At 45.2% G+C, this 71,039-nt stretch overlaps 2 protein-coding genes and 1 long non-coding RNA gene across 4 annotated transcripts; 1 reads left to right on the forward strand and 2 right to left on the reverse strand.

Moving 5' to 3' along the window:
* Positions 1-1,756: 1,756 nt before the first annotated feature.
* RLIM (ring finger protein, LIM domain interacting) lies at positions 1,757-24,524 on the reverse strand. Of its 2 annotated transcripts, none has more exons than XM_063141741.1 (4): positions 24,415-24,515; positions 8,942-9,133; positions 5,426-5,509; positions 1,757-3,984 (listed from the first exon to the last, which is right to left on the reverse strand). In XM_063141741.1, the coding sequence occupies exons 2-4, from the start codon at positions 9,108-9,110 to the stop codon at positions 2,441-2,443; spliced, it is 1,797 nt and encodes a 598-aa protein (XP_062997811.1). In that variant the 5' UTR covers positions 9,111-9,133; positions 24,415-24,515; the 3' UTR covers positions 1,757-2,440. The 2 variants fall into 2 exon arrangements, with proteins under 2 accessions (XP_062997811.1, XP_062997812.1); XM_063141742.1 differs by having other exon boundaries at positions 3,850-3,984; positions 5,397-5,509; positions 24,415-24,524.
* Positions 24,525-25,026: 502 nt separating this feature from the next.
* On the forward strand, positions 25,027-33,752 carry LOC134409238 (uncharacterized). The gene is made up of 3 exons (XR_010026168.1): positions 25,027-25,210; positions 31,316-31,451; positions 33,590-33,752. It is a non-coding gene; the product is annotated as an uncharacterized LOC134409238 (long non-coding RNA).
* Positions 33,753-59,064: 25,312 nt separating this feature from the next.
* On the reverse strand, positions 59,065-66,957 carry NEXMIF (neurite extension and migration factor). The gene is made up of 3 exons (XM_063141779.1): positions 66,837-66,957; positions 59,985-64,323; positions 59,065-59,304 (listed from the first exon to the last, which is right to left on the reverse strand). The coding sequence occupies exons 1-3, from the start codon at positions 66,910-66,912 to the stop codon at positions 59,121-59,123; spliced, it is 4,599 nt and encodes a 1,532-aa protein (XP_062997849.1). The 5' UTR covers positions 66,913-66,957; the 3' UTR covers positions 59,065-59,120.
* Between the last annotated feature and the right edge of the window lie 4,082 nt (positions 66,958-71,039).

The raw sequence follows: 71,039 nt of genomic DNA on the forward strand, positions 1-71,039 counted from the left end.
GAACGGGCTACATGCTTGCGGTCTCGGGCTCAGCCCGAGACTGTGGGAAAAATCAAGTTTAAAGGGGTAGGCTATATCCCGGGGCCAGGGAGGGTTGACCCCTCCCTGAGCCCAGGATCTCCTGTGCATCATCTGGACGCACAGGGGCGATCCCAGGTATCAGCCTGGGATATAGCCTGGTCTAGCAAAGGCCAAAGACACAGAAGTTAAATACTCTTTCACAGTATCTCTAACCATCTGAGCTACCACTGCCATCTCACACAAATCAAGTGAAAATTTGATCATGCTTAAAAGAAAACTGCTGCCAAGTAATGAGGACTCATTCTATCTTCTATTGGGCCTGTTCAGACGACACTTCAGGCTCTGTGGGTAGAGAAACTGTGGCACACAACACTTTAAGCCATGGTTAGAGCCGCCAACACTGCTGCGGACAGTCCTACTGGGGTTAGTGAGTGAGCAGGGTTTAGCAAAACGCATTGCACAAGACGCCTTAAACCCTGCTGCTTAACTAAAAGCCTTGACCAGCAGGGTTTAGGGTGTCTTCTGAACAGGCCCACAGCCAAGTGCTGCTAAAACAAAAAGAGCACAACTGTAATGAACATTTTAAAGTAGTTTCACTGAATTTCTGGAAGGAAATACAGACAAGTCTGCCTCCGATAATGGCTTTTAATGTTTGAAAAATGAATGCATGCCTCAACAAGAACAGAAAAATACCTTTATCTGCATTTTTATTTGAAAATTGATCTTTGTTGCTAAGCAAGAATAGGTCACTAGAGGAGCAAACACCAAATTGTGTATTATTTTATAATCTAATATTACTCAAGGGAGCAAAATAAGAGGAAAAGGAAATGTTATGAACTCATTCTCTAGGTGGAGAAACGATATTAAAGAGGTAGGACTTGCCTTGTGTTTGCTACTATAAAACCCACTGAAAAGTTTCATCCTTTGGATATCAATAGATTATGCAACAGTTTCAATCAATAAGCAAAAGCAGCACCTGGGCTATTTAGCTCAATAAAACTTGTTCCTTAGTATGCGTGCAGGACGGAAGAATCATAGAATAGCAGAGTTGGAAGGGGCTTACTAGGCCATCGAGTCCAATCCCCTGCTCAATGCAGGAATCCACCTTAAAGCATACCTGGCAGACAGCTGTCCAGCTGCCTCTTGAAGGCCTCTAGTGTGGGAGAGCCCACAACCTCCCTAGGTCATTGGTTCCATTGTCCTACTGCTCTAACAGTCAGGTTTTTCCTGATGTCCAGCAGGAATCTGGCTTCCTGTCACTTGAGCCCATTATTCTGTGTCCTGCACTCTGGGATGATTGAGAAGAGATCCTGGCTCTCCTCTGTGTGACAACCTTTCAAGTCCTTGAAGAGTGCTCTCATGTCTCCCCTCAGTCTTCTCTTCTCCAGGCTAAACATGCCAAGTTCTTTCAGTCTCCTCATAGGGCTTTGTTTCCAGACCCCCGATCATCCTCATTGCCCTCCTCTGAACCCCCTCCAGCTTGCCTGCATCCTTCTTGAAGTGTGGTGCCCAGAACTGAATGCAATACTCTAGACGAGGCCTAACCAGGGTCGAATAGTGAGGAACCAGAACCTCGTGCAATTTGGAAGCTATACTTCTATTAATGCAGCCCAAAATAGCATTTGCCTTTTTTGCAGCCGCATCACACTGTTGGCTCATATTCATAGTAGGGTTTTAATTCTGAATGTGTTAATACAACAGTGCAATGGAAAAGTTACTGATCTGTACAAAAAGCTTTACCATTTTTAAAACAAAAGTTTATTTAAACAAGCATAAGCAATTAATTAATATATTTTCACAGCAAGATAAATATCCCCATTAAACTATCAGTTCATTCTATGGTTCACCATAGTGTTGGCTTAGAGGCAGCTGTACAGTGGGAGAGGGACTAACATTAGTGTTATTTACATTACCATATTCAATACCCTATACAAGAAAGGAGCTAAAATCATACTTAGGGGGTGCAATTTCACTGTTCTGCCAAGGTAGCTGAGATTGTTTTTGTTTTAATCCACAATGAAGCATGGGCTGCATGAAGCTGAATGACTCCAGTTATGTTCTTCACAGGGAAGAGCAGAGAGTTGAGGTCTTCAACATTCACTACACATTGGGGTGAGGTGGAAAATGTGAACTTTGTGTTGGAAAACTGAGGCTATATAACAGGCAAGTGTGTTTGGGCAAATGCAGGTTTGCTTGTTTTTTTCCTTTGAATTGACAACATAACCCCGGTATTATTTTTGGGACCCTAATCAAGAAGGTTCCGCTACGGTGTGGTTTTTTTAAAATTCCATTTTCATGAGGGAAGATCACACCATCTCTTTACTTTACATCTATAACCACCACATAAAAAGTGGCCATAAAAATGGCTTCTTTGCCCATTGTTAGCTCACCACGTACTCAGCTGGAAGTTCACCCTCGTTTAGACAACGCTCTCTCGGTTACTGGAAGCCAAGACTGCCCTGCGACAAATTGGGCATGTCGAATTTTCCGAGAGCCAGCGGTCTATGCAGTGTACATGGTACTCATGCGAACAAGGCAGTTTCCTAAGCTTGTTGCCCTCTGTGTATTCTGTGATACAAACGCTGCAGGTTTTCAGCGCGTCGCTTTCACCAAAATTCCTCATGGCTAGGTTGTCAATTTGCTCTTTGGTGAGCCCTCTTGGCTGGTCGTCGTCCTCTTCATTGAGCAGGAAAAACTGTGCCAGGCTAAGGAATGGCAGAGACCCACTTTCTTCAAAAGTCACCGCCCCCCTTGCATTCCGCCCTTCCCGCCTACCGGCGGCTGCGGACCCCCCTTCGTTGCTACCTTCAAAGGTCTCCCCGGGTACAGCGTCAGGAACTTCACTGTTTGAACTGCTATTTCCACTGCCACCTCCACTCGGCGGCTCTGCCATTTCGACATTTGGGGTGGGTGCTGGGCCGCCAGGATCTGCATCGCTATCGCTGTACATGAAGTAACTCAGCTCACCAAAGCCGGTCATTATCTGCCTTAACATGGTCTGAATGGCAACGGAGGTCGTCTCGCTCAGGCCTGTATTCAGGATTCTACGAATAGGAATCCTAATGGTACTGACGTAAGTTCTCACTCCGGCCCTTTCCGAGCGTGAAAATGTGCGCCTAAACCCTCCGCGTTCACTTTCGTAAGTGACAGTATTGTTTGGGGTCTGGGACCTGGATCGAGTTCGGTTGGCTATACTGTCTCTCTGCCTATATTCTCCCGGACGGACCCGTCTCACTTGCAAGTCGAGGACGATAGTTGGAGGCCTCTGTCCAGGGGCCGCAGACTCTGCACTGCCATTTGTTTCTGAGGAACCTGTTGCCTGAGGGGCAGGTCTTGCTTCAGGGGCTGAAAATAGCACGGTATTTTCACTAGGCATCTCAGAAGATGCTGCATGCTGCCTTATCACCATGTGTTGTCTCGTTCTAGAACTTCCTTCAGCTTCGCTCACTGGGGGAAGGTCAGGTGTCTGAGACGACGTATTTTGATGCGCCCTCCGAGGAGATTCACTCACTGGATTAAGCGGCGATCTACTTCTATCAGTCCTAGCTCGCGTCCTTCGTTGTTCTGGACTTCTGCTTCTTGACCGTCTCTGGCCTCTGGGAGGAGAAACTTCCTCGTTTAGCCCTTCAGGAGGATTCATTTCTGATTCAGGTTGCGTTACAACAGGAGGAGAATCAGACTGTGGAGTCTCAGAATCACTTTGGATATTTTCTAGATCCTCTCTGCTGGATGGTTCTACAGGTGGCTCACCCTCAGTTTCTGGGTTAGGGTTCCCATTACTACGGTTGACATTTATTTCCAAGCTGAATCTGAAATCCCCACTGTTTGGGTTAGTCCGGCTTACTGCCCTCCAAGACTGGTTTCCTCTTTGCCCGCTTCGTGTTGTATTCCCAGTCTGTCGAACTGAATTAAGCCAATCTATTATGGAATCGCCATTAGACACATCCTCTGTTGACTCTGCACCTGCCAGACAAGAGTAACTGCCAAAGTTAGGAAACTGGACCAATTCTGGGCGATATACTTTCCTAAAAGTTATGGCTTTAAAAACAAGGTCCTTAGCTACAACATTTCTGCATACAAATACAGTATTTATTTTTTCCAGCCGTTAAGATCATTACAAGGTCGCCCTAAAGACCATGTAAGTTCACTGTGTCCCACTAAGTTAATCAGGGCAGCAAAGCTGCTGTCAAAACTGTAGACAGGTTAACTCACCTCCAGCCTGTGGTCCATACAACTCAATGTACCTGTCAAGCAATACAAGTCTTGGCAGACAGCGGTGGAGATGGCAGTTTTATAAATGTTAGACAATATGGCAGTGAACTGTGGGACTTTAAGAGATTTGGGGGCTTTAACAGGCAATGGCTTACTTTGGATGCAGATGCCTACCGCTGTACCAGAAGCATAGTGCTTACTCTGCAGCATCAAGATGAACAGCAACGTTTCTACTGTCATCTCTCTGATTATGGAGAGGGGATCTCATATTGGAACAATTTTATTGACGCACCTTTAAACAGTGGCTGATGCAGCAGATCCGAGTTACACACCCACCCCTAAGCTGGAACACTAACTGTCCACTTGCGGGCAAGGCAACCTGGCTCAAAGAAGGAACTGGGCATGTGTTTCTTGCCTCCCTGGCATCATGCTTAAGTCAGGCCTGCTATAATAATAATAATAATGATGATAATAACCCACCTCTCCCTTTGGATCGAGGCGGGGAACAACATTAGTACAGGAATCAACACATTTTTAAAAATCTTGATTTTACATTAATCTGGGTAGGCCTGCCGGAAAAGGCTAGTCTTCAATGCTGCCTTAAAATCACAGAGAGAGTTAATATTACAAATCTCCTTCGGCAGGCCATTCCATAATCCAGGGGCGACAGAAGAAAAGGTCCTCTGGGAAACTGATGTCAGCCTTGTTTTTGTTGGCTGGAGTAAATTCTCCCCAGAGGACCTGAGTGTGTAGGGTGGATTGTATGGGAGAAGGCGATCCCGCAGGTAACCTGGACCCAAACCATGTAGGGCTTTAAAGGTAATGACCAACACTTCGTACTTTGCCCGGAAACTAATTGGCAGCCAGTGGAGTGATTTCAATGTTGGGGTAATATGCTCACCCCTAGATGTACTGGTGACCAACCTGGCTGCCATAATGAGACTTGGTTCCTAGTCAGCCTGTTCACGATGACAGCAGACAAAGCCAGGTACAAAGTGGCAAGAGAAGGCACAAGCTGCCTCGCTAGGCTAGGTGGTAAGGATTAAAGAATCACTTATACACACAAGCTGTAAAAACAATGAGGTGGTTTCTTAAATGGACGTTTTGCAAGCTCTGGCTACACAGCTCATTTCTACCCCCACGGTTTCTAGCAGGACTCTTACCGAAAGAGCTTTAGATGAACATTGCATACCTCTATTCTCTTCCATGTTCTGTTGGGGCGGCCCTTCCTTAATCTGCTGCAGCCTTCTGAGCAACTCTTCTTCAGTAATTTCACCTGAGGATGCAAGAAGTGTTCCAGATAAAGCATCTACAGACCCAAGAACCCATACTGCAAAAGTGCAACATTAGCAGAACCAAAACAAAAATGCATTCGCCAAGGTATTAAATACTAAAGTTAATGCCACTAGTAAAGTTTTTTTTTCTGTTTGATTTTGAGGGACGTTTTTATTTGAAAAGTGAGATAATTTCGTCTCAACTATGATATTTTGAAAAGGCTGCCACACAGAGAAGAGAAAGGTAGAAACAGAAAATGAACAGGGGTGGGGCAAAGTGGGAGATGAGGGGAGAGGCATGACAGAGACAAGGTGATGAACAGTGAGTTTCCAGGCGTATTACCACTTAAAGAGATAAAGTCATGCTGGTCAAGGGCGTCACCAATCCCACTGGTTTACTGGGGGAGAGATCTGTGACGGTGCCGTCACTACCACCAGACCAACTTTCTCAAGTAAGGATTTTTCAGTTCAAAAATCCAAAATCCACAGTTGGACATTAATAAAGGTATTGTCTAACTGTCGATTCTAGATCCCACCCCCAAAGACCAACATAGCTATTGTTATTTTTTCATTTTGAAAGCAAACTTTGCTGACAAGAGTTAGGGCAATGCCTTTTATCATCTAATCACCCTGCATCATCCATGGACTTTTACAGGAGGTGCATAGGTTGTCTTCAACTTGTAACCCTGCCTTTTCTGTTCTTTCCACACAAAAATCCATTATGGAGGAATAGCTGAACAGTGTCTTGGATGTTAGCACTAGAATCCCTCCAAAAGGTAATATACGAATTTGGTACATGCTTGCAAAGTTAGCAGACCAGGCTTGCCGAGACTGAAGTTCTACTCAACTTGGAACATGAAGAAAATGCCTCCTCCAAAAAAATCTCAGTAGTCCAACAAATACATCACTCCTCTATTAGTAAAGTGGGTGCCCCATGAAAAGCAGTATATAGATGCTTCAAACATACATGCATCGTGGGACATTTGTTTTGTTTGAGAAAAAAAAAACTCTGCACAGATGAAAGGAGCAATGGGAAGGAAATGATCTACTTCAGTAAATAGATATTTTTTTCCAGTGGAGCCCTAACTCTGGAATGCTCTCTCCAAAGAGACTCTAATGGAGCAACAATACAATCTTTCCAGCACCTTCCTATTTGCCCAAGTATTTTAGTGGAAATTTTGTTGTTTTAGTATATATATTGCATATAGCTCAGTGATGTAGACAGGTGATGATCCATAGCAAAAAGAGAAGAAATGGCAAAGGCAAATTAGAACATGACCACAGCACCTGTTTTCAAGAAAATGAACAGCCGGCATTTTAAAAAAGGGAATAGAATAAACTTGAGGTGGGGCAGAATTGTAAAATAAGAGCATGAAAGGGTGTTTATATAACCCCTGCTAAGGAAGCAATATAGCAAGAAGGGGGAAAGTTGTTCAATTTAAGTTCAGTTATGAAATACTAACAATGGCCCAAGACTATTATTTGGTGTGAGAAGACGTTGTGGGGAGAAACTCAAGTGTTTCTGGAACATAAAATGTACCATTAGAAAAGGATATGAGAGAAATCTATAAACAGCCCGAAGCATAAGTAAAGCTTTCATAACCAATAGGTGCTGGGAACAGAGAACAAAGGCAGTTGCATAAGGTGGCATCTTCTCTTCAAGTTAAGATACCAGACGTTAGCCAAAGCAGACACACAACTGCGTGGAAAATATAAAACCAAGGGCAAAGAAATATTTCTAAGATTGACAGAAGGAAAAAAAATGGAACTGTGTTGTCAGGAAGTAAACCTAAATAGCCATTTATAGAAACCGAGCAAAGTGGGCTTATAAGAACAATAAAAATGAAGAAAAATGCCCACAGTGAAGGAAATGATATCCACGGAACATTCCTGTATACACCTTGACTGCTCAACCAGCATTGTAAAATAAACTACAAAACAATATAAAAGATAAAAGCCAAACAAACCTAAGGAAACAAAGAAAAAAATTAAAATGTAGAAAATAGCTGGTAATGGTTGGGTCATATAGCCAGATTTTTTAAGCATAGTAAGTCCAATGCCTCAAAAAACCTTGACAGAGCAGATAGAGCCACATTTGGGGGTGGGGTGTGTGCTTCCCTTATGCTCCAAGCAAGCAAGACAGTTTAGGCAGTGACCTTTGCCACCTAAGACTGGTTTGTGTTCCTGTTCAGAGATGTTTGCAGTTCCAGTAGATGGCTACTAGGAAAAACTCTGGCTGTTGGAGGACTATGGAACACACTGCCCCCAAGTCCTGTCCTTGCCTGCACTATACTGATATAGAAAGCAGAGCTGACATAGCGGTGTTCTCATCTTCATGGGATATTTTGACAGTATTTGTCCATGGCCAAAACAAGCAGACAGCTGACTAGCTTCTGAAGTACATAATGAGCCTGTTCACACATCACAACAGCCCACTGTGGATTAATTTACCAGCAGGGATTGTCACGTTCTGCTGGGCACCCAGTTTGCCGTGCCATGTTAGCCGAGCCAGCAGGGATTATTTGAGGGATAGACAACTCCCAAATAACCCTCAAACAAGCCATGGGTTATTTGAGGGTTGTCTAATCCTCAAACAACTCCTGCCGTCTGGGTTCACATGACACGACAAGCCATGGCAAGCCAATCTGAGACAGCCCCCGTGGATCAGTTAAGCCATGGTGGGCTGTCATATCATGAGAACCAGGTCATTATGCCCTTCATAATGCCAAGCGCAAACAATTTTGATATAAGCAATTCTGTACATACTGTATGAGTTAATACTGCTCTGCCAAGTATCGCAAGTATGACATCATGTCACCTTAGAAAGGTCATTGTACATTTAATAGCACCCAAGATTCCAACTCCCTAAATGATCTCTCATCTAACCCAGTGAGAAACATCTTTCATAGCATATCCTAGGTAATATACTCCAGCATAACACATTCTTTTTTTATCTGTGTGTGTCAAGGTAAGAACTCTACCTCGATACTGAGAGTCTGTGCCAGCCTCATCAATGCTTAAAATTAAAGAAATGTTCAATTTAACTTAATTAAGGGAGGGGTGTAAAATACAAGGAGCAAAATACATGAGCTGGTTTTGGTTTTTGCAGGTCCTCATTTAAAAGATTTAAGTTTTGTAGGATCAACAGTGCACTCATAAATCAGACCCTTGATGTAAATATTAATTGGAATTATGAATTATTTTTAATACATTTATTTCAATACAGAAGTGACCTTGTGCAACTGAGGCTAAATAACTGCACTTTTAGCAGCACAATAGCAAGACTAAGTGCTCAATTTCAAAATCAGTTTTCATTTTAAAACTTCGTTAGTATAATCTTGGTTCCCCCCCCCCCCCCAAACCATCTAACTTGGTGGCAGAATGTCTTCCCCTTTAATGGATTTGACTGGCATCAAATGCATAAAGTAACATACCAGGGGTGCCTAGTAAGTTGTTATCTCTCATTAGCCTGTAGTCCTCTTCACTCAGATTATTTACAAAGTGATAGAACGCTTCTTCCCGATCCAATCGGTCCAGCTGACTCCGACGCTGTGCTTCAGATTGATCGACACTTCCTTTATTATTAGAATCTGAGCTTTCCATGTTGGTAAGAGTAGGAAAAATGTCTACAAAGAAAGAAGAACAGCCAAATTGTCTGGGGAGCCATATAAACCCTGGCCCGATATACCACAAGAGCTAAACCTTTAATCAAGGCTGCGTATGTGCCAAAATGTTGCGGGAGCATAGAAAAACCACAGAACGCAATACTGGTTGCAGTTATCAGTTTGCTAAGCACCACGGGCTTTTAAAAAGCCACTAATTATTTAGCCCCTGTGGTTTCAGAGATCTGTTTGAAGTTGTGCGGCAATTTGTTGGGGAGGTTTCAGAAGCCAGAGGCATGGCGGAATGTTTTCTAGTGGTCCAAGCAGGCTCCCCATCACCATGACTAGCAGAAAGAACCCATTTAAAATTTAATATCCATTGTGGATCTGCCTCCAAATAGCCCCACCGTCAGAGGCAAAGTCAGCAGAAACTGGAGAAGGGCCGTATCTCTTTGGCGGTGGCACCCTGGCCACGGAATGCACTCTGTGGCAGCAACTTAACTGTTTGGATGACATGTGAAGGACCTTTTTATTCTCCAAGGCTTTTAATGAGAAAATGGCACCGGCTCGTTTTATTGCCTGATTAACTGTTAATACAATTTTAGGCAGTATTTTGCTACGGGTTTTTTAAAAAAGGTTTTCGCTTGTGTATGTTTTATGTTGACATTGTTGTAAGCAGCCATCATGTAGAACAGTGAAAACTTTGGCATTATGCCAAGAAAGTAAATAGGCAAGTTTGTGTAGGGTGCTACCCTACGCATGCTAAGACAGAAAAAAGTCCCACAACTCCCAGCCTGCACCAGCCATGGGGGCATGATGGGAGTTGTAGGACTTTTTTCTGTCTAAAGTTGCATAGGATTGTGCCTTCAGTTGCATGATTTAGAGAGAGACTGAAGAATTTGGATTACCTTAATGCAATATTCAGATTTGGTTTTAGCCCCTAGCTGTAATAATCTATTATGAACAGAGGACTTTCAGTCGTCTGTATTAACACAATACAACATTGCTAACTAGGGTCACACAATATTCCATATAGCATTGCTTTTCAAGCCTAGGAGAACAGGTTAGCAAGTTTTAATTCTGCAGACCGCTTTTGTTAAAACACAAAAACACCCACACACCAGAAAGGTAAAAACGGTGTTGAGAACATGTATGCAGTTTCTGCAGATGACTATTTAGTGGGGAAGTTGTTTATACTTGGCAATTAGTTACATATCCCTTATGGGCTGTTCTCCATCCAATCGCTTCCTCAAACCACAGCTGCTACCATACTAACTGTAAAAAAGAAAAAACCCTACGAAAAGTATCTCGTTCAATATAAAGCAGACAATTAAGAGAGACCAGAACAATTGCTTGAATCAAAATTAGGTTTTGTTAGGAAGAGTTTTTCTGAAACCTACTATTTAGTTTTCCATACGAGTTATTGGCAGCTCAAGCTTTGAAGTTGTATAATCAACTTGCAGTCTTCCAGATGTTTTTGACTACAATTTCCATGATCCTTGACCACTGACCATGCTGGCTAGGGCTGATGGGAGTTGTACTCCAAAAACATCTGGGGGGCAGCAATTTGTCTATCCCTGCTATAGGTTATTTTGTCATTATAAAAGTAGCAGAGCCTACACTGCATTTACCTAGAACACCTTTGACCCTCCAAATAGCAAGTCAATGCTTTTTGGAGTCAATCTGTGTCCACCTGAGCTACTTATTTAAGTTGAGTCACTTTAAAATGGAAGCTACTATAGTGTTATCCTGTTCTTCCCATTTCATATAAAAGATGGGAGAGAACATCCAGCACAAAGTTACTCTAGAAAATACTTTGTACAATTAACGTTTCCACATACAGCCTATGGATCTGCTCCATACTCTGTGCTATCCACGTGGAAAGCCTTCCTTTGAAATCCTTGGCACGTATCGCCATGCCATCACAATCCTATTTTTGTAGTACACATCTAGCAGGACATATGACCCCAATTGCAACTGCAGGGAGCAGCATTGCATGGATCACACAACACATCTACTCAATTGCATTTTCATGCCATTGTGTCACGCTGGGGAGCTGATCAGACATATCGGACAAATACTTTTAAAGTACTAACACTAAAACACAGTAATTTACAAGAGAAATTTACAAGTGAATAACATGCAACATTGAAAAGAAGCATCTTCCAGTACATGAAAGCAAGTTTTCTCTCTTGCTACCATCATAGCCATGCTGTGGAGCTCAAATCAAAACCTAGAGACTGCTTGCTTTTAAGACAGGAACAAGGATGATTAATAATAATAATAATGATGATGGTGAGGTCTGATACTTAAGCTAGTTACAAAAAACAAAACAGATCGCTGCTATTATGAGACAATGACAAACTTTTAAAATGGAATGAACTAAATTATTACATTTTTATTACATTCTTCTCCCAAGGAGCTCATGTGGGTGTTCACAGTCCCCTCCCATTTTATCCTCACAACCACCCTGTGAGGTAGATTAGTCTGAGAGTGCATGACTGGCCCAACATCACCTGAAGAGCTTAATGGTCGAGTCAGAATTTGAATCTGGCTCCTTGGTTCTAATCCACCAATCGGCTCTAGGCTTCCCCAACCTGGTGCTCTCCAGAAGCCTTGGACTACAACTCCCATAGCCATGCTGTCTGGGTCTGATGGGAGCTGTGCTCCAACAACATCTGGAGTGGGCCAGCTTGGAGAAGGCTCCTCTCACTAGGCAGTGGCCTTGGTCACCAATGACTGCTTACGGTCCTGTTTGGAGCTGTCTGCAGTCATCACAGGTAGACAGTGAGAGAAGCTTTGCTGTGAGGTTATGATTGCCCTGGCTACAAGAGGGCTAGGAGAAAAACTGCCCTTATTCCTGTATTTGCGAACTAGAGACTCCACAATGAAATAAAAAAGGAAGCAACCATCTACACGGCAGCATTTAACCAGCCAACTCGCCAGCACACCAACGTTAGGCTTATGCGAATCATGGCACAGAATGTTAAAATACAAGAGCATCTTCAAATATTCGAGACGATCATTCCTTTTTAAATGAGAAACCATCATTAATTCCAGCAGCAATTTAACGATTAGTCTCAGGAACACTGACTAAGAGCCAAGCGTGTTGCCAGTCGTAAACAGGAAGAGAATATTTGCCTCCTATTTCAGTGAGGCAGAAACTCTCACCAGGCCCCATGAGTAATACCACAGAAAAATATGACAAGCACTGTGTCTGATAATACCAATCCTGAATTCCTGACTTTAATGGGACTCCTATCACATGTAGATAAAAATGTGTACCACATTTTGGATAACTAAAACTTCATCTCTCTAGATCAGTGGTTCCTAAAGTGGGTGGTTCCGCCCCCTTGGGGTGGGTGGGATTGCATAGGGGGACATTAAGAGGCAAGGGGGCATCAGGGGGGAGCTAAGAGGAAAAGGGGCGTTAGGGGGGCGCTCGAGGTGGTCTTTTCCGAGAAGTGCCTCTCCAGAAGGTCTTAAAACCCAGAGACATTTTATGGGAGAAGATAGTTTGGTCCCAAGCCATATAGAGGAAGAATCCGCACATCTATTAATACCATTTAAGAAGAGTCCTTTTAACGGTGAACTGAAATGTTTCAAAAGCACCAAAACGCTAATTACTTAAGCTAGAAGAGACATACCCTGCTTGGTGTGCCCCGCCATGCTGGCTGCAAAACAGAGGCGTTCGCCCTCTTTTCCCTCCCTCCCTTAGCAAGACTGCGGCAGGTGCTTCCCATTTAAAGGGACTGCGCGCAGGGGGCACTGGGCATGAGTTTGCGGAACCAGGGGGGGGGGGTTACCTGAAAAAGTTTGGGAACCACTACTCTAGATCCAAAGAGAGGCCTGCAGTTCCTCAAACAGCTGTCATGCAGTTTCTTCCTGCTGGAAAGTAGTATTTCCTAGCATTAACCAATTCCTTTACAGCACTGATGGAAGGGAACGCTCTCCCTGTAACCTGAAGTCCTGGACTTTTGCACCAAGCTAGAAACAAACAGAAAAATGACTACCCCACAAATGCCTACGTTAGTCATTGATGGCAGAGCAGTGACCTAAAATATTTTTTCCTGCTTGTTACCTGGAAGAAATTCTTACATGTGACCTGGCGAGTGGATTTTTACAACCCTGTCATTTTGGATGAATAGGGAGGCCTTTCAAGATGACTACTGAGTGAATTTCTCCATAGGTCTCTCATTCCCTCACCCACACCCGCAAGCCAAGAGTGCCCTCACTCAAATACAGTAATTTACAAGAGAAATTTACAAGTGAATAACATGCAACATTGAAAAGAAGCATCTTCCAATATATGAAAGCAAGTTTACTGTCTTGCTACCATCATGGCCATGCTGTGGAGCTCAAATCAAAACCTAGAGACTGCTTGCTTTTAAGACTATAGGTCAACCAGATATTTGAATGTGATCAAGATTTGCCATCTAAAAACCTCTTAGGGACTGTTAGAGATGTAAAATTTCTGGAAATTTTGAAGCCATGGAAAAAAACCGGTTTTTTTCCTGGGGGTTTCAGAAAGAAACGGAAATTTTCGGAAAAATTGAAATACTGCAATATTAGCACTTTTTACAGATTGAAAGTCACTTTGTTACTTTAGGAACATAAAATGTAATTAGGTCCAAGTTAGTTTAGCATAACATTATTACATTTGGTATATTTAAACTACAGTGTATTCAAACAAATATTACAAATAGAATTTACTTTTTTTGTACTTCTTTTGGTAACAAATGGAGCTACAAGCTCCTGAACTGTAAGGAACCTCTTTGGTTTTGCCAGTTTATGAGGAGCAGGCAAAAAATAATTTAAAACAACAACAAAAGAAACCATCAACATTAGTACCAAAGGAAATTATTTATTCTCCGCTAGTCCTCCACAGTGTCAAGCAGACACGAAGCACCCATTCCCATAAAAAGAACTGAGAAAAAAGGGGGGTCCAAGTGTCAGTGAATACACATGAAATTTAATCAGACTCATTTTCTGAGCTACAGCCATCACTATCAGTTTCAGTCTCTGCTTCAATGGCAGTGCTGCCCCCTAGAGGCAGAAATGCATCTTGCTCTTGCATTTGAGAGTTGTAGTCTCAGTTTGGAACCTAGCACAGAAATTGTAATAATTTGATACTGTATAGTTTTTAGAAATCATTTGGAGAAGCAAATATCAGAACACCTTTGTCTTAAACATTTTATTCATCATGCTAAAATAAAACATCCCATAATCCATTTTTTGGGGAGAAACTAAAAAAGGCTTCGGACAAAAAAACGTGTTTTTTTGAATTTTTTTGGGGGGGGGTTCCGGGCCTTCACATCTCTAGGGACTGAGCCTATGGCCCATATATCCTATGACCTTAGGATATTTGAGGCCAGAGACAGCACTATGACCTCGGAGCTGGGAATTGGAGCTCTGACACCATTCTCCTTTGCAACTGGTGCAAAAAGAACCGCACCAGCTGCTCCTCTGAGGTTGGGAACACCACCTCAGAGAGTAGGGAAAGGCGGCATTTCAGTAAGTGGGGAGAGGCCAGGACCGGAGAGGTCAAAATACGAGCTATCCTCAGGCCTCTCCAGATTCCTTCCCTCCCCGCTGCAGGATGCTTTCGCCAGACAGGCAAAAAAAGCCCCTCTAACAAAAATGCAAGGCAGAAGGATTAGGGAGGCATAGATAGCCTCCTTCACTCCTCCCACCCTGCATAGGATGGGCCCAAGCTTTCAAGTTCAGAGGCTTACAATCATCACAATAGGATTGTACCCTTAGCTTCCTTTCTTCTTTCAGCCCAAAGCTCTCAAGGAGCATCTAAAAGTCGGGAACCTGAAGGAACTCTTGTCTACAAGGGTTATGAGTGCGGAGCTGTTGATTATAGTCAACTTTAGTTCATCCTGCAAAGAAAAACTGTTAACCAATAAGACTCTCAACATGTTCCTAAGTGAAAATGTTCTCAGAAGATAAATGGCTAGCTGGAGGGACGTATGCAGTATATAGATACTAAAGTTCCACATCACAGTATATACCGGACTAGACTTCCAAGGGGACAAAATGACAAAAGGTTTTTTAAAATGGACCAATAGCTAAAAGCAATTGAAACGCTAATGGCTCAACCCAGCCATCATTGAGCACTCTTAAGTACCACTCTTCTCTCCAGATTTGGAGAAGAGGCTTAACTCTCCCTTGTTGGAACAGGTGCAACTTTTAAAAGTGCTCAGCTTTGACTAGATTGTTTCTTAAGTCTCAAGGATTAATTTTGGCCTCTTGGAACGCAAATACCTTTCTGTATAGCATCTTCAATCTGACATTTATAAAACTGTAGTCATATCTAAGCCGATGAGACACTGATGCACAATTCTCTCTTCTTCAAAAATAAGATGCTTAACACTTAAATCAAAAAGTAGAATACACCAAAGTGTAACTACAAAAATAGAAACATTTTAGAATAGCAGATTCTCAAGGACATCTCAGTGATCATCAGCTACTGACTATTATTTATTTTATTTATTAAACTTTCATACCGCTCCCATAGCCAGGGCTCTCTGGGCGATTTACAGAAATTCTAAAATTGAGGTTAAAAACAAGTATACAAAATTTAAAACTCTAAAACACAGAACACACACACATAAAGCATTAAAAACCAATTAAAAACTAAACATGTGGGTAATTATGAAGACTACTTAGGAAGTTCATGTCTTGCCATATTTGTGCCTATTCAGGCAAGTGATACTGAGAAACAAAGTTAGCGATAGTTACCTACAATTAAACCGCACTCTCAAATTTGCTGGTTATTTCCCACAAAATACTGTCCTATACACCCCTCAGCTCTACAACAAAGGGCATAACTAGCAACTTCAAGTACTTTTGTAGGTGTCTCCAATAAGTTACATTCAATAAATATTGCTTAGCACACCTCACTATGGCAATGTGCAACCAGTCAGTGCCTGATCAAATCAAACGCTTTTGCTATGAATATACAGGTTTTAATCATTCTTTCTAGCAATAAACTTGTGGGCCCATAGTGATCAGTTTAGAAGCAGAACAAGCCTTACCAAAAATAAGGTACTGGTTTCCAAGTACTTGGGGAGCTTTAGTTTGTAAATCAGAAAATAAAGTAAAAACCCCAAACAGCCCGACAAGAACTTATGTGCAAGTCCTGGGAGGCACTATGGGAAATTGAGGCTTTAAACAGACAGCAGGATGAAAAGGAAAATGGCTAGGGAGACTAGCCTACCATAAAACCCTCACAGCTTATTTTATTATTATTATTATTATTATTTATTTATTTATTTATTTATTTATTTATTTATATAGCACCATCAATGCACATGGTGCTGTACAGATTACACAGTAAATAGCAAGACCCTGCCGCATAGGCTTACAATCTAATAAGTTGTAGTAAACAATAAAGAGGGAAGGAGAATGCAAACAGGCACAGGGAAGTGTAAACAGGCACCGGGTAGGGTGAAGCTAACAGTATAGAGTCAGAACAAACTCAATATTTGAAAGCTATAGGGAAAAGAAAAGTTTTTAGCTGAGTTTTAAAAGCAGTGATTGAGTTTGTAGTTCTCAAGTGTTCTGGAAGAGCGTTCCAGGCGTAAGGGGCAGCAGAAGAAAAAGGACGAAGCCGAGTAAGGGAAGTGGAGGTCCTAGGGCAGGCGAGAAGCATGGCATCAGAGGAGCGGAGAGCACGAGCGGGGCGATAGTGTGAGATGAGAGAGGAGAGATAGGCAGGAGCTAGACCGTGAAGAGCTTTGAAGGTCAGCAGGAGAAGTTTATATTGGATTCTGGAGTGAATTGGAAGCCAATGAAGAGATTTCAGAAGTGGAGTGACCTGGTCAGAGCGGCGGGCCAAGAAGATGATCTTAGCGGCAGAGTGGTGGACAGAGACCAGCGGACTGATGTGAGACGAAGGAAGACATGAGAAGGGGAGAGTTAGGGTCAGGAGGATGTATGATTAAAAGGAACACCTGTTTTCCATTCTAAAAGAGATGATTTCAGAAAGGGGAACAGAAGAAAAAGCCCATCTTTCCCCAATTTCCAAACAGCCCAAACCAGTTCTATACCAATAAACTGCTCAGGTTCATGACTGGCAGCTAGCACCAAATCTGGGCCCTTTACTGCTATGTAGCAGAGGGAAAGTTCAAGCAGGTGGAAGAGGAAATAGCTGCATTTCGCTACCCCCACAACCCCTGAACAGTGCTACAAGGCTCCTGCTCCAAGCTGGCTTGAGCCCTGAATGAGGCTGGGGGAAACACTGCAAGATTTAGTTGTGGGCCCCCACTTGTATCAATATATTACTAAGGACAGACTTCTAAAGTGACAGATCAGTTCACCAAGAACTAGGTTAGGGTACCGAACAGGGAATCATTTCTCTGGAAAACAAAGGGCTGATGTGGACATAGTGCATAGCACACTTCCTCCTTGTGCACAGACTTTGCAGCTGGTATCATAGTCACTTTAATTATTATTATTATTTATTTATGTAGCACCATCAATGTACATGGTGCTGTTCAGAGTAAAACAGTAAATAGCAAGACCCTGCCGCATAGGCTTACATTCTAATAAGCCAGTTTCCCGTTATACGTGAGGTGGGAAACGGATATATTGGACTACAAACCACATTATGAAACTAGGATCCAATTACCCCAAGTATTAAATTAACTTAAGAACAAAAGTTAGAAAATGAACCTGTGAACATCTATCACAATGGCTTGAGCCAAATACAATTGCTGCAACTTATAGCAGATGATACCTAGGCACATCAGAACCTACAGTAGTAACAGTCATGTCAAGATTACTGAATTGCAATTCTGTCACATCAAAGTGAAATGGAGAGAACTACTAAGAATATACAACAGCCTTTGCAAAACCAAGCTCATGATGGAAACCTGCCTCTCAGTCAATCCACTGCAACTGGTCTTTGAACTCAAACGGAGCCAATGAATGTCACCTGGAGAATGGCTGTGTGGCAGAGGTGGCTTGCTTGTCTCCAGCTACAAAGTCAGGAGGCTGCAGCTGGTTATTTTAGATGCAATACTGGATGTATGTGTGTGAAAGTTTGGATAATGTCGAAGTCAGAATTTATTCTCCTCTTCCTGACATTTACGCTAAAAGACATCCTGCAAAGGAAACAGACTTTTAAGAATTTATTCCAAATATTTCATGTATATTCTCCTTGAATGATTTGCCTCAAAATAATGCAGGACCTCAATTCACATTTTACAAAATGCTAAAATAGCTTTTTGGTAACATCCAGTACCTTGGATACCACATGATTTCTAGAAAATTATCTGTTGAATCTGGAAAAAATTAACAGGCAAAAAATACCCTTTCAACAAAAGTGGAAAAATCAAGGAATATTTGAGTCAGGATTTCTGGAAGTCCTGGTTGCAGCCATCAGAATATGCAGTGCTGACTTCCATTTTATGCCATCTGAACACAAGGTTACCAAGTTCTTTAAGTTGTACAAAACTCTAATTTCAAAGTCATAAGGCCACCTTCTGCAAGGCCATCTCCATCATAGTACAACAGTTGTGAGAATTACAAAATATGAAGAGTTTGCCATTCATTCAGCAAGCATGGAAGAGTAATTTGGGGGAAACAAAGCAGCAACTTTGCTCCAAGCACAGAATTTTACTGAAAACAGCACAAGGCTCCATTGCTAAAAAAGTGTCATGGAACCATCTTTTAGAATTCTCAAGTGAAATGAGAACACCCCTCCTTACCTACCTACACAAATTTTTCACACATGCCAGAGGCCTCTGGGAGGAACAGTGGTGACCACAACTAAGTACTAAGGCCAGCCAAAATTTATGAACCCTGGATGAATGCCAAAGGATACTCAAATAAGATGTCAGAACAAGCATGACCTCTACACAATAGTTCTAAACCAGATACGGCCTCCAAAATTACAGTGCAAAGGCATAATACTTCACTGCCTTTTTAAAAGAAGCATTGTTGTTATAGCTTCAGTTATCAAAGAGAAAAGAGGGGTGAACCTAAGCAGTAATCACAAACCACATCCTACAAGTAAGATTATGCTAAGTTTATTTCAGGCATTTTTAATACAATATTGTCAACAACTGAAGGGACACTTGCTGCTCACTTTTTCCCTGCTCAGTACCTCTCTTTCTCTCTCTCTCTCTCACACACACACACACCTCACCTTCTGTCTTCCCTTACTGCTGCTGTATTAATTCTTTTCCCTTCTTACTACCACCTTCTCTGGTGGTTTTCAGACCTGCAGACAAAATGTTCCTAATCTTAGCCATCATTATGGAACTATGCACTCCTTTTTCCTTGAATTCCCATCTTCCTACCCTTCTTTGCCTTTATCCTGGCGTTGGGTTACATGTATACCATTACCAAATATAGTTACTACTAACCAGGTCTGAAGCTGTTTTGCAAATTTTGATTAATGTTATATCACGGTTAAAAAAAATGGGGGGGGGGATCATGGACATTGAAGTGGGATGGAAAAAATTCCAGTACTTTATTGTTCTGCAGAAAAAAAATCTTTTTCAAAAGTTCATTAATAATAATGGATGCCAATTGCAAATACTATATTAGACAAACTTGGCAGTTTCAAAATTAGAATTAATGCATTTTCCCCAAACAGGTATGTGAGAGAATACATGTGCCATTAAAATATACATGCTGTTAGTGTAAAAAAGAACTAATAGATAGTAAACAATGTAAGGGGAGTACATGCTATTGTCTTTGAATTTTTACAAGAATGCCAATAAAAATGTCTACAAAATGTAATATTTAAATAATATTAACAGTGCAATCCCACATGTCTAGACAGATGGAATTCCCATTAAGAGCAATGGGACTTATTCCCAGGTAAGTGCAAATAAGGGTTGTTGCCTAGGAGTGATTTAACTTGATCCTTCAAATATTTCATGTCAAATACTTGCAGTGTTATTGGAATAAAAAATTAACATGGTGTACCTTTTCTTTACTTTCATTTACTAAACAGAAGTCAAACAAACATGCTAAAACCAATAATTTGTGGGCCTCCAGACGTTTTGACTTACGACTCTCCACATCATTGGCTATGATAGCTAAGGTTGATGGAAGTTACAGGCTAAACATGTGGTAAGTTGCCCACCCCAGCTCTAGAGCATCAGAAAACTTTCCAGTGCAAATTATTCTATGTAAATTAGCCAAATATACCTAATAAAAAATTCTGGAAATTTGTCCAATTCAAAGTTGGAATTGAAAACCTGCTTGATTCCTAACAAATCAAGGAACCTTATAGAGGCAACAAGAAGGGTCCATGTGGAAACACTGCAGAGCAGCAGTGCACTGAATAGAAACAGCAGCAGTGGCAGAAATAAAATGGGATAGAGAGATGTTAGCAAGTGTAGCAACCACAGCAAGGACTGAGAATTGTATACTTCGCTTGTCCAAAGCAGGTTCTGTTTACCCAGAGCAGCAAATTGCACAGCTGCTCCTTTGACAGCATGATAATTTATGACGTGTCACATGCACATGGGCATTTCATAGAACAGGGATGGGGAACATGTGCGCGGATCTCCAGATGTTGTTGGACTGTAACTCTCATCAACCCTCAGCATTGGGCGATCCTGGCTAGAGCTGATAGGAGCTGCAGTCCCAACATCTGGAAGGCCACAGAGCCCCATTCCTGCTCCACAAAATAAACTGCCATATTTTAGCCCCTTAATCAGTAGGGAATGTCATTTTCTGTTCACCTGGCAATGGGCTTACCAGGGTGACCTCAGAGGATCACAACCAGTGTTTTTAGGCAAGATATTTAGAGTTACACTCTTAGCACTTCACTATGGTGACATTTAGTTGTTTTACTACTGAAAGTACAACTACACAGTCTAGTAAATAAAGCATCTTCGTTGAAATTTAAAGAATTTCAAAAAGCTAATTAGACAGAGCCTTTCAAATGCTGTGCTTAAGAATATAAAAGTTTGATTTCTGTTAATCAAGTATTCCAAACTGCGTTCCTAGAAAAGGAACAGCCCATTTCTATACTCCCCCTGTTTCCTTATATATGCATATGAATCAGATTTGGCACCAAAGGCATATTTAAAAAAAAAATACAAAGTCTTCCAGTTTTTAACTGAAATATTCAACAGCATTGTTTTTTTTTAAAAAAAAGAGACCTTGGTGGCAAATCTGAGTTGCATTACAGTGTTTTCTGACCTTTGAAAATGTACAAGGGGACAATTTTCCTTCAAAGCAGCCATCCTGATCATCTAAATATGCCATTGAGTTTTTATAATTGCTCATAAAGTCTGGATAGGCAAATTTAAATGCTGGTATTCTTGGAGTTAGTTTTTCTGAGGTTGACATGGGGTGAGACACTGCATCTTCAGGAGTACTGACACCTCTGGAGGGAAATAAAGCTTAACAGTTATTAAACAAGAAGGGAAATAGCCAATAATTTTACAGGCATGGCAAATAAGTTATTAAAATTAGTTGCATGGAATGCTTCTTCTTGTAATTATCTAAAAGCTGTAAACAGGCAAGTCTGTTTAGAAGGGCCCAGAATAGAATTCTTTCTAATCAAAATGCCTCGATATATGTCTGTTTCTTTTGACCCCGGGCTGCGGTCTTCACTCGTTCAACTCTACCACCTCCAGTTACTGAAAAGTCTCTCCTCCTGAACAATTCTATCCACTCGCCGAGTTTATTTATTTATTTATTACATTTTTATACCGCCCAACAGCTGAAGCTCTCTGGGCGGTTCACATGTTCACACAATCATGACAGGGGAAATGAGCCGGAGCAGCTTATTTGCCCCACTGTGCATGCCAGTCACGTACCAGGAAGATTTCATGATTACTCTTGCCAGCACAGCTAGCCGCATCATGTGAACCTCGCAAGAGAGGCTTGTTGCCATGGCTAACAAGCCACCCAGAACCTATAGGTTGTTTTAGTGTGGCTTGTTGAACACAGCAACCCTATTTCCCTGCTCCTTATGCTTGGAACCCCTTCCTCTAACACCTTTATAGTGCCTTCTCTTTGCCTTTTCAATCCCCCCAACTTCTGTGAAGTTTTTGGCTTCAGCCTATAATCTACAGTCCCAACTGTAACAAAGCCGTATGTTAATGGACAGACATTAGGAGACTCAGTTCCTGGTTGTCCACTCCCCAAATTTAGAGAGACCTGGTTTGGATGACATGACAGCCCACTATTGACCAATTAATTGATTGGGTGTCACAGCATGTGCTGTCCACTATTATGAATTTGCAAGTCCTGGCCAGGAGCTGCCATGGCTTGTCATGTCATCTGAACCCAGCTGGCAGAGGTAACTGGATGGTTAAACAACCCTTGCGTAACTGTAGAACTCCCACCATCAGGGTTCACACGACACGACAACCTACAGCAACCTCTGGCCAGGGCCTATATATTCACAATGGCAGACAGGATTCACCAGAGCTCCTCACAGGTAAATTAATCCTCAATGGGCTGTTGTGTGAACTGGCCCGTTGTAAGCTATTTGGGGCAGTGTCCAAGATCTGCCTTTTTTGGCCCGTTGTAAGCTATTTGGGGCAGTGTCCAAGATCTGCCTTTTTTGTTTATGTTAACCACAATACAAAATGATGCCACTATTTACTAGCTGGTTTTCTAAAGCCAAATGCAATTATGCTGGGATGTGATTTTAGTATTGACTATTTAAGTACTTGACATACACCTACAACTGTAGCAACTGGGCATTCAATACAAGAGAAGTGCAGAACAACTTTAAATCCTCCTTTCCAAGATTAGGAGCAGCCTAGCTTCTTTACTGTTTCATCATTACCTGCATTCTGAAGATAACTAGCACTGCTAATAAAGCACTTCCAGACAGAGCATTTTCTAAGTGGGAGGCATACAAGGTCAACAGATTTAGTATAACTGTCATGCTTCTCATCCACAGAACAACTTTGCTAATAGCTGCTAGTTCAACTAAGTTAAGAAGATCAGAGCAGATGATGGTACAAAGTACAGACAACTTAGCAGTATTTTCTCTTTAATCTATTTCCTGTGTAACATTACCATTGCTAGAGGGTGGACCACATGCCAGGAAGTGTCCTAACCCATAGTTTTAACTTGAAACTATTTATTCCCAGGCTTCTGGTAGAGACAAAGTTTAATTACACCAATTCAATGACAAACACAAGTCCAATTATTGAGATCCAATAATTTGAGCTGTGTGTCACCTGAGCTCAGATTTAACAGTGACTTGATTTTGTTTTGGATGGTTTCTCATTTGCAAGCCATACAATTCTCCCAAACATATCAAAGGAACAAGAAAAAAATGGTGTCTCTGATGCTGTTAATGACCCTGGAAAGTGAAAGCAAGAGGATCATCTTTCACACTTCTCCACCCCAGGAAAAAGAGGGGGGGAAGCAGAGGGGGGGGGGTAAGAGAGAGAAAGCAAAAGAAAGCCTTCCCACACAGAGAAAGAGAGGAGGTTATGCTTCTGGAAGTGTGAACATCAGTGGAGCATTAGCTCTGGGTGGGATTTCCATGTCAGACATTCTGCCAACACCAAATGACAGGTGAGGAGCCATGATGAGGAAGCCCAACCGCTCTCTCCACAATACCCAGCCTGAAAGTCTGACCAAATATGAAACTCCTGCTACAAGCCACAGCACATGCTTTCCTGTCCTACCAAGTGAAGCTCTACTTTTCTGTAAAACACCCAAAGGAAGAGAAGATCGGGAGGTGAAGGACTTCTAATCTGGGGGAATGCAGTGTCTGCGTGTGTTTCGGGGGGAGGGGAGGGGAGCGCGGACGCAGCCAGGAGACCCGCGATGGCTATGAGGAAAGGCAACTCGAGTGGGATCCCACGCTCGTGAGAAAGGAACCGGGGGGCGGGAGGGAGACAAGCGAGGCCTACACGCGTTTTAAGGAGACCATCACGAAGTGGGCCACCAAGGAGGAAGCTCGCAATCCCAGGCCCGCTGGTTCACACGCGCAAAGATGGCCTGAAGCCACGTAGGAACAGGCGAGTCACGGAAGAGGGAGGAGGAGGAGGAGGGGAAGCCTTCACCCAGCGGAGCAACGAGATGGCGGGCAGGGCAGGGCAGGGCAGGGCCCGAACCACCACCACCACCACCACCACCACCTCCGTCGTCGTCGTCGTCATAGTTTCCCATTCCATCCGCGGCCTGGCCGAGCCCGAATCAGACGGCCTCGACTCCCGGCCTTCAGGCCACTTGCCGTACGGAAAGGAACGACGCAGGGGCCCTGTTGGCCCGTTCGAGCCCAGCGAGGCCTCCCTTCCCGGGTAGATCGGGGCCCGCCGCCGCCTCTCTCCCCCCGGCCTGTCCCGGCCACTCACCCGCTCTCCCTCCGCCCTTCCGGGGTCTCCGTCCGCAGCCCCGCAACGGCCTGAGGCGCAGCTCCGACACGTCCCGCTCGTCCTCCCGCCGCGAAGGGCCGGCGCCTCGCCTCTTCCTTCCCTCCCTCGCTCGCTCGCTCCGTCGGCTCCCTTCCCTCCCTCCCCTTCGCTCTCTCAGGCGGCCATTTTATGCTCCATTGTTACTAAGGAACTCGGGGCCGGAAACGGTGTGTGTAAGTAGGTGAGGGGGGGAGGGCGGCGCAGGGGGGCGGGGAGAAGAGAGCAGGTCGCACAAGCCGATTCGTTGGTCGGTCGCTGGCGGCGCACGCAACAAAGGAAGTGAAGCGCCCCAGCTTCCTTTCACCCGCCCCCTCAGGATTCGACCTCCCGCAGTGTGCGCATGCGCTTTCGCTACCTCGTCACGTCGGCCGGCCAAAGGGAGTTGCCAGACCCGCTTTTAAAAAACAAAACGAAAAAGCAGCCAGCGTCCGCCAAATTACACAACATTAGATACAACCTGACCATAGAGTCGGGAGGACTGGGGAAGAGAGAGCGGCCTCGGCCTCGGCGCGGGCCTTGTTCGGCGTCCATTTTGAAAAGAAGCCAAACCGATTGAGGCGGTGGCGGCGAGAAGGTCTTCTTCTTCGGGTTTTTTTTCCTATTAGTATTAATTATTATTAATTATTATTGTTGTTATTATTTCATTTAAAAGGAAAAGTCAGCCGCAGAGGGAAGGCGGGCTCCAAAATGTATTCTGAGGGAAGGCGAAAGTTCCGTTACTGAGGTGATGACTGAGGTGATTTTGTCTACTTGTTTTTACCTCAATTTTTAGAATTTCTGTAAACCGCCCAGAGAGCCCTGGCTATGGGAGCGGTATATAAGTGTAATAAATAAATCAATAAATAAATAAAGCCGCGGGTGGGCGGTACCAGCTCTGGAGCGGCTGAAGGCGCCTCCGAGGACATCATAGTTTGTCCGCGTAGAAAAGCGGCGAGGCCGGAGGGAAGAGGCCCCTGCCAGGGCTCATGGCTCCGCAGGCAGAGGGGTTTTGTGACTGTTTAATAGCGAGGAGCAGGCAGTGAGGCGAGGAGCTTGTGTCGAGATGGTGCCGTTTCAGATCGAGGGAGGAGGAGGAGGAGGAGGAAAAGGAGGATTCCGGCTGGACAGCAGGAAAAACTTCCTGACTGTTAGAGCAGTGCGACGGTGGAATCAGCTACCTAGGGAGGTTGTGGGCTCTCCCACACTAGAGGCCTTCAAGAGGCAGCTGGACAAGCATCTGTCAGGGATGCTTTAAGGTGGATTCCTGCACTGAGCAGGGGGTTGGACTCGATGGCCTTATAGACCCCTTCCAACTCTACTACTCTGTGATTTTATGATCTTCTCGATCCTCGGAATAACGGGCTCAAGTTACAGGAAGCCAGATTCCATCTGGACAGCAGGAAAAACTTCCTGACGGTTAGAGCAGTATGACAATGGAATCAGTTACCTAGGGAGGTTGTGGGCTCTCCCACACTAGAGGCATTCAAGAGGCAGCTGGACAACCATCTGTCAGGGATGCTTTAGGGTGGATTCCTGCATTGAGCAGGGGGTTGGACTAGATGGCCTTGTAGGCCCCTTCCAACTCTGCTATTCTATGATTCTATGAGGAAGAGGAAGCTCATGTATTGAGGGGCTAGTGCTGCCACGCTTATTAATTTTCTTATCTGGAGGTTCTTCAGGAGAAATTTAAAGTTTGAGTTAAATCAAGGAGGTTGTTGGCCTAGGAAAAGCAGATAGTTGATAAGGAGTGTAACTCAGTTAAGAACAATTGCAAGCGATGTATCACAAGAATGGATCAAGTATCGGAAAGGTACTCCCACAGGAATTTTATACGTACAAAAATACTATTAAAACCTGCTATGTCAAAAGAAACAAGGCCCAGTTAGAACAGTGGCAAATGCTTGTAAATTGTTCTGTAGAAAATGATTCAGCAACTTTCTGTGCAGCATTTTCCTGGTCTTTAGGTGATTGTTCAGGCAAGGTTTGCTATTATATTATAGCAGATGGTGCATTATAAAATGCACACACATGTGCATTTTAATTTCCTATGTGAGAGTGAAGAGGCAATGCTTCTTTTAAGAACGCCTTGCCATCTGCAGTTGTCGTCATCATTGCATTAAAAATAATTAACTGATTTTAAACAGCGTTGACTGACATTTGGGGGGTTGTAGTAGTCCATCAAAAGTTTTTAATCAGCTCATCTGACGAAATAAGTGATTAACTGTTGCAGTCCCAGTTGCCAGATTTCCTGAGGCTCTGACCCTGAGATTCTGGAGGCAGAGGCTTGGAGGCTAAGGGATGGCGCTTGGCAAATGAAAGGATGTAGTCACCTTAGGTTGTGCCAGAGCTCCCTTGGGTCTTGTGCGTGGTGGCTCTAATTATAGAACCATTAAGATTTGGAAGTGGAATTAATAGCAAACAATCAGATGAAGCTAAGCAGAAACTAGCCTGCCCCTTTGATTCTGTTTTCTCATCTTTAGTTAATACTTTTCCACCTCAACAAGATCCCAAAACTTCAAGTCAGTACCTGAGATCCAGTAATTGAACCCTAAGAATAGATCAATGGGCAGTCTGGGATTTAAACTGAGGTTGGTTTCACTCTTTTGGCCTGGGTGAATGTCCTTGAGTCTCAAGAGTTCCCCATCTGCAGTACAGGAATAACATAATTGCATTTCTCACAAGATTGGAAGATAAATTAATGGGAGGGTTTTTTTAACAGCATTTTGTGTACTGAAGTGCTCTAATAAAATGCTAGAAAGATTGTCCAGATGGTTCTTAAGGATAAATAACCTTGCTGACATTTTTCACATTTTACACCCTCAATATCCATTTTAATGGTAAACCCACGTTTCCCTGAGAGAGGGTGGAAACATAGTTACGTAAAAGCATCATTTTGAGAGCAGTAACAGAGAATACGAGGGAGAAACAGTGATTCAACAAAAAAAACCAATGCAACTGACATAGTAATTAGAAGAGACACAATTTTGTGAAATGGCCTTCTTCAAACTTTGTTTCTCTGAAGCTGTGTGCTGATTCTTCAGCATGTTTATCTGAGAGTCAGTCCTATTGAACTCAGTGGGTCTTATCTGATTTGATATGCCTAAGATTGCATTGTTAATGTCTGATACCCCCAGCCCCCTACAAAAACTTTTGGGTCTGTTTTTTTCAATAAAATACTTTTTAAAAATGCATTTGTAAATTATTATTTTTAAAAAAATAAGAAATAAAAATGTAGAAAGTTTTTCCCCCTAGTACTACAGTTTTTAAAATAAGGTTGTATCGAATGACATTGTGACTATATTTTTAACAAGCCTGCTTCAATCACTGCCCTTTCTTTGGGAGTGTGTGTGTCTGTAGTGTTTATTTAACTGTCCTGCACCTCTTGAATAAAATGAGCCACTGAAGATATGAAAGTGAGTGCTTTTCCTTAGGTATTTAGCTGTTGACCACTATATTTATCATGATACTGTATTTTATTTTGAAATAAAGTTAACATGATTAAGGCAAAAAAAAACCATACATAATAATAAATCAGGTTCATTAAAGAAACAAAGAAATTCGCTAATTATAATTCTGAGTCTATAACCAAAATGCTTATGGAACATCTACAGTAAGATGGCCTAAGTCGGAGCTCAATATCTAATGAAAGTAAAAGTACAAATTATACAGCATGTAGTACAACGTATTTAAATGTTTGCAATCTGCCTAGGGAACGTTAGTTATTGGGTGGAAGAGAAGTGTAATAAATAAAATAAAGGAGCATGTGTGAGTCTGTTATTTTGTGTGTATTACTCAGGAAAAAAAAAATAGGAACTGTACTTGGTTGCAATTTGACCAAAAGTTTGAAGGACTTCAACATAGGAAATAAATCGTGCCATAGTTCTTAAAGTTAGAATTCCTTGCTGCAGTTGCTGATTATGTTCACGCATAGTCATGGTCTCCCAAATTTTGCCAACCCACTGCTCTTCAGTTGGTTGCTTTAAAGACTTCCAGTTACTCACATGACTTTGCAGCTCTATACTATTGCTTAAGATGATTTTATACTATCCCATTATAATGGCACCCCCTAGTGAGGGGCAAAGGTGGCAGCCTTTTACCTATATCCAGATATATGCTGGTGGGGTCGGAGCTGACCAGCAAAGATACCTTGGGGTTGTGAAGCACAGCTTGATGAAAACGTCAACTCAATGTGCAAAGGGTGAATTCCATAGTAGCAATCATTAGGAAAGAAATCAAAAACAATGCTGCCAATATTGTAATGCCCTTAAACAATTCTGTGGTAAAGCCACATTTGGAACACTGCGTACAGTTCTGGTCACTGAATCTCAGGAAGAATACCAGAGCTGGGGTGGGGGTGGGGGGATGCAAAAAAGAGTGATCAGGAGGCTAGAGCAACTCACCTAGAAAGAAAGATTACAAAATGGGATGCTTTTTTGGTTTAGGGAAATGGGGAGATATCCTAGAGGTGTGTGGAAAAGGTGGATAGTTTTCCTCCTCCATGTTACTAGATCATCCGATGAAGCTGAGTGGTGAGATATAAAAGGATGTATTTATTTGCTACCACAAGGTCTAGTGATAGCCAGTGTGGTGTAGTGGCTAAGGTGTTGAACTGGGAGTCGGGAGATCTGGGTTCTAATCTCCACTGGGTGACTTTGGGCCAGTCACAGACTCTCAACCCAGCCTACCTCACAAAGTATAAAATGGAGAGGAGAAGGATTATGTACGCCGCCTTGGGTTCCTTGGAGGAAAAAAGGCAGGATATAAATGTAATAAATAAAATGAATAAATAGCCACCAATTTAGATGACTTTAAAATGGGGGTAGAACAGCATGGGGAAATAGATCTTTCAGTGGCCCCTAATCTATATATAACCTCCGATATCAGTGACAATATGGCTCAGAATATATTGCTGGGGAGCGTGTGTGGGAGGGGCTTTTTATGGTTGTTTTGGGTTTCACAAAATTCAGAAGAGGCCTCAGAACAGCGTTCTATAGAAAACAAAAATTTCTATAGCTTTCTATAGAAAACAAATATCCTGCGAAATATTTCACCTTACTCCTGAAATACAGCTGAATCAAAACAACTGATTTTAAGATGGGTCAGATGGCTAAGAAGTGATCATTGACAAGGAGGGAATAAAAAATGCATTTCCCCCAAGGAACAAATAGTGTAAATCTGCAGGATGAGTTGCACATTGCAAAAAAGAAAAAAAATTATCTTTTTTTTTTTTTTTGTACGAAGAGTGGGAAGAGGACAGATAGTAATAATACTTCTTACGCGTAGATGGAATGTATATTCTTTCCAAGCTGGCATAATAAATCTGTTTTTCCATTCCCAAGAGGTTTGACAAAACTGCTTATCTAGTGTTCAGAAATACAGATAGAGAAGAGTTATTTCCTTTTGTCCCAAAGTGGATCACAATGCTAGCACAGCCTTGCATCCTGTTCCCAAACAAATGTACTTAACAAACTCTGTTAAGAACATCAGAATTTACCTGATAGATCAGACCAAGGGTCCATCTACTCCAGCATCTTGGAGTAGCCAACCAGCCAGATTCCTCAATTAATTTAATTGCCCCAGTTAATTGCAGTGGAATTTATTTCCAAGGAAGTGTTCATTGAATCATGTCATTTATCACATAGTCAAACATGAACACAGTAATTATCCCAACAACAACAGAGGGAATGGGGGAGCTGCAGAGGCAAGAAAATTTGTTTTAAAAACAAACTTCAATGAAAAGAAATGGAAAAAGTTCCCCTGATTGACAGAGAGATCGGGAGTTTTACATAGGGTTCATCTATACCAAGCAAGATATTCCACTATGAAAGTGGTATAAAAGGCAGGAGCCATACTCCTGCTTTATAGCGGTATTGAAGTGCACCAACAACTGTTGGGGCCCATTGGCACAGACCATATACCACTTTCATACCACTTTCACAGCGTTATATCCTGCTTGGTGTAGATGTGTCATGGGCCCCAACAGTTGTCAGTGCACTTCAGTACCACTATAAATCAGTAGTGTAGATCCTGCAGTGCAGTTCAATATCACCATAAAGCAGTAGTGTGGCTCCTGCCTTTTATATACCACGTTTATAAAATCCTAATAAAAGGGGAGGGGAAGAGAATGCAAACAGGCACAGGGTAGGGTAAACAGGCACTGGGTAGGGTAAAACTAACAGTATAAAGTCAGAACAAAATCAAGTTTTAAAAGCTTTAGGAAAAAGAAAAGATTTAGCTGAGCTTTAAAAGCTGCGGTTGAACTTGTAGTTCTCAAATGTTCTGGAAGAGCGTTCCAGGCATAAGGGGCAGCAGAAGAAAATGGACGAAGCCGAGCAAGGGAAGTAGAGACCCTTGGGCAGGCGAGAAACATAGCCTTGTGTGGCTATGAACATTTAAGTAAGGGGTGTGTGTAGGTGTGTGTGTGTGATCTCTTGGAAGGTGAAGTCTGAAACCTCATGACCCTCCTTCCCACCCCCTGCTCCTGCACCACACAGCTGAGTGCTCAAAAAGAGCTGAATAGTAAACAGCAGGGAGCTATGGAGTCTCCTTTTCCCTTATGCTCAGCTATTCTTGCTCACTCAGCTGAGTAGTGGGGGTGGGGGGAAATAAGAGGTTTAAACCTTACCATCCTAGTTATCTCCCCACCCCCAACTGCACCGTTCAGCTGATGGAGGGGTGTGTGCAGTGGTATGTGCTTTTTCACTCTGGGGTGGTTTCCCCTTTTTTTTAAAAAAAGAAATGGCTGAATTCTGGGTTTTCTGTCTTGGGTGGGTTGTGTTTTCACTCTGGAGTTGTTGGTTTTCTGTTACTTTGTGTTTTGCGGTTCCATTGGTTGATTTCTGTGGTTGTATTTGCATTCTAGGGTTGGTTTTCTCTCCTTTTATGGTTTGTGGCTGCACTCTGGTTGCTAGCGCTGCCTGCTCTGGCTCCACCTACCGTTACCTGTTTTGCACTCTGCTCCGCCGGACCCAATGGACACCAGCCGCCACTGGCTACAAGTATGTCCCTATTTCCAACCGTGAAATGTCAGAGGGTCTGGTTACATTATTGTTAACGCTTAACTGCAAATATGGCAGCATCTCCTGCCTTTCACTGCCCTAAGAGTCTTGTCCTGAAGAGCAGTCTAGATATTTACAAAATAAATAAATAAAACATGAAAACAACAACGCTATATTGAACACATGCACACTTGATCTAGAATTCTGCGTACATTTTCTCTGTCCCAATTTTGTTGTTATACACTAGTTATTTTTTATACAAGTGCTCCTGCAAACGCTGAAATGGAGTTTGGATGGAGCAATTACAGTGGTTAATACAACTTCATGGTCAGGAATATAGAGCGGAACGCTATAAGACAAGGGTGATTCCCAAATAGGAATGAGTGAATTTGTCAATTTCAGTTTCACTCAGTTTCCCAATGGTAAATTTGTTTTGGTCCGTTTCTGCAACAGTGCAAATTCAGGAATGGGGGAGTACATGAAAATTCATATATATTTGTGGACATTTTTCATAAATACCCTTTTCCCACACTTTTCCTTGGATGTAAGCTTTTGCAAGCAATTTTGTGTGTATTTTCCCATAAGATGCTTTTTTCTGTCCATTTTTGAGTTGTGAATTGCATTGCAAAATTCTGGGAAGTGCAAACTTCGGCACGCAAGTCTGTTTGGGGGTGTGAATTGAATAAGTTCGAATAAAAAATTCAGACCAAATAAATTCCACCCATATTCACAACCTGTTAAGCCCGAGCTCTTAGACATGAAGTGATTTAGGGTCCAATCCTATGCATGTTTAGATAGGAAAAGAATCTTACAACTCCCAGCATACCCCAGCCCACAGTGCTGGCTGCAGCATGTTGGGAGTTGTGGGACTTTTTTCTGCCTAAACATGCATGGGATTGTGGCTTTTGCTTCAGTGACTAACAGTGCAATCTTATACGTGCCTACTGAGAAGAAAGCTGCAGTGATTTAGACGGTACTTACTCCCAGGTAAGTGACTGTAGCCTTAATAATTCAGGCTTAGCTGGTTCAGCTTTAGTGCTATCTAGCAACTCTTCTGCTCAAAGAGCCCCAAGCATCTCAGGCACCATCACATTTGGAGATATTAGCTTTAAAAATATTAGTCTGCAGAGGGAGAGATTATCATTGAGATGTTAATAGATGCCTGGATAAGTACCCTAATACCAGGCAGAGCACTGAGAGGAGGGCCTGCCTCGTCTGTCGTCTGCAGCTGTTGCAACTGCAGCTAATGATTTCTCTCTCCATTTCATTATTTTCTAAGAACATAAAAATAACCAGCCTAATGAAGCACCACCAAGCAGCTAAACACACAGGAGCAAGATGCTTCCACTCGGCATGCACAGACACTGGCGGCGGAGCTGGGGAGCGGGGGGGTTGCGCTTGGGATCGGTCATATGGCTATTTGCAAAACAAGCCCAAGATTGGCTGAAGTTAATGCAGAAAGACAGAGAAGCGCTTAAGGGCCCCAGGTTGCAGGAGGAAGCATCAGAGCAAGCTACAGACGTTAAGTTTGCTATTAACAACTTAAGAGTTAATGAAAGTGCGTGGCCTACTCAGAAAACAATCAGTTAATATGTTTAACTACATTTATTCAGTGTGATTTCTTTAATATGTGGAAAGGGTAACAGGATTGTCTCTCAGAGTGTCATCCCACCGGGGGGGGGGGAATCACTTTTCCTTACCGTGCGTTTGTCCCTCATTACTTCCTCTTTTGAAAGAGGAAGTAAATAACCTGCATGTGGCCCATTCAGTCGGCCGTTTTGATCCCGCTGCTTCTCCGGCACACAGCAGGAGGTAGCTGCAACTTCCGCCTTTAAAAATAAACCGGACTTACCGGGGGAGGTATTTTTGTCGCGTGATGAAGGCTAGAAGGGGCAGGAGGCATGCAGGAGGCAGACGATGTTGTGAGAGGGACCCGTAAAAACCCATGAGTGCCCAGCAACGAGTGTGCAATAAAACGCTCGTCTGATGGAGCTCTAAGCCGGGAGGCTGTGCGTATGTGCATGTGTGTAGTTGATTTAACATGTTCAGCATTTTAATGTATGGAATCATTTAGAGTCTTTGTCCACTTTCCCATCAACCCTACAAAAACACAACTCACTGCTATTCCCTATTTACAGATAGGAATTGTCCCTGAAGCTGAGGTGGGCCACCCGGTGGTTCCAGGACTGAACATGTGAAAACAGGGCACCCTAGTCTTTCTTGAACACACTGCCCACATAAAGACCGAGGGCTCTGCTGCTTAGCACATTTTGAAATTGCAAACTCATCGGACTCCCTAAACAGGGCCATTTCTGCTGTGGCACCCCAACTGAAGCCATCCCCAAACATGTCTCTCTGGCAACTATTTCACTTTCGGTTAGGTGCCAGAGAAAAGCTGTTTTGTTTATTTGTGATCTGTTGCAAACTGTCTTGGCAAATCTCTTGATCAAAAGTTGGGGCATAATTGCTCGAAACAAATGAATAAATACTTGGTGTGCATAATCTCAATGCATTAACCTAAGCGCATCTTTTCCATTCGTGGAACTGCATTATCCCAACGTAGACTACACCTGACTAAGTTGATCTGAAGCAGCAGGCGGAGTTGCTAGGCCTGCTCCCGTGGAGCCTCTGCGAAAACGCCGGCATCCTATCTATACTGTTTGGTGGGGAGGAGGGAATGCAGGTGAGTCAGGGGGGCTGAACTAGCTTTCCCTCCAGAGCAGCTGATTGGCAGAATGGGAAAGGAGAACGCGGGGGCCCATTTGGGTCTGGGGCACCCATTCTGGCGGAGGCCCCCTGCAGCTGCCTACTTGAGCAGTGTCGCAGCCCAGCTGTGTCAGGGCAGGCACAGTTTGTCCTGGGAAGCGAGACCCTTCCCCCCCACACACCTTATGCGTCCCCTGCCATCGTGACAGCCATGTGGAGCGTCACAGGCATTTCATGATCAACAACTTGATTCCCCCCTCCATTTTGTGAACTTTAACTGAACTCAAAAGGAAAGCAACAGAAATGCCCTTGATGGCCTGCAGACGCTGCAGCTGCTCAGTCGGAGCGCTCCGACGGAGAGCCCTGCTGGGTTTGAGCAGAGCTCAGGGGTCCAGGAACCGTTTTTTTGTTTTGCTATAATGGCTAAACGGATGATTCTCGGAAGCTCCCATCAGGACATGAAGACAACGGCCCCTCCACATGGCTTGGGGGCAAATATTACCCAAGGATGGAACCAGAGTTGGATGTTGTTGTTTTAAAATTTAGGTTTGAAGAACAGCAAGGGTACCACTTTCCCTTCGTGTCCCTTCATCATTTCAAGAAAAAACTCCTCTCTTTTAAAATACTGTTTTATTAGGTGTTTATGTCCCATCTTTCCTCCAAGGGGCTCAAGGCAGTGTACATGGTGACTTCTCCAGAATTTTAGCCTCACAACAAGCCTGTGAGGAAGGTTATACCGAGTTCCCAAACCTTTTAGGACTTTAAATGTCATTGCCAACACCTTGAATTCCCACTGGAAGCATATAGGCAGCCAATGCAATTATTTTAAGACAGGTGTTGTTGTTGTTATTTACATTTATATTCTTCCCCACAGTCAAAGCTCTCAGGCGGTTTACAAAAACTGCCCATGGTCTTTATAGGATGTTCCAGTAAGCAGTCTAACTGCTGCATTATGCACTAGCTGCAACCTCCGAGTTGTCGTCAAGAGCAGCCCCCTGTAGAGTGCATTGCAGTAGTCTAATCGGGAAGTTACCAGCGCATGCAGTGCTGTGGCTAGGTTGTCCCTGTCCAGGAAAAGTCATATCTGGTGGATCAGCCGAAGGTGACCCCAAGTACTCCGGGCCATGGAGTCCACCTGGGCTTCCAGTGACAGATGGATCTACGAGTACTCCCAAGCTATGAACCTGCTCCTTCAGAGGGCATGCAACCTCATCCAGAATAAAATGACATTTTATTTATTTGTACTGTTACATTTATATCCCACCTTTTTCCTTTTGCAAAGGAACCTAAGGCAGCTTAAATGGTCCTCTCCCTTTTATCCTCATGACAACCCAGTGAGGTAGGTTAAGCTGAGTCAGTGACTGGCCCCAAATCGTCCAGGGAGCTTCATAGCCGAGCAGGGACTAGAACCCGGATCTCCGGAGCCCCAGTCCCCTACCCCACACCGACACTGCAATGATTGGGCACCCCTTTTTTCCACTGTGGAAAAGTGTCCCAAGCAGTTGGACCCAGTACAGTCTCCAATAATGAGTGTACTAAATCCAGCTGAACAGATGGGCAAATAGCTGCCTATGTTTGCACGACCAGAGTTCAAGCCTCTAATTGCTGGACCACTTTCTTCAGCCACCGAACACTCACAAAGTTGCAAGAAAGTTTCACACGCACATTCACCCATCCCATCAGGTCTCCCCTTAATCGTCTCTTCTCCAGGCTAAACATACGCAGCTCTTTCAACAGTTGCTCATAGGACTTGGTTTCTAGACCCCTGGCCATCCTGCTTGCTCTTCTTTGGATGTGCTGACTCTGTGTAGCATTTTCACAGGGCTGCAAAAGACCGGATGAGGAAGTCCACTTCCATTAGCATCATCGATCCAATGTAAATATGGATCCAACCCAAGAATAACCAATAACTAATAATTTGTTCCTTTTGCAGGGTACATTAATCTAGCAAAAGCTGGTCACCACTGAAAGCAATAGATTGCAACGTAAGGGACAGATACATATTTAACTGGGAGGAAGTTCTGTTGCACTAAATGGGCCTTCTGAGAAGACATTCATCTGATTGTGTCATTAACCACAACCAAGTTAGTAATAGGGCCTGTTTAGACAACATGCTAAACCATGGTTAAGCCACTAACCCTTTTGCAGCAAATAATGAGAGTGTTTAAGCCGTAGCTATGTAGCCACCATGGTTAGGAATGGTTCTCACAACATGCTAAGCCATAATGTTTAGCTGAAAATGCTGAATCGCTGTGGTTCAGTGTGCCGTCTGAACAGGGCCGTACAAACTAAACTTCTCCTAATTCCACGTGTTCAGTGGGACTTAAACCCAAGTAGACGTACCTAGGATTGCAGCCTAACCCTAAATGACGTTACCTTAGGTATAATTTGCCTGGGGCCCCATATGCTCTGTGATCAAATTCAAACTAAAATCTCACATGGCAAAGACTGAACTAAGCATATTTAAATTCCTATATGTTTCGACTTCAGACAACTTGATCAGCGTTAACCCATTCTGTGCAGCCGCAAGACCTGAAGTTCGTTCCATCAATTTATTTCTATCCAGCCGTTCTTCCGTCACGGAGTTCAAGAGGCAGATGGAGGGGTTTTGGCAGCATCAGGTGCTTTCAGACCAGTCTCTGGGGACAGGGCCCTGATCCAGGGGGGCCTCTGTATTTGTACTGCATCTAAAATCTAAACCTTTGTACAGAGTCTAAAATCTCCCATCTCTCCAGGAGTGGCTAGGTCTGCAGAAGCTAAGCCAAGGGTTTTAAGCGCTGGAAGACAAAATATCGAGAAAGAATTTATTCCCGATCAGTTCACTGGGAGCAAGATGTAGGGCTTGCTGTGGCCAAAAGCCAAACACACACGAAGCTCATAGCGGCCACCTAGGACTTTCTTCACACTTTCTGGGTTAAGCCGTTTAGTCAGGATAAACAGCAATGATAGAAAGTGTGACCAGCCCAGAGCCACAAAAATAGTAGCTACTGAATTGGGTTTAACCCCTTATATTATGGTAATTGGAAAAAGCAGAAGGTAATCAATGCCAATGTCACACAGTAGATGGCACTGTGCACATATGCATGTGTGTGTTTGTGTGCCAGTGTCAGTCAGTCAGTCAGAGTCATTGTTTGCCTAATTAAATTGCATGGGTTTTTAGAACAGAATCTCCCCTTTTTGGGGTCCAAGCACTAGCAATCCAAGTGCATTGTGCAGTTAGTCTCTTCCTCCTTAATAGGTAGGGGGGTGTGTGTGTGTGTGTGTGTGTGTGTGTGTGTGTGTGTGTGTGTGTGTGTGTGTGTGTGTTTATTGTAGTAAGAAAAAAGACAAGTGGTGGAAAAAACATGGGAGGGCTATAAATGGAAGATGACATGGTTTGAACACACACACATACACACACACACCCCTGGTAAAATGGTGGTTACATTCACTTAGATGCACCCCTTGGGCATCTTGTTACCGTATCTATTGGCTCCTCTCTTTAAAAGCATCCAATATGACCAGCAGCCCCTTCCTCAACCTCGTAGGATGAAGTAAGCACTGGGCAAGTCTTGCATCAGAATGGAGGATTGGATATTAACAGCTTTTATTTGTTCCGAGCTAATTTGCCCTTCCTTGGCTGCAGTTCATAGAATCATAGAATAGCGGAGTTGGAAGGGGCCTATAAGGCCATCGAGTCCAACCCCCTGCTTAATGCAGGAATCCACCCTAAAGCATCCCTGACAGATGGTTGTCCAGCTGCCTCTTGAAGGCCTGTAGTGTGGGAGAGCCCACAACCTCCCTAGGTAACTGATTCCATTGTGTTACTGCTCTAACAGTCAGGAGGATTTTCCAGATGTCCAGCTGGAATCTGGCTTCCTTTAACTTGAGCCCGTTATTCCGTGTCCTGCACTCTGGGAGGATCGAGAAGAGATCCTGGCCTTCCTCTGTGTGACAACCTTTTAAGTATTTGAAGAGTGCTATCATGTCTCCTCTCAATCTTCTCTTCTCCAGGATAAATATGCCCAGTTCTTTCAAGATGTTGCAGCCAGAAAGCTACCATTAATCATCCAAAAAGGAAGCTGGGAGAAGAAAGTGGTTAGCCAGAAAGGTTTGGCTAACCAGGCTTGTGCCTAAATAAGGAATTCATGAACAGCACACAACATTGTGGAAGGAGGGAAGCCCGGAATGAAGGCTTGAAGCTCCGTGCTCTAGCGTGGGACTTAGCACCAGCTGAGGCTGGTGGCTCTGATGTCATGGGGCGATGAATCCGCTCCAGGTTTCAGTCAGTACTCTAAAGGAGCTCTCCAAGGTGCTTTGCAGACTGGTTCTGACTGCAACCCACACCAGATTTACCGCCTCACTGTCTTCAGAACCATCAACCTCCACTGCTTATCACAGGTTTCAGGAGGACTGAAATGCTGTGAAGAAAGCCAGAACTACGAATTTCGCTCCTCAAGCTCCACCACCGTCATCCATCTGAAGGTCTCCTGCTCCTTCAAAGAACCCCACCCTTTGTCTCTTGCTGCCCCCGTATGCCTGGAAGTGCTTCCTGGAACACCCGCCTGATGCCACATTTCTGTCTTCTTTCAAATTGCTCCTCAAAACCCATACCCTGTAAAGCCTTGGTACCAAACTCCATGTTTAGCCTGGAGACGGGAAGATTGAGGGGAGACATGATAGCACTCTTCAAATACTTAAAAGGTTGTCACACAGAGGAGGGCCAGGATCTCTTCTCGATCCTCCCAGGGTGCAGGACACGGAATAACGGGCTCAAGTTGAAGCCAGATTCCAGCTGGACATCAGAAAAAACTTCCTGACTATTAGAGCAGTATGACAATGGAATCAGTTACCTTGGGAGGTGGTGTGCTCTCACACACTGGAAGCATTCAAGAGGCAGCTGGACAATCATCTGTCAGGAATGCTTTAGGGTGGATTCCTGCATTGAGCAGGGGGTTGGACTCGATGGCCTTGTAGGCCCCTTCCAACTCTGCTATTCTATGATTCTATGACCCGAGACACAAACTAGATGTGTAGCCTGCAGCTAAGTATTTAGCCATTTCTTACTAAATGACCAGGTGTGTGTGTGTGTGTGTGATGGGGGATGGGACAATCCTTACAGCATGCAGGGAGGGACAGTTATCCTTTCTCTCCATAGCATGATCAGAACACACACACACACACACACACACACACACACACACACACTGCTGCACAACTAGGATCCTGTTACAACCTCCCCCCTCCATTGGCATCAGTGGGGACTTTGGAAACAACAGCTCCTAGCCATGAGAGTCAGTGTTGGTTTCATTCTGATTGCTTTCGGAAGGGAAGAACTGAAGTACGTGGAACAGGAATAAGTGTCTATTCTTTTCTGCCTCTGACTCCACTCCTCTGCGACACTGTCTAAACAGCATGCCATTTTTAATACGTAACTCTGGATCCTGTGAATATCAGTTTCTGTCGCTTTCTCCACATGGTGGAAATTGCAGTATCAGTAGGGTCACGTGGGAGTTTGTAACAGCAGCATCTCCTTCTCCTCCTGTCTACTTGACTTGCGAGCAGGCTAGTGTCAAGACAGAACCAGGGAGCACCTGCTCCTGGCTCTTCTCATGAGAATCCTGGTCTGGTGCCTCTACCTGCCACGCTCTCAGGAGAGGCACATGAAGGAGGCAGAAGAGAGCTCTGTGGCGTTCCCTGTTCTCTGTTGGCTTCTCCAGAGACAAATGTTCAATTGTGAGCTGGGTTGGAAGCTGTGCTAATATTTTGCGAAGCAGCAGGCACTTGGATGGTGTTAAATGAATACATCCACATGTATAGAATGGAGAAAATTAAGGGAAGACTGAAGAAGTTGGAGCAGGCTTGGGCAGTGCAGGAAATCGTGAGGAGAAACTTCCTAAGAGTAAAAGCAACCTGCTGGTGGACCAGGCTGCCTCAGGAAGTGGTGGGCTCCAGAGGCTGGATGGCCACCGGTCAATGGTGCTGTAGCTGCACCCTGTCCTTTCAGAGACAACAGGGAGCAGGCTAAACAGATCGCTTTTGCAGGACAATTTCAGAGCATTGGGGCCACCACAGAGAAAGTCCTACTTCTTGTAGAGGATAACATCAAACTCTACAAGGTTTTTTGGGAGTTTCTTAGACTGCTCTTTCCCCAGTGTTTAATGTCTTTTGCTGTGCTGTTTTTAATGCTGATTTTTTTAAAAAAATGAGGCCATGGATCCAGCTTTAGTCATACCTAGAGTAGACCCATTAAAATCAAGGGGACTTAATTAAATGATACTCTGTGTGCTGATCCAGCTAGGCCTAACGCTGTTTTCATTTATGAGATTGGTTTTATTCAGCATTGTTGCCATTTTGCTCCATACACCACCATGAAACTTCACACAGAGTAGTGTTAAAAAAAAAATCCAGATCATTCCTCCCCCAGCATCATCTCCGAGGAGGTATGGCATTGCCGTCTTGCTCAACAGCCTCGTTCCTCCCTCCACGCCTGCCAGGTCTCAACTAGCGTCTTTCCGGCCCCGTCGCAACTCTCCTCGCTTGCATTTTAGCATATCGCAGCTCTGTTTGCTGGAGTTCCCCCACCCTCCAGCAAGCCATACATTATGCTAAAACAGTGAGCGGAGGAAGACTTTGCTTCCCCAGACAGCTCGCACCACGGCGCTCCTCCAGGGCAGCGACGCGGCATGTTAGATTCATTAAAATATCACCATGTGGAGAAAGAGGCAGAAGTTGATACTCGAAAGGCCCTGAGTTACTTATTAAGACTGGCATGTGATTTATAGAGTGTCCTTCCCAAGCGCAACATGCTCTCTGCAATTAGCAGCTCTGCTCCTCTCCCTGAGGGATGGATCCAGAGCTGGAAACACATCATGGGGCAGAGAGAGAGAGAGAGAGAGAGAGAGAGAGTGAGAGAGAGAGAGAGAGAGAGAGAGAGAGAGAGAGAGAGAGAGAGAGAGAGAGAGAGAGAGAGCGCACTTTGTGAACCCAACGCACATGCATGCACCTGGCATGGCCCAAGACCCCGAACCCTCCGCCTCAGGATCCTCATCCTTGGAAGAAGAGGCTCCTGAGTTGCCTGTTCAGGCAGAGGGCTCGGTAACCAGAGGGCCTCATGAGACTTCCACCTCCTCAGTATGCAATTCTCCAGGAAGACCCCAGGGAGCTGCCCCACCCCTGTGCCCAGAGGAATTGCATTGGCCTCCTTCAACGCTGAGGATTTGGGTCATGAAGACATCAGCGCACTGCAGCCAGCCCTGCTTTGTTGCAGCCAAATGCTGCTGACCAAGCCCTGTTAAGAGAAAAGGCCTTCGGGAGATTAAGTGTTCTCTTAAACACACACACACACTGCTATAGCCAGTTTATGGGCACATCATTCGTTTGAAGTGAATGGAGGGCATTTTATTGCTGAGTAAATGAACATGGGACATCAGGAGGAGAAGGAGTTGGGTGGGTGAGGAGGCGGAGGATTGCGATCCGTGGTGTTCAGTGGAGGCTGGTGGCTCTGATCTCAGTGGGGTGATGAATTCGCTCTGGGTTTCAGTCAGAACCAGCCAAACTCTGAAGCAGCTGTCCAAGGTGCTGAATCCTAGCCCCAGCCAGACCTATGAAGGAGCTGTGCAAAGTGCTTCAGATCGCTGAAGGACTTATCCAAAGTGGATAGCTACCCGAGGAACTATCCGAGGTGCTGAAGCAGAGAGCTCTCCAGCTTGGACAGCTCCTTTAGAGGTCAGACTGAAACCCAGAGTGGATTCACTGCCCCACTGACATTGGAGCCATCATCCTCCATTGGTGATGTGGGAAACTGACAATTACACACAAGCTTCCCCACCCCCCATGAAATATTAGTATTTGTTTACTTTACCGAATGTTTCTATACTAATTTTCCCAAGGCAGTTTGCAAGAGATACAAGTAATAAAAAATGCATGTAGAACAAATAATGGGAAGAAAAACATAAACACAATAAAAGAGCAATTAAAAACAATAGAAGCCAACAATAAAATCAGCAGCAACCATGGCAATAGCAGCGACAGCCGTGCTCCTCTCACGGGACGGCCACAGTAGAATTGTACCTTTTCAAGGCTTTCTTAAATGCCGGCAAAGATGGCGCATGGCAGGCCTCTGATGGGAGTTTGTTCCAAAGTTGTGGAGCCACTGCAGAGAGCTATTTCTGCTCTTGACCAGGGGGGCCTTCCCTGGGAACAGGGCAGCAGGAAGAGGTCTCTCTGGGGAAAGGTGGCTCAGGGGTGGCTCCTTTACTGCACTGTCAGGTAAAGAGAATGGAGCAGAGGCATCCCAGAAGACGCAGCTAACGCCCAAGAGACAGGTTTCCCTGCCACGATTTCAGTGTTCAATGCTGATCTACAAGGAGCCCAAGGTGGTGTATATGAGCCTCCTCCTCCTCTCTATTTTATCCTCACAACAACCCTGTGAGGTAGGTTGGGCTGAGAGTCAGTGACTGGCCCAAAGTCACCCAGTGAGCTTCATAGCTGAGTGGGGACCAGAAACAGGATCTCGTGAGTCCAAATGCAACACTCTAACCACTGTACCACACTAGCTCTCAATCCAGTCCATTACCAATATCAGACTTCGATTCAGAATATCGATGACTTCTCTCTCACACACACTCACACTCACACACACACACACAGAGAGAGAGAGAGAGAGAGAGAGAGAGAGAGAGAGAGAGAGAGAGAGAAAGAAAGAAGAGGAATGTGTGAAACAGTCTCTCAAGTGCAGGAAACCGTAATAATAGACAAGCTCACCAGGAGAGTCTTCGTTTGAATGAACAATGTTAGTGTGATTCAAAATATGGGGGAAATACTGAGAGAAATGTTTACCTGGCTGGCATTTTATTTAAAGAAGGAGACCAGGAACCAAGTGAATTGGAACAGCATGTTTTAAATGAAACGTATTGTTTAATGGAAACAGAAACCAGGGGTGCTTCCAGATGAGGTTTTTTATTGTGCAATTGCCCTGCCTCATTCGCAGAATTTTACCGACAGCCTCCAGATGATGATGGTGTCTTCAATGTGTCGCCTTCTCGTATTTTCCCAGCACTTCTTCTGGAGAGTTTAGCAGTGTGTTCTTTTTTAATTTGTGCTTTTCAGTGCTGGAATTATCATTATTGTATTTTTAATCCTTTGGATTTTTTTTAAAGAGTTTTGTAAACCTGAAAAGCATATTAAAAACATTTTAAAGAAAACAAATATAATCTCAACTTACGGGGCAAAAAAAATGTAGAAATGGACATTTCTAATAAAAAATAAAGAGAGAGAGAGAGAGAACATATTTCCCATCACCCAAATTCATTTTTTAAAATCCCGACTGAACTGTGTTTGCAAGGAAAAGAGAATCTGTCCGCTTCCCAAGCTGAGAATTCTCATGTTCTGTTCCCACATGACATGATGCCTAACAGCTGCTCTACAAGCCTTCTCTAGCAGGGCGGTATTGACAGACGCATCAGCTGCAGGAATGCTGTTGTGATCAAATCAAGACACTGCCTGAGCGGATTTACATATAGGAAAATGAAGGGAAGCAGGCTAGAACTCAACGGCAAGTGATACCTGGAGCACCGAGGGGCTCCCAACAACTTGTGGCTGAGATGCTCTCGGCACAACTGGCCAAATGCAGCATTAGAATCTTCTATCACTTTTGATCTGATATTTAGGTCTGAAATTCATATACCTGAAGCTGACTGCTTTGTACTGTAGACAAGAATATTTCAGCCCTGGTTAGAGCGCAAGGAAAGGAGATTTTACACATCCCATTTGCTAAGCATTTAAATAACTGCATTCTCTTTGGTAGGCAGAGCGTGGAAGGAAACCATTTCTCATGTCACAGAGGCTAGGATGATTAGAATAGGTATTAAGGTGGCTTTGAGTCAAGGTACCGCTGAGTAGCCTTTAAGCAGAGGTAATCTCATAATGGAAAATGGCATAGGGGATAGATGTTAAATTTAATCCTTCCTGGAAAACGATGGTGCTTGGCTGTTCTGGGTGGAAGGTTTGCGGCCGCTTGAATCAAGATTCAGCCTGGAATCATCCACTGCTCAGACTCTTGGCAGAGGGGAAAAGGCTGAATAGAAGATGCTGAACAATTATTATTTATTTACAGCAAGTAATACCCTGCCTTTCCATTAAAACAAACAACCCACACAGAGTCATGGTGTCTTGCAACATATTACAAACCAAAACAATACCTCAGCAAATTTTTTTTATATAAAATTACAAGTTAAAAAACATGGGAGCACTGTATATAAAAACAAGCAATTTAATTCTCCAGAGGATCAGCAAATCTGTGGCTCAGCAGGCCAAAAGTCTGCCAAATTAAAAGAAAAAAGCTCTTTGCAAGGAAATTAAACATCTTGTGACACAATGAAAATGAATAACTCTTCCCCCAAGTTCTATGTATTTTGGCCTAGTTTTCACTAGTGGAGGCTGGTGGCTCTGATATCAGTGGGGCAGTGAAACTGCTCTGGGTTTTGGTCAGAATCAGTCAGATCTCTAAAAGAGCTATTTATTTATTTATTTATTTATTTATTACATTTCTATACCGCCCAATAGCCGGAGTTCTCTGGGCGGTTCACAAAAATTAAAAATATTCAAAGTATAAAACAACAGTATAAAACCATAATATAAAATACAATATAAAAGCTCAACCAGATAAAGTTCTGTCTGAAACCCAAAGCAGATTCACTGCTCCACAGACATCAGAGCCCACCCCCCTCCATTGCGTTTCACTGAGATGGGAAATGGGGGTCTAGATTGTAAATCCGTGCCTGGATTTTGGTTCCAAGAGAGGGCTTATGTGACTGAACGCTTTCCCAGCAGGGTGAGTATATGTGTGTGGATTCCCTGCATAAAGAGACGCAATGCAATGAGATTAGAACCCTTCTTCCCAACATTTATTTAAAACATTTAAATCCTGCCCTACATCAATAAGATCTCAGGGCGCATACAGATAAAAGCATACAGTATAAAAACAGTAAATATACACAGCTAAAAACAAATTAAACAATAAACCAAGTTAAAACGATATATAATTTAAAAGCAGTAAAACAATTAAATCAGTTAAAACAATGTGCCTAGTGAATTCAACCATGAAAAGCTTTTTTAAAAAGCCATGTTTTCACTTGGTGTGGGAATAAAATCAGCGTTGGCACCAGTCGGGCCTCCAAGGGTCTAATTTGTTATTTTTAAATAGAAGACCCAGTCATGTGGGCCTCCACCCACAGTGTAAAGTGGTACAGCCCCAGCATGGATTAACCACTTCGAGGAGCACAAATTGTAGCCAAGCCATTCTGGTAGAGAACGAGCGGTCTGGGAGATTCACCCTAAGCAAAGTGGCACACCTGGTGCCCACTGAGGCCAGGTCTTCTGTTTGTGGCTGGCAAGCCTGAGAAAGGGCCAGCCAACCTGGTCCCTTCTCACAAGCAGGACTGGAGAGAAACCTGGGTGCCCTGAGGCCGACAATCACAAGCAGACACTCTGGGGCTTTTCCCCCCTTTCTTTTTTGCACATCTATCTGCCCTCAGCGAAACTGCTGCAGAAAAGCAAGCTTGACATTTTAAAACAGCAACAATAAATAATGTGTGAATCATAGGCAAATGTCCTTGAATGGCAGCGCAGGCCCAGTGTAGCCAAGCCAGGCGCACATCAACCTGTGCCTCAGAATGTGGATTTGCCGTTTGCACTTGCTGCGTTTGCTGCAAACAACGTGCGTCATCCATGTCAGAATGTCTGGAGCGGAGCAGAGCGCCTGTTTCAACTGTGATCTGGGGGTGGAACTGACTCAGTTTAAGGTGCAATGGATTGGCATAGGCTAGAGCTGGGCAGCTGACTTTGAGTTAGTTAAGCACTGTTTCCCCTTAGTTGTTTTTTTCTCCATCAAACTTTATTAAAGCCTTTTCATCTTCACAGCAGCCTGCTTCTCGGTGTTTTAAGCGTATCTGCCCCATGTGTCGTGGAGGGGGAAAGAGAGGATAGCCAGGGGAGAGGAATAGGAGAGCATTTGTTAAAGGGACTGGGGAGTGTAGAAATATAATAAAGAAAGTAAAACCTAAACTGGGTTGCCCTCCGGATGTGCTGGACTACAACTCCTATCTTCCCCAGCCAGCATGGCAATGGTAAGGCCTGATGCAGCCCCAAAGAGCAAGCCGCAGAAAACGCGGACGTTTGAACCTATTAGGGGACAGTTGCAGCCTCGCTCTCTGGTGTAATGGGGAAACAGCTGGCAGGGAAGTTGCTCCCCACTTTCTCTAGGATGCAGATCAGTAACCAGGGACTTTTGGCCCTCCAGATGTTGTTGAACTGCAACCCCCATCAGAGCCATCCATCAGAGCCAATGGTGATGGAATTGTAATCCAACAACAGCCCCATCCCAAATGCAGAATCTCAAAATCTCCTGGAGGTTTTGCAGGAGGCTGTCTATACGTGACGAAAGCCCCGGGGTGGGTGCGCAGCGGCACGGCGTTGATTATATGACACAGCCCCCATGCACCCACCCCGGGGCTTCCTCCTGAAGCTCTGAAACAAAAAAGTTGGGGACTTGCCCTGCCTTTTTTGTCTGGAGTGCGGTGAGGACAGTGCATCGGCGTCTGTCGCTGCGCTCCAGGGTTGTCGCAAAGGCGTGGCTTGGCAAATGGCGACCCCTGATTGGTCGCTGTCCACCCTGGCAGGGAGAAGGGGAGGGGCCAGCAGGCCAGCCAGCTGAGTGGCCACCGGAATGCCCCTGTGCTGCCTCTGGTGTGGGGAGAAGTCTCCCTTGGGGCAAGTTCTCCAGGGACGGACAGATAGTAGTGGCAGCAGTGGCGCCCCCTGATGTTGATCCATATAAATCCTGCACTCTCTCCTGCATGTGAGGATTACATGGTGCAACCCTGCAGGAGTGAAACTGTGGTGCCAACATGCCACCATCAAGACAGCCCCCAGCCGGACACCTACAAGGAGGTGCTTCAGAAGAGTGATCCAGGGCCACAGCTGGAAGACAGGGAGCGCTGGGATGGGGGCGACCTTGTCTCTGGGCCAAGCCAGCGGCAGCAGCAGTCACACAAAGCGCAGTTGCACAAGGCGACCCTGAGAGGGATCAGGATCCAGGAGCGGGGTGGGGGCCATGAACTCTTGGCTCCCAGGGTGGGCTTGACTGGGTTCCCACCCACCCACCCAGGCTGGCTCTTTGCATCACAGGGAAGCTTCCCTTGGCCTCTAAACTGCTCCTGGCCTGCAAAGTCTGTGAGCGACAGCTGGAGCACGGCGCTCCTCCATCCCGGCCTGTGGCAGCCACCACCTCTCCCCTCCTGGCAGGGGCAGGCGAGGGCGTGCATCGGGGAGGATGCAGCCCACAGCCCACAAGCCTCTCCAAATGGATGGCTGACAGGGCTGGGGATGGGAGGTCAACCAGAAGGTGGTGCGAGTTTGAATTATGGCAGGGGGTGGGGTCTGAGTTCAAGAAGGTTGAGATCACTGCTGCTCTACTGTTCCAGTGGGGATAATGAGCAGGGCTAAAGTTTAAAACAGAGCTGGGGGACCCCTTTTTCCTTTCTTTCAGGGGCCATATTCCATCATCGGAGACGACCTGTTGTTGACATGCCGGTAATGGAAGGCGCCCCCTTTCGCTCTTTCCTTTCCTCCTTTCTCCAGGGGGTTGCTGGAAGAGGGGCAGGTGACTCTGGCAAAGGGGCCGATCTCAGTGCTTGCAGAAAGAAAGCTTTTGGCATCCAGTCGAAGGACACAGGTTGCAAAGCCCTGGTTTAAAGCGAATACCTGACGCTATCGCACCAACTGGGCATTTGAAAGCCCCGGTCACACAAAAACTAGCGAGAAATAGTATCAATGCACGGAGGGGAGAATGGAATCGTGCCCACGTGCCTCACCCCCCCTCTCCTCCCCTCACTCATATGAAGCACTGAACAGAACCTACAGCAAAATCAGTTCTATGTGCAACTGGGGAAGCAGCTGTTTTGCCGGGTTCTTAAGCACATGGAGCGAGTTTACGCTTGGAGCCCTGTTTGCGCATAGGCTCTGTTCGGGCCTCCAGGCGAATTTGTGCAGAAGCTGGGGACGCGTTCATTCAACAGCCCCTTGTGTATGGACAAGCCTAGAGCCAGCCCAATGCAGTGCGAACCCAGACGCAGGGTAGCAAAACGGAAATCACTCATGAAATAATGGGCTGGCTACCTCTTGGCCTGCTTGCTCAGGCAGGGGCCTCCCCCCGCAGCGCTGTGAAAGCCACTACAAGAGATGGCCGGCAAGTTGAGGCCAGCGTCGCTGCCGCCAGGTCACCAACTCAAGAGGACGGGGAAGGGGCACGAGGGGGGGAGGGCTCAGGGGGAACAGCGGGGGGAAGGGCTGCCACCTGCCAGCTGCCGTTGCCTGAGTCAGCCCATTGGTCCAACTAGCCAGGTACTGCCAACACGGATTGGCAGCAGATCTCCAAATTTTCCCAGCCCTACCTGGAGAGGCCGCTGGGGATCGAACCCGGGACCATCTGCAGGCAAAGCAGCTGCTCTGCCCGAGCCACACTCTTCCCACACTCTACCTGAAGGTAGGGCGGCTGTATGTCCACCTTTACAAATAACGGGGCACAATCGGTTACCTGAAAGAGCCCTCTTTCTGAAAGGCGGGGTCTCGTCCAAAGAACCGGAAGAACACTGTTGCCCATCACCAGCGAGCACCTGGACAGCAGGTGAACAGGTGAGCACACAGCACCACCTGGTTACAGTCCTCCACAGCATAGCGAGTCGTGCTGTATTTCTATTTAAATTATAATAATTTCTAAATTTGCATCTATGCACACGAATTAGCATATGCCTATTTTATGCAAACCACTGACCTCTTTGTAGTTGATGTGTTTCCTCTTTTTTGGCAATCTGTAAGCGGGGCTGTCCGTGTGGGATTGTTATATCCGAACCGGCTCAGAGTGTTCATTTTTCTAACCACGCTTCGTTTTGTTTCTAAACATCTGCTTCCCTAAAAGTGCTTTGCCATGAAGACTGTAGGCCAAGACAGCATACGGTACCACAAGGTTACTTCTGACTATATTCCGCCTTTTCTCCTCCAAGGAACCCAAGGCGGTGCACATAATCCTCCTCCATTGCATCCTCATAACTACCACACTGTGAGGTGGGTTGGGCTGAGCGCCTGTGACTGGCCCAAAGTCACCCAGTGAGCTTTCAGGTCTGACTGGGGACTTGAACCCGGATCTCCCATCTCCCAGTCCAACACCTTAGCCACTACACCACACTGGCTCTCAAGAGTGTCTTTATGGAGCATGGAAATGTTTTCATGGAGACTGCCACATTTCCTGGAGGAATCTGCAAATGGGATTCTACATTATCTGTTGAATCCTGTTCACGGATTTTGAGATAGAAGTCACAAATATGAGTGACCCCACACAATGTTTCTGCACAGAGGGAGGCTCATGGGATCACCTTCAAAACTTGTATCTGTAAGACAAAGAATTTCATCAGAAGTGACTATAAACTATCTTCCACGCTGATGCCAGATTGGTTATATATGCACACACACATACATACATACACACACGCAAACATTTATAATTGATCTTTAAGTGCGCTCCACTAAGGCTACAGTTTTAGCTCCACTATTCTGGGAGTAAGTTCCGTTGAACTCAATGGAATTCACTTGAGTGGAGTTGTACAGGATCGTGCTGTAAGACAACCAACGTTAGTGAGAAAGGATTTTCCCACTGTTGATCCAGTCATTTGAATGAGCTGCTCTTGGAAGTTACGTGTGTGTGTGTGTGTGTGTGTGTGTGTGTGTGTGTGTGTGTGTGGAGAGAGAGAGAGAGAGAGAGAGAGAGAGAGAGAGAGAGAGAGAGAGATCTCCAGATGTAATTACTGAATGGCAAATAGCTACAGTGAAAATTAAATGGGGTAATTATTAGGAGACAAAGCCAGCTCTAAATGCTGTTTTGGCCAAGAAGTTCAGGGTTATCTGTTGAGGACAAACCATTAACAAGAATATGGTCTTAGCCATTTCTGTTCGCGCCCTCCACCAGCTAAAGGGTTTACAGTTGTGGTCTGGAGTATTTAGAACAGGAGTCAACCTAAACTGTTAGGATAACTGGAGACCACGATCGGATTATGCATCACCACGGTGCCTGACACTCAATAAATGGGAGTTTAATTTCTTCGCATACATCATCTTAAAATGAGATTTTTATTTTTATTTATTCCATAAACAATATAACAAAACTCAGCAAGTTAACAATATGACGTTTTCACCGTACAGAGTCAGTCACAAATATTTAAAACCTTTGCAACAAGAACAACAAAACCAAAAATATTACAAGAATAATTTACAAGAGGGTCTATAAAACAGCAAAGCGCTCACAAATTTTTCCAGTTTCCTTTACACAATATCACTACACTCTTTCACAACATTTCTTTTTATTACAAAATTTCCAACAAAAGTTTAAATTTTTTTCTTTGTATTTTGGTTTTTAAAACCAGAAACCTTTAAGTATACAACCTTTTATTAGCACCTGGAGGAGTGCCAAAAAGGGGAAAACCTCACACATACAAACACTTCACAGCACTTTTCTAAGAAAAATATACACTTACAAAATATTTTACAAATTGGCACACTTAAAAATATACAAGATTTTGTAGGCGTCTTAGAGTGATCCTTAAGAATTATACTTCAATTGACTCTACAGAATATTTATAAAGCTTGTTCTAAAAGAAAAGGAAAAAAAAGGCAAATTATCCCCAAACATGTTAAAATTGCAGTGTACACTGTTAAACAGAAACTGATATGTTACATTCATTTAAAGGGCCATATAGGATTTCCTTAATGCTCAAGGGGAATAAATGTTTTCTTTAGCACCATAAAACAGTAGCAACTTCATAACGGTGCCGCAGGTTCTATGGAAGTTAACTTAAGGAGCGGTACATTCAAAACTCTGCAGGCAGCAGGGATGGTGCCTACAGCACGGGCTGCAAGAGGTGAAACAGAGCATCTCCTTATATTTCTACCCTGCTTCCTACTGGGAGTAAAAGACAAAAGGAGTTTAACGGGGGCTCTTTTTACCTATCTCACAGTTTCTACGTATACCCCTTTGTGCTTCTCAAGTGTCCATTATTCTATCTGTAGAAGGCTAGTTCATTTATTTATTTATTTATTTATTTATTTATTTATTTATTACATTTATATACCGGCCCGTAGCCAAAGCTCTCTGGGCGGTTTACAAAAGTTATAACTGAAAAGGCGTCTTCTTCCTTCCTTCCTTCCCCTCCCCCAGAACTCCCCCCCCCTCCAGCAAGTGTTCAAAGGCTCAGTAAACTCACCTGGCTCCCATCTCTCAAACATCCTTTTTACTTTGCTTTAGATCCAACGCGTTCCCACCCGCACCCACCCTCCAATGGCTGTTACTCCATTGCCAGGAGTGTCGCGTATTTACCTGAGAAACAGATTTTTAAAAGCCATGCTTCAACCAAAGGTAACACACTTCATTTGAATTTCTCTCCCACCACTTTTTTTTTTTAAAAAAAAGATTATTATTTGCATCTTTTAAAAAGGAAAAAAAACACGCCTTGAAAACAGAGAGGGGCTTGTTCCTACGTGGCTGCCGCACAGGCTCAAGGTGCAGGCGGCCCTCGGAGCCCCAGAGGGGAATCGCATTGTGCAGAGAGGAGGAGGAGGAGGCAAAACTTCGAATGACATCATAATCTCACACAAGCTACACTTCACAGACCTGATCCATTCCACATGCACCCCCTGGTCTTAGTGGCGCTGGTTTGGGAATGCGCTTTAGTTCCACTGGTGCAACAAAAATGGGGGGGGGGGGGCAGGAAAAAAAAACAAGGCAGGGGGGCCTCAGGGGGCCCTACATTTTTTAAAAAAGGAGTTTTCGAAGGGAGTGTGGCGATTGTGGTGTGGCTCTTTATTTCTCTTTCACCTCTGGTAAACAGTTTGAGGTGTCTTTCCCTGTTTGGCCACAGGTAAGAGGGGTGTACGCCAGCGAGAGCAACGTTTCCCTCAATCTACTTTCAGCTCATAAAAATGACCCTCTTCCTCTGGCCGTCTTGAGCATTTGACATGAGGCAACCTGCTTCAGTCGGGGGCTCGTGTTCCCAGGCTTTGTTGCGCCCACAAGACCGGCAGCTGTCGTGACCTAATGCTAATATGACAAAATGTGGAAGGAGCCCATCCTTCTATCATCTTATTCAACAACTGGAGGAAACGGCCTGAAGGCGTTGGCATGGAAGGAGCGGAGAACACTCCTTACAACATAACTTTGTACTTTGGTTCTGAAACCTGCAGCAATTGTGCAGGTCCACATATGTATAACTCACAGCTTTCCCCTTACTCATAAATGGTAACCAGGAAAGGATTGGGTTCCTATTTGCAAGTATTTGGAAGGACAAAGGCATGCGTTCTACGCACAGGGCAACCTTCTCAACCAAGATGTCTTTTTGCACTTGGATTCTGCCACCCAAGTATGTTAAAGTATCTTGAGAAGCGGCCCTGAACCTTGCCTCAGAAGTTGAAGATGCATGATAGCTTTTTCACATAGCTGAGGGCAGTTCAAGAGAGGAATCATTGCTTGTGGTTCGTACGTTCAACCCACTTTTGCCTTTGGGAAACAAGTGTGTTATGTATTCCTTGGAAAGCCCGTTTGAGCAGAACCGACAGCAAGACAAAAGAACTATGCCTATGTGCCATGAGAAATGATGCCTCTTCTCCAACTGCCCTTTTGAAAATGGTCTGTCTCTAGCCTCGAGAGGCGAATCTTTCCATGAGTGGGAGATCAGAATCCCGGAAAAGGGCATCCGTTTGGACCGCCAAAGAAACAAAAGTGTTGCTTTCAGACACTCGAGCTCACATGCCTGAGGGTCTTTGGTTCTCCACTGAGGACCCTATTTCACATGACCATGCTTCACACAAAATTCTTAGAAGGGTTGTTGGCCCAACAATCCCAGCGTTCTCTCTCTTTTCAGCCTTTGTCCAAAATGCCTCCAATGTTTTAAGAGCAAAGGTCAAACAAGATACAGGGGAGGAAACCGAGACACTACTGATGAAGGGTGGCAAAGAAGGGGAGCAAGTCAGTGGGGACATGAAGCCGGATAAGTAAAAACACCGGGCAGCATTGCAGATGAATCTGGTTTATTAACCTTAGCTGCAGTAGGAGCCTTCCTTGGCTGAAGAGTGGGCTGGAAATGCTGGAAATAAATAGAGGAAGGAGATAAGCAAGGAAGTTCAGGATCAGGGAAGTCTGTAACTCTGCAGACCTTGGCTGGGTGATGGGCACAGTGCTGAAAACAAGACGCAAAGTCTTTGTGGGGTGTGGGGTGGATTAGAAGAAAAGGCCAAAAGGGTGGTGCCTGACGGCAGCTGGCTCTGGAATGGGGCCAGGGCCCGGCTGCAACGTTCCGGATTCCTCCTTACAAGCAATGGAAAAGAAATGATCAAATCAAGCCAAGAGATGGTGAAGCTAGGAATTGGGTTTTTGGCAAATGCAGGAACAAGAAAAGGTGCTTATGACAATGTTATCTTGAGGTAGCAGTAAGGGGGGGATGCACCCCAACAGGGTGCGAGTGCACAAGATATTGGATTCCAGAAGGGCTTCCAAGGGGTGTGTGGGTGTGGGTGTTGGGGCGGGAATCAAGCAACGCAATTGGGAGAAGGCAGGTGGAGCGTGAGAAAGAACTGAGCACGGTTTTGACTTCAGCAGGCTCACTGGTAAGAAGCCCTAAAAGGCTGAGAAGAAAACAGGTATGAAAAAGGAAAGGAACCACAGATGCACAAGGAATGAAATATTCAGGAGAGGCTGCACCTACGGCTGAACTACAGCAGTGAGGAGGGGTGCAGGAGGAAAACGATAGTAAATGCAGATTTATCCAGACACAATAAAAGAGAGACGGTGTAAATCTTTATTTCCTATACGCACGCATTTCCTATTGCACATTTAAGAAATGCAGAAACTACTGCTGTATGTTTCAGTTCAACATAGCTTATTATGTGTTAGCGCTACTGTGTTGAATGTATGCACCATGATACAGGTTTATATAGAAATGTGGGTCCAATCAATGTCAGTTCAGGATCAAGGAGGGGCAAGAAGCTGCCATTCTGTGCGCAGGGGCCTTTCACGGCTCCGCCGGGCAGCAAGTGAAGCCTCCGCCATGAGCAGTGAAGGAAGCCTCAGATTGCCAGACTGGAAGCAGGGCCGGAAGAGCAGCCGCCTTTGCTAACCATTCATGGGGTGGGTGGGAGAGATTTCCTTCTCGGAGGACTCCATACTACTTTCACAATACAGTAGCCAGTGTATAATAGCTACATGCCCACATAAGGCGACCACCTTAAATCAGGCCTTTTAGTGCAGCACAATGAGGTGGAAGAGAGGACGCTACAATTTCAGGATGCAGATGGGGCATTTTTAATGTTCCCCATAGCAAGGAAAAAGTGTGCTACCTTCAAGTAAAAGCCCGGCACTTTCTAGTGACTAGCTACAGAGCTCTAAACAGGTCAAAAAGGGGTCGGAACGCCCACTTTGATTACCCTTTTTATTGTTATAATTTTTACAATCGGGGTCTGTACACACCCCATGGACCACATCTTGGCCATCCGTTCCAATGCATTGTGTTGTGTTCATTTTCTATTTGAAGGGAGTTTTTCACATAGACCAGATTCACATGACACAACAATGATGATTCCCATGATGGGTAGCCATGATGTCCAAACTTGGCACGTCCAGGTGACCATCCATGGTGGGTAGTCATGATGTAGAAATCTGACTTTACACAACCAAGTCACCCTGAGAACCCACGGCTTGGTGTTGGGTTGTTCAGGGTGGCTTGTGACATCCAAACCCAGCAGGGCGACTTCATCATGGGTTGTTGGGAACAGCTCGAGAGCCACCTGGCAAGAGCGTAGAGAACCACTGTGCCAGCAACCAGCCTCCCTTCTCAGTGCCCTCCACCCCATGATCCTAAAAATCAAAACCAAGGGACACCAGAGAGTGTCCTGAACGTGTTTAAAAATAAAATAAAATTGGTCTTGCACAAGTGCACACATTCGAAAGTCCGAAGCTATTAAATTTGTGTAATTTTCTCCTCTGCTATGAAGTTTGCATATCTGAAATTGGAAGAAATTGACAAGGACATTGACAGGAGGGGGAGATCAATATGCTGGGCTAGATAGGGACAGGTGCTCTTGCGCAAGACACCCCCCCACACACACACACGCACACTTTGCGAATGCATTACCGCATTCTAAGGGCTCAGAGAATTAATTCTATTTGGCGCTCTGATGTGGGAGTTAGGGGTAGGGAGTTTCTCTCTGGAGCTAGCAACCCCGGCGGGCCAAGTGCAGCACGAGTGCTGAAATAGGGACCTAGGAATATTGGAAGCTGCTTTATACTGAGTCAGACAATTGGACCATTTAGCCCAGTATTGTTGACACTGACTGGCAGCAGCGGCTCTCCAGGGTTTCAGGCAGGATTCCCTTCCTCACCCTCCCTGGAGAAGCCAGGGATCGAACCCGGGACCTTCTGCATGCCAAGCATCTGCTCTGTCACACTGAGCTATGGCCCCTCTCTCTGAAGAGTTCTGCTGCAAGGGCAACTGGGAGATGTCCTGGGAGCTGGCAGAAGGACTGAGGGGAAACTAAGGGGGGAAAACAAGCCACAGAAAGCTGCAGAGCCCCTGATCGCCTGTCAGGTTAAAGAGCGAACAACCAACCCATGGTGGCTTATTCTCAAGGTAGCTTAGTGTGATGTGCGAACTCGCCAATAGGCGAGCATTCAGAAATGTGACAGCCCACCCACCCACGGCCTCCAGTGGTACAGTCCATCCTAGCCCCTCATTCTGCTGGTGTGTAGACCAGGCCCTTGACTTACTCCAGAGGAGAGGGCTTCATTGTGTCCAGGATCCCCAGCTCTCCATGTGGGGGAGAGGGAGGGATCGCTGGCAGCCTGGTCTCTCTGCACACAGGCAGCTCACCCCTCGGTGGCAGCTGCCCACTGTGATGATTCAGAGCAGCCTCCACATGTGGACTATGATGTAGGAACCGGCTTCCCAGATGTGGACTGTGACATGTTAGTGGACACGGGGAAGACACGCTGAAGGGGAAAGGTTCACTTTCTGACGAGGTCGCTGGAATGCTCCAATGCAGTCTTCTCCAACCCAGCATTCTCCAGATGTGTTGGACTACAACCCCCATCATCCCCAACCAGCATGGCATGATAAGGATGATGGGAGTTGGGGAAGACTACCATAGTGCTTTCCAGGCACACCGTGGAACGTGGACCCAATGGGATGTCTTTAAGTACATGCCGACGGCACATTGAAGTATTCTAGCGACCAGCTTGCTTGCCCAAATGAGACCAGTTCTGTGATGGATTCGCCAGGGTCAGCATCCACCCACTGTGGGTGACTGTCCTTTGCAGGGTAAGGCAGGGCCCTCACTATGGTTCCTGGTTGTGTTTTCTTATCAACCCTGGTCATCTTTTCTTGTCAACCCTGCCGACGCCAGAGAAAGAAGTCTGGTTAGAAATGGCCTGAACTCTGTGGGGCTTTCTGCTCTCTGTAGCTATGGCAGAGTTGAGGGTCACGCACAGCGGCAGGACTGGGCATGGGGGCAAAGCGAAGGGGGAAGTGGAAATGGAACAGGAAAAGAATTTGGGAGGTCTTAAAAGAAAGACATCATCGTTGGGAGGTGAACACCACATCTATACCAGGGAGTCCCTTTCATGGTTTCCTAGAGTGGGAGACGAAGGCTGGCAATGAGACGGGCAGCTTACAAGGATGTCCTCTTGTCTTGCCTATCTCCAAAACATGTCCCCGACCCACACGTGGAGCTCTGGGGTCCCATAGGCAGCAGGGTGCGTTCCCAAAGGGGGGGGACACTTTCCCTTTCCAGGGTGACTTGGTACAGTACTGTACTGCCTCAAAGGCCGCCCATGGGATCCTGCCTCCCCTCCACACACATACATACATCATAAGAAGGACCTCCTTTCTCCCAGGCTGCAGGGCCCCCAGAAAGACAGGGCCCTGAACAGCTCAGCATCAGCCACACTGTGTTGGTTAAGGGCTGCTCTTCCGCTCTGCCCATTTTTCTACCGCAGCTCCCGAATCCTGAAGCCACAGCCTTGCCTGTAGGACTACTCTAGCACCCACTAGGATTAGCTCCCCCTGGGCCCAACGCCACGAGATGCTGCAACCAATGCATCAGTAAGCTCAGAAAATGGCGTGGAGTCAACAATGCTCCTTCAGTTTGCGAATCAGCTGGTGTATTGCTTTCAGAGTCATGGCAAAGCAGCCCTTGCGGTTCAAGTATTAGTACTTATTCTCGGATTTAAAAGAAGAGAGGGACCAACAAAGCCCACCACAGCCCCAATGACTGCAATTTCTCATAGCTTTCTTGTGGGAAATAGCTGGTTTCCTCTCGTTTAGTCTAAAAGGTTTTTTACACACCCATCTTCTGAAGGAGAAATCTCATCAGACACGCACATAGATGAGCCCAAAGGGTATAACCGAGAAAGAAATGGTGAACCACAACTATACCCCACTGAAAGAAATGAAATAGGACTTTGTCATTGTCGCCTTAAATCCCTGGGTCACTTCAATGCTTTGCTCTCCTCCATCAAATTGCTCTTAAGTCCCCTTTCAGATTATTATTTCCTAGTGCATCAAGTCCTCATCTTAGCTGCCTCTGCTTCCAAAGGACTCCCCAGCAGGCAGGCCTCTCGCATTATCAAGTTTTCATAATATATCAGCAGCAAAATGCACAAGCTCAGGCTCAGATATGCATGAAAAAATGAAACGTAAGACATTTTTTTCTTGGAGGGGAGGCCTGAGGCAGGGAGTAAGGCTCAAAATAAGGCCTTTTCAACATTACATTTGATTAAGCAGCCAGCGTGGATTTCTGGCTTGAGAAAGCACACAGCGTGTTTTTCTTCTTGATCTGGCCCCCAATTTGGTGAGATCACCAAGAGTTCGACTTCCATTTGTATGATGTACAGAGTCAACATACAAATTCATAATTGCATTAAAAACTTGTTTTGTTTTGTTTTACAAACCTCCAAATAATATTGTCCTCGCAAAGGTTAAAACATTTAGAAAACACCCAAGCTTGGATCAGTGAGCTCTTCAGCCAGGAGACACATAAAAATGGTTACAAAACGGCTCAAAATGAAATACCAATACAGTGTATATGAAATGCATTAGTTCTGACTTTTCTCACTATTTTTAGAGTTTATCCCAGGTTGGTATTATAAAATATAGAAAACCAATACAAAGTATCAACAATACAACTTTGCTCTTGAAATTATCTTTAGCTAGAGGTTTTGCTTCAAATAAAACAAGTGATAGAAAAACAGCTGCTTTTAAATCACTCAATGCAGACACTTGAGTTTTCGGCAAACTTACCTTGTGTGGTTTTTGTCTAGTATCTGAAATCGTCCAATAAAACAACTCTCCTAGGTTGAATGTTAATATTTCATCAGTGTTTTCCAGAGGGCACGACATTTTTTCTGTTTCCATTTTTAAGTCTCCCCCCCCTTCACCGACCCCCCCCCCCCCGAATACCACTTCTTTTTGAACTATAAACCACAGGGCAAAATCCGTTAAATGAGGTAAGTCAATTTGGCACACATATTTAGTCATGTCCATAAAACTTTTGGTACATTGTAGTAAGTGATCAACGTCATTTTTCATAGCGGTTGCTTTCAAAGGGGGTGCTTAACTGTATCACTGGAATGTTTATAGTAAATCAAAAGGCAAAAAATAGCTCCAAAAACCACTCACAACCCATTGTTGATAGAGATGTAAAAATATGTACAGTACAACACTAGTTCAGAGTTTGGCACAATTTGTGTGGTTGTTGTGGGTAATAGTGCATCAACAACTGTACAACAGTATGACTTTTGAAACACAGGGAATACCATGTTAGATTTGCTTCCAAAGGATAAAAGTCCCACAATTTCAAACTTTTGATTTTAGCACTTAACACTTCAACATATTACAAGGCATTGTTATTATTATTTTTCTTTTTGAGTGAGGAAGGGCAGGGGAGGGGAACCAAAGAAAAAAAGGGGATATCCAAACAAGCGTCAAATGTCATTCTAGAAAAACGTGTCTCTTCTTCGAATACAGGTAAAACCAAAAATGCTGTTTCTGCTTTAAGAAGAATGTAGTCTGTTTCCCTGCAGAAAAACCAAACATTTTATGCCAACTTAGTTAGCTTGCGTGGAGTCATGTATATGCTCTAACTTGGGTAGTAGAAGTAGGTGCAGCTTTTATGGTGCAGGTTAGGATATAGACAGCAGAGGGGGCTAGAAAGCGCACAAAAAGGAGACCCTCATGGCCATCGGTCAACCAGGAATGAGTTGTCATTTTGCAAACTAAAAACCCTTTTCGTTTGGATATCTCGGCTTTTTTTGGGGGGGGGGGGGGGAATGCATAACCTCTCTTTTTTTTTGCGTCTTATTTTTTACAAAATGTTCAAAAAAAGTCTTTTCCTTTTTCGAAACCATTAAAAAAAGAGCACATAATTAACCCTTAAAAAATAAATAAAGGAATTAAAAACCGGAGAAGCCAAACAGCAAGAAAAAAGTAGTAGCCTTGTTAGTTTGTTTTTAACCCCAGCCAAGCCAGAAAAAAAAGGGCATTCTTTTAGGTAGCTTGCAAGAAATAAGTATTTTCATGCACTTTGAGAACAAAAACAAGAACAACAACAACAACGGAAAAAAGACCTGTAAAAGGGGGAATGTCTCTCTCATGCAATTCTTGCTTTCACAGGAAGGAAAAAATGAGGAAGAAAACGGGGCTGAGCAGGTAGTAGGGAAGTTAAGGGTGCATTCCAGCCAGTTTGGTGCAGCATTACCTCAGTTTTTCAAATGAAGCTGTCACAGACGGGTCCTTGTGGGCCTGATCCCGCTCCGCTCGCTTTATTTTGCAGTTCTCATCCCTCAGTGACTTAGACGTCGATTTATGCCGATACAGCTTTTTATGGGTAGGCTCGTTTTTGGCTAAAGTGCTCAGGTTACTATAGCTTTTATCAAAAAAGGGAGAGTGAATGTCTGTGGCGAAGCCAGTCGAACAGTTGGGGCGTCCGGGCTCACACGAGGCGGCTCGGCTGCCGCTTTTGCTCAGGCCCTTGCCGCCCGGCTTGTGACCCTTCCCTGTCCCCGAAGAATTGCCGTTCGCCTTTTTCTTGGACTCTTGCGACGTTCCAGCCAGAATCTTAAGAGTTTTCAACTTCAGGCTATTTGATTCAGGGGACCGGAAGAGATCAGAGACATTGTTATGGCCAACAGGGCCCCACAAGGGTTCGATGGAGGCCATCATAAATCTCTGAACATCTGCCATCCCAGATGCAATGTTTGATAAAATATTGGATGGCTCCTCAAATTCCCTTTGATCGTCATCAAGAAGGCCGCTGGCGTTTCCTACGCTGGCCTCGGACCAGCCTCCTCCGCGGCCGTCTTTTCCCAGAGCCCATTCGCCAGATAGTCCGTTGTGCTTCCCTAGCCTGACAGAGTTTGGGCTGCAGTGCTGAATGGATTCGACCAACGCTTTCGCTGTGGAGGCTGCACTGCTCAGCTGAGTCACGGCTTTCCCACCAACGCTTGGCGTTTTATCCCCATTCACCCCAGCCGCATTCTTCCCCTTCCTCGTAGATTTGGGAGATTGCCTAGAATTTTTGCCTTGGGGCTTTTCGGTCCCTTTGTTGGCTCTGGGTGATTTTTTCCTAACGTTTTTCTGGGGAGGGCTTTGGTTTGCACCCACATTTTTATTAGATGAACTTTTCCTCTTCGATTTTGACACTTTGCTATTGGTGCTAATTTGGCCAGATGGCTCATTAAATGTTGACAAGCACGGGCTTTTTTCGAGGAGGCTGACAGAATCCTCGTCGTTGAACATATGGAACTGAAACTGATGGTTATTTAACGTGAATCCATTATCGGCCTGGTCTTGGGTCTGGAGGACACTGCAGCCCCACTTGGCCTTCTCGGGATTGCTCAGCGCGGCTTGAGAGCTATTAGGGAAACATTTCAGCGTTCCGAGCGGTTTGGTTTCCGACCCGGTTATCTGCGGGGAAAGGTTAGGGGTATCTGGGGGAGACATTTCTGAAAGGGACGACTGGCGGAACTTATCGGGTGTGAAGTTAGAAATATCTAAAAGGTCAGTCGACTCCTTCAGAGGCGTGATTTCATCTATGCTTTGCTGAATCACCAGCTTGGGACTACAGTGGGCCAAGAAATCGTCGGCAATCTCGTCATCGCCATCCTTTTCACAGGATTTTAAACTTAGGGAGCTATAAGTGCTAGAGCTAACGGACAAAGAGCCCACGGAGTCAAAGCTGACAAGCCTCCCGTCGTCCGTGCTGAGCGTCCCTCGCTGGAAATGGAAATGCCCCTCTCTCTGATGGAAGTGGCTCGGCTGGTAAGCGTCGTCACACGGGGACTGCTGGCTCTCGGGCACGTACTTTTTTTGGTATACCACTTTGCCCCCACTCAGATGGACTTGACTGTAGCCAGAGGCTGGGAGGCCTTCCACTGCCACGCAGCCACCAAACTCCGCCGTCGACAGCACAGAAACGCCCCGCACGTCGCCTGCAAATTCCTGGCCGTTGACGCCGGCTGATTTGCCGGCCGGCCACATACTTCCAAAATTGCTCGGCTCAATTTCCAAGCGGCCCGGCGACTGCGGCAGCTCCGACTCTGAAGGAGGGGACAGAATGCAGCTTTGGGCGGGCGGCTGTGCGCAGAAGGCTTTCTCTGCTTGGACGAGGCCCGGGAGCGGATCCTGCTGCAGCTGCTCTGCAGGCGGAGGACTGAAGTAGGTGATGCCGGTGTTGCTTGACAAATCAGAGGCATCTAACAAGGTCTGCAGGTACCCTCCGGGGATGAGCGGCACGTTGGCAGCCAGATTAGCCGACGGAGGAGGCTTATCTGAAGAGCAGGCGGCAGGTAGGAAAGATGGAGAGCTTTTAGCAACCTTCTCCTCCTGGCACTTGGAGAGGCGAGAGCCGTCTGCAGTGCAAGCAGCGCTTTCGTCCTTTAAGCTGGTGGCAGGCTCCGGAGTTTCCGAGGCTGAGGAGGCCGAGGCCACGTTAGCAGCCGCCTTGAGTCGCTTGCATTTCAACCGGGCTTCGCTTTTGAACTTGATCCGGCGCAGGACCTTCCGCTCAGGCCCTTTGAATTCCCTGCCCTGCGATTTGCACTTTGGCGAGGCGAGGGTCGCGATGTCCTCCAAGCGCAAGCCGTTGGCACAGCCGGGGCTGGCGACGGCCAACGCCGGCGCGCCTTTCCGGCCGGCCTCATCGTCTCCGATTCTGCGGAGGAGCTGCTTCGGATCCGAAGAACACGAGCCGGGCTTGCCCACGTGCTGCTCGATGGCCTTAATTCTCTGGATCCGGTGCCTGTTCGCTAATTTGCACTTGCGCTTTCGTGGGTGGGGCAGGAAGGAGACCTCCGAGCCGTTGAGATAGAAACTCTGCTTGTGGAAGAGCGCCGTCCTGAGGAAGTTGAGCCGGCTCTGCCACTGCTCTTGCCAAAAGGCCTTCAAGGGAGCCAGCTTGGCGTATTTGCTCAGCAGCTCCTCGCTCAGGGTAACCGTCGTCTCACTGGCGTCCACTTTGCTGAGCTTGACCAGCATGTGCTTCTCCCCTTTGAACCGGTTGATGATGATATATTTGATGATGACCGGGGGATCCTTGCGCGAAACTTTTCGCCTCTTCTTTGGACACCACTCATCGTCGTCTTCCTCCTTGGGTCCATCTGGGACCCACTCCTTCTTATCCACGATCTTCTCGCTCTCGATGGAATCCACATCGTACAGGTAATCGTCACTGTATCGTACTTTCCTTTTTGCTCGCAGACCGTAGTTCTGTTGCATGGAGGAACTGGAGTGGTCTCTGGGTAGGTACTTGTTGCAATCCTTGAGATCTTGGAGCACATCAAAGGAGGATTCGGTGCAGGTGCTGTCGTCGCTGAACTCCCCAGAGTCCTCCGTCGAATTCACAAGTTCCAAGAAGTGGTTTCTTTTGGGGCTGATGTACTGTACCACCTCTGTACTGGTGCAAGATTTATTTAAGGCAACTTTCCCACCCTCCTCACCCTCCTCCTCTTCCTCCTCCTCTCCCCGGTCTCCATCTACCTCCTCTTCCCCCCAAATGATACTCTCCTCAGATTTGAACTGGGAAGTATCAGCAACCCCTCGCGGTCCCCTCTTCAAGGCTGTTCTGCCTTCCCTTTTTGGGCATCCGCTGAACACGCTTGGGAAAAAGTTAAACTGGGCGTCCTCTTGCAGCGTGCCAGTCTTCTCCTTCACATTGTCCTGGAAGGATTCGTAGCGGATCTTTAAGGAGCAGACATCACTTCCCAAGGTGGAGTCATCATCATCAAACATGTAATTATCCACATCTTCCTCGGAAAACAGATTGACAGAAAGCTCATTTTTGGAGCAAAGGTCAAGCAGCTCAATTTTGCTTTCGCTAATGAAAGATTCAAAATAACCCCATTCTTGGTTGGGATTTGTTAGTAAAGGTTCCTCCCCGTTGCACTTGTCTAAGAGTAATCCCTCATAATAATTTTTCTGAGTGGGGTCCTCTGAATCACTGTCAGATTTCTCTGCATCTTTTTTGTCTGCTGCCCTCGATTTATGCATGGGGAAGCTTAGCAGCTGGTCTGAGAGCAGTTGATCCCCGTATCTCATGGTTTCTCCAGTGCTCATGCAATGGATCCCTATATCAGAGACCGAACAGGTGTCGTAATCCCTATTTAGATCCCCCACTTTTAGGCTTATTCCCGGCTCTGCATCCATGCCGTCCTTGGATTCAATAAAGCAGCCCAGGCAGGTCCGGCTGGGCTGCATCAGGCAGTCGCCAGTGAGCGCCGACATGCTCCCGGGCTCCATCATCGTGAACGGAGCCTTCTCGCAGTCGCCCGGCAGGGACCAGGTGCTCATGCCCTTCGTCACGCACGACGTAAGGGAAATGGCGTGGACGGAGGAGGAGTCATCGGAAATGTGATCGGGCACATCGGCCAGTCTCAGCGGGGAGGGAGGGCTCAGCCAGCAGGGCTTCTTGGTAACCAGGGCGGTCTGGACTCGGGCCCCCCCTTGGCTTTCTTTCTGAGCTGCTATTCCCAGCACAGGGAACGGAGCTGCAGCGTCTGCAGCACGGAAAGGTTTCTCGTCGCCATCCAGGTCACGTGGATCTGAAAGAACGGAGAGAAAAGGAGGAAGGCAGTCAGAACCCGGGCGTCTGACTATCCGGATCTTTCCCCCTCCTTGAGGGTAGGGCCAGCGAGCCTCAGGAACCAAATGCTGAGAAGAGCAGCAGCCCCTGTTCTCTGTTTCCAACAGTGTTTGTTCATTTAATTTCTTCGGGGTAACACTGACAAGGCTACCAATGGCTACTAGTCCTGGTGGCCATGTGCTACTTCCAGTATCAGAGACATTATCCCTACGTACACCAGTTGCTGGGGTACATGGGGAGGGGAGGGTGCTACTGCACCCGTGTCCTCCTTGTGGCTTTACCGTCAGCAGCTGGTTGGACACTGTGTGAACAGTGTGCTGGACTGGATAGACCCTGGCTCTGATTCAGCATAGCTCTTTTTAACAAGAGTAAAATCTAAAACTTCAGCAGATGCTGCCAGTGAAAAACAGCATTCCTAATCCCTGTTTGCTGTTTGGTTTTAAAACATGTTCTAAATTAATATTTTCATGTCAAGATGACCTCAAACTAGGTCGCTGTATGGAGGAATTTTTAATACAAACAATCTTGCTAATAGTTAAAAATTTAATTTCTATGTAGATGAGCAATATTAATAAAGCTTCACCTACAACGCAGGCGGACCCGGCTCTGCAGGAAAATTTAACTGCAGAGGAGACAGAAAGCTTATATATAAGATAAAACCACAGACTTTTAATTCATTTTTTACTCACTAAGCTTTGACGCTTAATAAGTGACTTGAGTTTTACTCCTCAGCTTTTGTTGGAATGTACACATAGCTCCATATGAAAATAAGAAGCGACGTCCTACTGCAAAATGTACGTATCAGGGTCGGCACCAAAAGTAGGCATGGTCAGGCAGTCGCTGAAGGCTCGCAGCCCAGCCGGGGCCCACAGAAAAGATTCCCCTGGACCTTCTCTTCCTCCCTCTTCACCCTTGCAACCTGCTTGCTCGCCTGCCTCTCTCTCTGGCCCAGTCAATGGTGGGGTGAGGAGGAGGAGCAGGAGACGCCACGGCCGACTTGCTCACTGTCTCTTCGCCTCTCAAGCCAGGAAATGATAGCCATGAGGAGGAAGAGGAGGAGCAGCAATGGCTGCTGATAATGGTGGTGAGGAAGTAGACTCCAGGCAGGCCACGCGGTACCCAGGGGCAACAGTGTGTCCTCGGACACCTCTCCAGGTGCCCAAGAAGGTGCCCCTACGCCTTTCATTTTTTGCTTTTGTTTCTTAAATAACAATGTTTCTTACAGGCCGCTGGGATTGCTTCAAAGCCTCTAGCTGCTCCCACCTTCGTTTCCCACGGATGCCTCTGAGCCGGGCTTAGGAAATGAAGGGGCAGGTGGCTGCAGACCAGCGCGCTTATCTGCAGGGTGCCGATTTTGTGGTACTGCCCAGGAGAGCATGTCAAATTGGCAAATGTCCCCACAGGCCCAAGAAGTCTGCCTGTCCCTGGGGTGGACTTACTGAGGGAGGGCCCCCATCATGGGTCTCTTGCCCAAGGACTCTCAAATACCTGGAGCCGGCACTGGAGTTTGTGTTCATAAACCGTGTTTTATATCCACAAATAAATACACCCACATCAGATGATCACTGCTGGGTTAGTTGGCCGCTAACCATCAGATTATCGCTCTTCAGTCGGTGAGTGGGATTCCATGAGGGAAGGTCACACCCGGAGTTAAGATGGGGGCAGAGCTGCCCACCAAACTGGATCATGGAGACAGCTGGACAACCACCTGCCAGGGATGCTTGAAGGTGGATCCCTGCACTGAGCAGGGGGTTGGACTCGACGGCCTTATAGGCCCCTTCCAACTCTACTATTCTATGATTCTAAGAGGGGAAGGTCCCAGGAACATGCAGGGTCCGGTGTCCATGTGCTTTCTGCAACCCCTTCCTTCCAGGAAACTGCTCACTGTGAGGGGAATGTGAGTAAGGAAAAGAAAGGACGCTCCTTTATCTCCCCTTGCCCGTGTTTTGGCCTAGATTTACCTTGTGGAAAATCTAATTGCTGATCATTGGCCTAAATATATATTTTTTTAAAAAAAATCCCACTACAGATAATGGTTCCCATAAGCATGTTTGGACGAAATATTGAGAGCAAGCAGTAATGTGTTTTTATCAGCCCTTTTCATAAACTGCCCATTCACCCCCAACTGCACTGCATTTAAATCCTGCCAACTGCAAAAATTAAAACACAAGCAAGAAACCCAAACCTCTGCGCTTATGCAGGGAAGTAGCAAAGAATCAAGAGGGCACTGGTTCGAATCCTGTCCCTGCCATGAACTCAGGTAGGAAAGCCTACTGTCGGCAATATATTTGCCGACTGCACGGAGTTGTTGTAAGGCTTACGAGAAGATAACGTATGCGTTGGTCATTTCAACAAACATTTTGCTTTCTTTGGAAATTGTAAGCATTCTTAAATTCAGGGACTGATCTCGGAGTAAATTAGCTTATAGGAGGTGCTGGAAGTGAATCTCTTGCTATAATTAGATTTCCTTACCATCCTCTTTCACCCCATTAATCAGAATTGTTTCTTGGTCTTCTGAGGCACAATCCTTATCTTGTTGGTCATCCATCAATTAAACCCAGAGTTGTTCACTCCATGCTCTGCTGCAGCTGGCCGGCCTCTGCATTTGCAAAAACATAATTACAGACATTAGAATCCCCAAAATCAATTCACAGCCCTGTGCATGGAAGGGAACCTAAGTCAAGACTGAGGATAAAAATGTAAACTGGAAGTCCACCTGGAGGTCTTCTGTGTTTTTCAATTGAGTCAAAAGAAACCAATGCTGTCACTACTGCTAAGGACTTCAGTAGTCCCACCAGTATTTGAGGGACCAATCCATACAATCTTGCACGTATGCTAAGATCTGCTTCAGAGGTCCTTCTCAACCGCCCACCACTAAGCCTGGCTAGGCTGGTATGCCCAAGAGCCAGGACTTTCTCAGTGGTGGCCCTGACACTGTGGAATTCCCTTCCAATTGATCTGCACTTTGCCCCATCAGTACAGGTGTTCAGGTGAGCTTTGAAGACCTTCCTCGCTTTTGTGACAACCCCCCAATATTTAAATAAATGAAAAAGTAAGTGTGCTAAGCTCTGTACAGAACAGAGTGTTATGTGGTTCTACTCTACATTCTGTGGACCATTCCTCACCCAACAGGGAGGGGATCGGGAACCAGGAGTGGAATTTTGCGCAAAAAGGACTGTAAAATCAGTTCTCATACAAAAAAACAAATTCCTGGGCTGAGCATGGGCTCTTCCTTAATTTGGTGTTTGTCTCCGCCTGACCAATACTTTGCAACTGGCTCCGGTTGGTGGACCTCGAAGTTCTAATAGAGATGTGAAGACCTGGGGGGCGGGGCAGGGACTGGGAAAAGTTGGGAAAGAAACATTGGTTTCGGAGGGGGGGGGGGTTCCACCAAGGGCCATTTTTGTTTTTTCTGGAAAAAATGAAGAGCTTTTGATTACGAAATATTTTCTCTTAGAATGTAAGACAAGGTGTTTAGATATTGTTGCTCAGCCTCTACTCCCCAGAAATGAATTCTAAAATCCATGTTATACAAAGACTTTTACAGAAGATCAGAGATGTAAAATATCTGGAAATAACGAAGACACGGGAGTGGGGTGGGGGACTTTTTTAAAGCCCTCTCTGTAAGATTCCCAGCACTGTTATTTTTCCATTCCTTATTAAAATCATTGATCTAATGTATCTTTTATTGATAGACAATTAGACATGTCATATTCAGTTGATAGACATTTAGACATGTCATATTAGACATGTCATATTCAGTTCCCCAACATAGAGGTAGAAACTCAATAACATGATATGGAAGGAAATGTGCATTTTGACTGTTTGGTTTTGTTCTAAACAGTCTGGTGTTTCTGGGCTATCTCTGGTTAGATGCTGCAGCAGAACTAATGTAATTCCTGTCTAAAACCCACATGTGAGGGGAAAAAAACACTGCAAGTTATCCTGCCAACGTCAGCAGATGCAACTGAACAGCATGTGCATTATCCTACTTACATTTCCTTTTTAAAAAAATAACTTTGAGGCTTGAGTCTATAGAACTCACTGCCAAAGTTTTTTTTTTAAATAGGGTTCTCAATTAGACCTCGCCACTAGGGAATGTTGCCTGAGCTATACAGAATAAACCCTCTCTATCTAAAAGAAACTCAGTAGGCATTGGTTTGACAGTTATCGGTACAGGAAAGGAAAGAAAGGAAAGGAACCTCTCGTGCAAGCACTGAGTCATTACTGACTCTTGAAGGGATGCCAGCTTTCGCTGACGTTTTCTTGGCAGGCCTTACAGTGGGGTGGTTTGCCGTTGCCTTCCCCGGCCGTGATTACCTTTCCCCCAGCTAACTGCGTACTCATTTTACTGACCTCGGGAGGATGGAAGGCTGAGTCGACCCGAGCTGGCTGCCTGAAACCAGCTTCCGCTGGGATCGAACTCAGGCCGTGGGGAGAGTTTCAGCTGCAGAAACTGCTGCTTTACCACTCTGCGCCACACGAGGCTTATCGGTACAGACAAACTTTTAAAATGAACAAAAAATAAGTTGTACATTAATAGAAATAATTTACAGTAGTGAATAAAATGTCATTCTTCAAGTAATAGAATCATAGAATCGTAGAGTTGGAAGAGGCCTATAAGGCCATCAAGTCCAACCCCCCCCCCCCCGCTCAATGCAGGAATCCACCCTAAAGCATCCCTGACCAGCTGCCTCTTGAAGGCCTCTAGTGTGGGAGAGCCCACCACCTCCCTAGGTAACTTGTTCCATTGTCGTAGTGCTCTAACAGTCAGGACTTTTTTCCTGATGTCCAGCCGGAATCTGGCTTCCTGTCACTTGAGCCCATGATTCCGTGTCCTGCACTCTGGGATGACTGAGAAGAGATCCTGGCCTTTCAAGTATTTGAAGAGCGCTCTCATATCTCAGTCTTCTCTTCTCCAGACTAAACATGCCCAGTTCTTTCAGTCTCTCCTCATAGAGCTGTATAGGTTGAGATTGCTTAAAGGTTCTTAAATTAAATATGGTTGCGTCCAATTCCTAAGCTGTGTTTTCTTCTGCTAAATAAAATCTCAACAGCTTTTCCTTCAGGTCAAATTCCCCTAAGCTCTACACCACAAACAGGAACAGAGGCCTCTTTAATACTATTGAAGTGCATCAGCATTGCCCAAAGCTTTACAAGTGGTGGATGACACCAGCAGGGTGCTCTGTCTCCTCCACCAATACAAAATACTTTTTTGGGTGCAATTTCCACTGTATTTCACCTTTTGAGGATGTTCACACAAGGCAGAGCGCACATCTGCCTTATCCCCATCCTACCCCCAAAGATGTGCGCAACAGGGCAGCAGCGCCATCAAGGCCTCCTTTGCTCCACTACGTCTGGACTGGATATTCTGCTATCAGGTCTTACAAGATAACATATGGTTGGAGCCTGCATCGACCGGACGTCTGCAGACGCAGCGTCCCCAGCCAACAGGGAAGCTGTTCCAGGCACAGAGCAGGGAGTGGAAGAAGAACAGCAAATGTGTTTGGGAGGAGCAGTAGGAGTAGCATTCCGTCCGCAGAACCCCTTCTGCTGCATTCAGTGCTCTTTACCTTCTTAGTCCCTTTCCCCATGGGATTGCTCAAAGCCACAAGTGCAACTTGACAATTATCGTCTCCGCTGAGCAGATGGGTTAAAATGGGGGGGGGGGGGAGACTGCCACATCTCAAGTCACTTACTAAAGTCGTGATCCGGCAGTGCTTAGGATAATCCTCTTTCTTTTATAGTGTTTGCAGCAATAGAATTGAGGTGACGTGGAGTTAGGAGAAACCTAAAGACAAAAAAATATTGAGGAGACATGAATATACATAAAAAAGAAAAGAAAAAATACCAATAATAAACACAGGGCCAAATAAAAGTCCAGACCAGCTTTCCCCAACCTGGGGTCCTCCAGACATGTTGGACTACAACTCCCATCATCCTCAGCCAGGATGGCCACTGGGATGATACAAGAAAAGCTGCTCTAGACCAGTTGCATGAAGGTTAGTTCCATTCTTCCTACGCATACAAAAGTGGAAACGATATTTTACCCAAAGACCCCATTCAGATTTTTAAAAGATATAAACACTTTCCAAATCTAATATGCAAATCTCACAGTTTATTATATAACTTGAAGACACACTGTTTGAAGTAAAGGAGGGTTTGTGTGTGTGTGTGTGTGTTGTTTTTCAAACCTCAAATACACTATTTGGAAACAATTCATAATCAGGGCAAACCCAGACAATGCTGCATGGCGGAATAAAATACCCAGTTCAAATGCAGAAATTTAAAATATTATTATTATTATTATTTATTTATATAGCACCATCAATGTACATGGTGCTGTACAGATGATACAGTAAATAGCAAGACCATGCCGCATAGGCTTACAATCTAATAAAGTTGTAGTAAACAATAAGGAGGGAAAGAGAATGCAAACAGGCACAGGGAAGTGTAAACAGGCACCGGGTAGGGTGAAGCTAAACAGTATAGAGTCAGAACAAACTCAATATTTAAAAGCTATAGGGAACAGAAAGGTTTTTAGCTGAGTTTTGAAAGCTGTGATTGAGTTTGTAGTTCTCAAGTGTTCTGGAAGAGCGTTCCAGGCGTAAGGGGCAGCAGAAGAAAAAGGACGAAGCCGAGTAAGGGAAGTAGAGGTCCTTGGGCAGGCGAGAA

This window comes from Elgaria multicarinata, chromosome 15 (genome assembly GCF_023053635.1).
Source record: "Elgaria multicarinata webbii isolate HBS135686 ecotype San Diego chromosome 15, rElgMul1.1.pri, whole genome shotgun sequence".
Classification (NCBI taxonomy): domain Eukaryota; kingdom Metazoa; phylum Chordata; class Lepidosauria; order Squamata; family Anguidae; genus Elgaria; species Elgaria multicarinata.

Excerpts from the sequence above, each read along its gene's own strand:
- NEXMIF (XM_063141779.1), bottom strand. The coding sequence starts at position 66,912 with ATGGATGACCAACAAGATAAGGATTGTGCCTCAGAAGACCAAGAAACA. Across the intron at positions 64,324-66,836 it reads TAATGGGGTGAAAGAGGATG|ATCCACGTGACCTGGATGGC; the intron begins GTAAGGAAATCT and ends CCGTTCTTTCAG. Across the intron at positions 59,305-59,984 it reads GCTTCATTTGAAAAACTGAG|GGAAACAGACTACATTCTTC; the intron begins GTAATGCTGCAC and ends GTTTTTCTGCAG.
- RLIM (XM_063141741.1), bottom strand. The coding sequence starts at position 9,110 with ATGGAAAGCTCAGATTCTAATAATAAAGGAAGTGTCGATCAATCTGAA. Across the intron at positions 5,510-8,941 it reads CAACTTACTAGGCACCCCTG|GTGAAATTACTGAAGAAGAG; the intron begins GTATGTTACTTT and ends TTGCATCCTCAG. Across the intron at positions 3,985-5,425 it reads GAACATGGAAGAGAATAGAG|GTGCAGAGTCAACAGAGGAT; the intron begins GTATGCAATGTT and ends CTTGTCTGGCAG.